Source organism: Zootoca vivipara, chromosome 14, assembly GCF_963506605.1.
Source record: "Zootoca vivipara chromosome 14, rZooViv1.1, whole genome shotgun sequence".
Taxonomy (NCBI): Eukaryota; Metazoa; Chordata; class Lepidosauria; order Squamata; family Lacertidae; genus Zootoca; species Zootoca vivipara.
In genome coordinates, this window is record NC_083289.1 from 17,456,183 (window position 1) to 17,517,130 (window position 60,948).

Here is a 60,948-nt window from a genome sequence, read left to right on the forward strand (position 1 = left end):
AAGGAGTCAGTTTTCTATGCTCACAGTTGCTTCAAGACGCACAAAATTAATGTCTGCACTGTGTCCTTCTTATAAGAAGCCTCAGCTTTCTTGTTTTATGCCAACTTCCTTCCAGTTGAAGGTATGTTCCAAGCAAGGATTCATTTCACTAAAGTTAGCATATGGAGTTTGCATGCAACAGCAGAAATTAACACAATACAGTTGTACCTTGGTTTTCGAACAGCCTAGTTCTGAAACATTTTGGCTCCCGAACGATCGAAACCCAGAAGTGACTGTTCTGGTTTCTGAATGTTCTTTTGGAAGCTGAACATACAACGCAGCTTCCGATTGCCTGCAGGAGCTTCCTTCATCCAATCAGAAGCCGCGCTTTGGTTTCTGAATGCTTTGGAAGTCAAACGGATTTTCGGAATGGATTCCGTTCGACTTACAAGGTATGACTGTACAGAGTCATCTGAGAGTGCTCAGGGACAGTGGGGGCGAGGAGAGAGTATGATGAGTTGACAGTAGGAGCTGCCCCCCCTCCCCAATTTCCTTGGAAGATTAGCTGAAATGCTTCCACAATTCTTAGCTACCCAATGGAGGGGCATGTGTCCATTTATGCAGGGATGTTCATGCTCAGAACTAGCTCCCCCCACTACAGATAGTCTCAGTCTTTTCATGCTCACTATAGCAATCCTGCACTCTTTAAATATAAATTGCTTGGCTAGCGTGGTGCCATTTTCCTGTAGTTTCTCAAGATTTATATCACATTTTAATATTCCGCATTCTGTCCTGAATTGACCAATTTTTCAGTATTCTATAATCATCTCTCCAGGAAATGGCGATTACCTCTGCCTGCTTTCCTGCTGTTCCTCTGAAAATGCTGCCCCGCCCTCCATTGTACTGCTGCTGCAGAGAAGGAAAGAAAATCCCATATAAGGCCCTGTTGACTTCTTTGCTTCCTTGCTTTCTCTTACTTCCTCTTATCTTTAATTTTTATCAATTTGTTCACTTGTTTATTTATATGCAACCCCTCCAAATGCTCCAGGCAGGCTGCAAATCTTTTATTAAAAACCTTCCAAAAAACTAAACACCACTTAAAGATCCAAAAATCAAACTAATGGCAGATAGTGACAACAGAACCTAGCTAGATGATTAATAATAATAATAATAATAATAATAATAATAATTTATTATTATTTATACCCTGCCCATCTGGCCGGGTTCCCCCAGCCACTCTGGGCGGCTTCCAACAAAACATTAAAATACAGAAATCCATCAAACGTTAAAAGCTTCCCTAAACAGGGCTGCCTTAAGATGCCTTCTAAAGGTCTGGTAATTGTTCTCTTTGACCTCTGGTGGGAGGGCATTCCACAGGGTGGGTGCCACTACCGAGAAGGCCCTCTGCCTGGTTCCCTGTAACTTAGCTTCTCGTAGCGAGGGAACCGCCAGAAGGCCCTCGGCACTAGACCTCAGTGTCCGGGCAGAACGATGGGGGAGGAGACGCTCCTTCAGGTATACTGGACCAAGGCCGTTTAGGGCTTTAAAGGTCAGCACCAACACTTTGAATTGTGCTCGGAAACGTACTGGGAGCCAATGTAGGTCTTTCAGGACCAGTGTTATGTGGTCTTGGCGGCCGCTCCCAGTCACCAGTCTAGCTGCCGCATTCTGGGTTAGCTGTAGTTTCCGGGTCACCTTCAAAGGTAGCCCCACGTAGAGTGCATTGCAGTAGTCCAAGCGGGAGAAAGCTAGAGCATGCACCACTCTGGTGAGACACTCCGCGGGCAGGTAGGGTCTCAGCCTGCGTACCAGATGGAGCTGATAAACAGCCGCCCTGGACACAGAATTGACCTGCGCCTCCATGGACAGCTGTGAGTCCAAAATGACTCCCAGGCTGCGCACCTGGTGCTTCAGGGGCACAGTTACCCCATTCAGGACCAGGGAGTCCTCCACACCTGTCCGCCTCCTGTCCCCCACAAACAGTACTTCTGTCTTGTTGGGATTCAATCTCAATCTGTTAGCCGCCATCCATCCTCCAACCGCCTCCAAGCACTCACACAGGACCTTCACCGCCTTCACTGGTTCTGATTTGAAAGAGAGGTAGAAACAAAACAAAACCTCAGAGACTGCGTGCCACTAACTAGGCTTCTCTTTGCTACCTTTTGGGAAATGAAATGGAAGGAGCCCAGAATCCACCTTCCCTAGGTCAGTCCATAGCCTTGGGGCAAATGCAGAAAAGGCCCTGCTCTGTCTCAATTTTATTAGTCATGGGAGCTTTGAACTGAGCCTACCCTGCAGATCTTGACTCAGCAATGTTGTGTCTTATTTTCACAAATATATGCATTTTAATGCACAATTTAGCACATGCATTTTTGTGCGCATTGCCTGGCGGGACAACTGCATCGCAAAATTCGGAGAAGAGGAATTTCGAAAGGGCCGTGTTTCCGTTTGCAGAGTTTCAGGATGTGCAAATTGGATAAGAGCGGCACTCATCCTTCATAATGCTCCTTTGACACTGCAGTGCTTAGGGTGGGTACCAAACATAATAATTAAAAATGCTGCCATTGTTTCCGCATTTAGAAGGAGGTCACTTCACCACTGCTTTTTAAATTCCCAGAACTGAAATTTGCACACAGTTCAAAATGGCACAAGGAGTTCTGCTTTGTCTCCCTAAAAAAGGGTTGTATGTGTGCGGGACTTGTGCATGTGTGTTTCTTCCCACTAAGGAGATTGTCTCTGCTTAGTAATTACAAAATAGAAATGTCACTGCTGTCAAATGAGATAATACACCTCACGCATCAGGACACACACTGCTTAAAAATCAAAATGAGTAGAATAAAGAGGCTGCCGGGCGAATATGCATTGATTAAATTTACAGGCATTAATCACTTTGAATCAAAACTGAATCCCATCAAGGAGGTGGTAAATGTACAGGGAGAGATAAAAAAAATTGGAAATGATCCCCCAACAAATCACTACTTGGAACAGCTTTGAAAGTCACTTCGTTCAAGATCAGCCTGGGCTTTAATTTCATGTCCTTTATAAAAGGAAACCCAGCTGGTGAGTGCCAGGGGAACCCCTGAGGTTTCCAGAAGTAGAAAAATATTTTTAAAAAACAAAAGCAAAATGGCAGAGGGGGCGCGCGTTTACAGACACAAGGGTTGACTGGGACACTCCACACCCCCTCCAATATTAACCTCAGATGAAAATAGGGGCATATCCTACGTCAGGGATGCAGAGGCAGCAGCTGAATGAGGTCGGAGCCAAGCGATCATAACAGCCCTTCTTTGTGAGCCTCCTCAGCGAGAGGTCCAGAGAACAGGTCTTTTCTGTGGTGGCTCCCTGTCTGTGAATGCTATCCCCAGGGAAACTCCCTAGGCACCAGCCAAATACATCCCTCTTTTCCCAGGCCTTTGGCTAATTAAACAATCTATGGCCTTTTAGACTGGAGGGGGTAGGTGGGTATTGTTTTTGCTTGTTGTTGTGGTATGTATTTTTGTGTTCTTTTATTGTAAACTGCCCTGGAGAGCCAGCGTGGTGTGGTGGTTAAGAGCGGTAGACTCGTAATCTGGGGAACCGGGTTTGCATCTCCGCTCCTCCACATGCAGCTGCTGGGTGACCTTGGGCTAGTCACACTCCTCTGAAGTCTCTCAGCCCCACTCACCTCACAGAGTGTTTGTTGTGGGGGAGGAAGGGAAAGGAGAATGTTAGCCGCTTTGAGACTCCTTCGAGTAGTGATAAAGTGGAATATCAAATCCAAAGTCCTCCTCCTCCTCCTCCTCCTCCTCCTCTTCTTCTTCTTCTGTGATCCTCAGATGAAAGGCAGTATAGAAATGTAATTAATTAAAGCAGTTTCTAAACTATTTATTCTTATCATCATCATCATCATCATCATCATCATCATCATCATCATCAATATACTAATCTCTGCCTCAGTGTTCCTCATCTGTATAGTGGGTATATGTTTTCTAGTTGCCACTCCCCAGCACAAGGCTCTTTGAAGAGTGACAGCACATAATCAAGTAGTGTACAAGAAGGACCATTGCTCAGTGCAAGAGAATCTGCTTTGCTTGCAGAAGCTCCAAGGCTCGATTTCCAGGTATGGCACCCCCATCCTGAAACCTTGGAGAGCTGATCCCAGTTACTGCAGGCAGTACTGAACGAGATGGACCAAGGATCTGTCTCATTGTAATGCACTGTCTTCTGTTACTATGGGGGCATTGCTACAAAGGAACGAGTTTGGTGACAGTGGTAGAAGCCCCATGAACTGAAAAAGCAGCTTTCTAAAACAGTGTGTGATGCAAACAGGAGAGAGAGAGAGAGAGAGAGAGAGAGAACACGCTCCTTATGCTCTTAGTAGGTCCATTCCTTCTAAAAGGAACAACATGGGGAAACGGGTTATACCATTCAGGTTGCAGTCGTATATTAATAAAATAATAATAATAATAATAATAATAATAATAATAATACAGTTGTACCATGGTTTTCGAAGTGCGTGTTCAGGTTTGGGAATTATTTTTGGAAGCCAAACGTCTGATGCTTCCTGCAGCCAATCAGAAGCCACGCTTTGGTTTTCGAACATTTTGGAAGTCGAACGGACTTCCAGAACAGATTCCGTTCGACTAACAAGGTACGACTGTAATAAATAACAATAATAATAAATAATACACAATGGCAACTCGGTGAGGCTTATTTCCAAGTAGACAGACACCCACGGGGCTGTGCTGCAAGTTATTTTGCATTTGGATGAAGCCGCAGTTGTAGACAAGGGCTGGGATTTGGCATCATGATTTATTGCACCTGTCCTACCGCTGAATCCGATTTGCACACATGCCTCTGCAAAATGCTCACCTTGGCAGACATCCCATTTCCACCCCAACCCGGCAGCCCCACCTCAACTGCAAATATAGCTAAGGACATCAACAGCCGGTGGAATTTGCAACATCAAGTTAACTGTCTCATCCATCTCCCTCACCATATTTTCATATCTTGTCCTGGGGTTCTTCTGTTCCCACCTCCTCTTTCTTCTTTGTAAATGCGTTGGGAGGGGGGGGGAAGCATTTGTAAAATATTTGTCAAAAGAGCGAAACAAAAAACAAAAAAGGCCAGTGGGCACAGATAATAATATTTGTTCCCCACCAACAATGTACTTGAATGTACAAGTGGAGGCGGAAAGAACTTACAGCTGCATTTCAACAGAAAGACAAAAGGAATGGGCCAAGGAAACAAAGGGTGTGTCTGAGTAAATGCTGTTGGGTTCACTGCACTAGACAATTAAAGCCGTAGTATCAGAACACTTTAAGCAATTATGGCTTCCCTCAAAGAACCCTGGGAACTGTAGTTTGTTAAGGGTGCTGAGAGTTGTTAGGAGGAGACCCCGTTCCCCTCATGAATCTACAATTCTCAGAGTCCCCTGGGATTGAGGATTGCTAGACACACACCCCTCAATCTGTTGCAGAAAGAACAACTGTACGGAGGGACCTTAAAGACCCTTCCTTTAAGGAAACCTGTGTTTCCTTCAATGCATTATTGCATGTTGCTTTATTGCAGCGTTTCTCAACCGCTGTTCCGTGGCACACGACGCTGGCTGGTGTGCCGCGACGTGCGGCGACGAGAAGGGCGGTTTGCATTGTCACGTGCCTGGCGGCCGCCAATACACATCGCTAACACGCCGGAAAGGAAGCCGGCCGGGTCACGACGTGGGGCAAGCGCCCGCGTCGTGACCCGGCCGGCTTCCTTTCTGGTGGGCTAGCGTTGGTTATTGGCGGCCGCCAGGCACGTGACAATGCAAATCACCCTTCTCGTCGCCGCGGCAAAATTTAGACAAACTAAACTAAAATTTAGACAAACTTAAAGAAGCTGGCTGGATGAGCTCAAACTGAAACTTGCTGAGCAAAAGATTGTGCTGGCAGAGAAATCAGCGGCTTGTGAAGCCTTATTACAGGAGATTGCAACCAACACAGCAATTGGCAAGTGTTTCTTACAGTCATAATTATATAGTCAATATAGGGCGGCACAGAGTTAAATTTTTTAACTTTTTTAATGGTGGTGTGCCTCGTGATTTTTTTCATGGAACAAGTGTGCCTTGGCCCAAAAAAGGTTGAGAAACACTGCTTTATTTGGCGTAAGTTGTTTATTTTAAAGTTATTGTGACTCTTTATATAGGATCTGATTGTTACTATTCATGTTTGATGTTTTATTATTATTATTGTGTGTGCTGGAAGCTGCCCAGAGTGGCTGGGGCATTAATAATAATAATAATAATAATAATAATAATAATAATAATAATTCAGGTAATGTTGGACCACAACTCCCAGCAGCCCCAGCTAGCATGACCAGTGATAATGGGAGTCTTAGTCCTAGGATGGCCATGATCAGGCATCCCCAAACTTTGGCCCCCCAGATGTTTTGGACTACAATTCCCATCTTCCCCAACCACTGGTTCTGTTAGCTAGGGATCATGGGAGTTGTAGGCCCAAACATCTGGAGGGCCGCAGTTTGGGGATGTCTGGCCATGATCCTACTTTCAAGGTGGGCGTTTACACATCTTCCCGTTAGTCATACCTTTCAATGCATTTCCCCATCACTTTCCAAACCAACATATTATTAATTATTATTATTATTATTACACACAGTATACAGGGGTGGATTTAGTATAGTGGGATTGGTTCATTTGCACTGTGCATGGAGCCTCAGGGGCAGCACAACTATGAAGTAGAACAGAAGGCGAGAGGCATGGAGACACATTTTGGTGTCGCACAGGGCATCACTGAGATTTGAGACTCCAAGAGCTGCCTCTGCAGTACACTGTATAGCAGGCATCCCCAAACTTCAGCCCTCCAGATGTTTTGGACTACAATTCCCATCTTCCCCAACCACTGGTCCTGTTGGCTAGGGATCATGGGAGTTGTAGGCCAAAACATCTGGAGGGCCGCAGTTTGGGGGTGCCTGCTGTATAGATTCAAGGGGATCTGTTGAGTTAAGGCAGCAGGGTGCATCCATCTACAAACCTGGCAGGTTCATTGAGCTCATTGTTAACTTGCACCAGATTCAAATGCTGCTCCTTTTTCAGTTAGCATAAGAATCTTGGTGCTTCCCTGCAGAATGCATTTCTTTCACTTCCTTTTTAAACCAATTCCCTTAATAATCAACATTTTTGAAAACCATCTAAATTAATAGAGTTGCTAAAAGCCACTCCAGCACATGGAGCAAAACACAACAAGAGACATTAGTTTGGCGGAAATGTAATAATGCAATCACACACAAATTACAGCGTGGCTAGAAATTATAAACCGCAGCTGGTTTCAATTTGTTGTTTTGACCTTTAACTGAAAAATGAATTTTAATTGGCAATTGGCTTCAACAATATGTTTGGTTTCCAAAGCAATATCGGAACGCAATGGTTAAGTGGTTTAAATAATTGAGGTTCAGCCTAGTCTAATCTTTCGAGGTTCAGTTTAGACTTTGAGCAGGGGGCGAAACCCTTTTTCCTGCGGTCTTTCCAACGAGAGGCACTCTCAAAACAAGGTAAACAGTGTGGCATTTAGGTTCTTGGGTGTCACGGTCCGGTTTACGGGCAGTCGAAGTCCAGGCTGAGGACGCCGGGACCGGGGGCAAGACGGCGGGGTGGGAGCAGGAACGGGAGTCTGGAAGCCAGGAGTCCGGAAACCAAGGGTCCGAGGATCAGGAAACAAGGAGTCAAGAAGCCAAGAGTCCAAGGGTCAGGAACCAGGAGTCAAGGAGCCAACGGTCCGAGGATCAGGAAGCAAGGACTCAAGAAGCCAAACACAACGAGGCAGGAAGCGTGTTGCTGTGGCAAAGAGCCAAAGGGAAATGCTGACCTTATATCCCTTCCCAGCTCTTGCCACTAGGTGCTGTGAGTTACCAATCGGCCTTGTCTGTGCGGCCACGCCTTGCCTCTTCAGAACAAACTTAGGAAAGACCTAGTCCTGCGAAGCCCTACTGGTCACAGGGCCTGGCTCCTGCACGCACTCCTGACATTAGGTATAAGAGAAGGGACTGGATCGGCATCTAGTGGAAGAAGGGCCAGAGCATGGTTTGGGTGCAATGGTTGGCCAACAATATGAGAAAAGTCAAAAATGCTTTGCCGAAACCCAGTGAGCTTGCCACGCTCCCACCATAAATGTACGCAGCCAAAAAAATGTTAGGCTACACCAGGTTTTCCCAAATTTGGGTCTCCAGCGGTTTCTGGACTACAATTTCCATCACCCCGACCACTGGTCCTGCTAGTTAGGGATGATGGGAGTTGCGGTCCAACAACAGCTGGAAATCTAGGTTTGGGAAAACCTGGGCTACACCGTTCATACACCAATTCCCGTCTTCCATCTTCCACCCCGCATGAAGCAGGTCAACTGAAGCAGGCTTACTTCACCCTGCTGCATGGCAGAGATGCTGCTCCTGCCATGTTTTGGGGCTTTTCCTCATGTTCAAACTCGTATGTGGAGTCATCCTGGCAAAAGAAGAAAGAACCACACAGCAAAACAAGCAGGCAGCAGCAAGGAAAATGGCCATTTGTCTTCTCCTCCCCTCCCTTCTCCTCTTCCTACGGAGTGAAATGCTTCCCGAGTGACACAGTTGGAAGTGCGGACCAGGGTGTTTTGCACCACAGCTGTTCCTTTGACTTTTTATCTTGCATTGTGATTTCTTTTTCCTCCTTTCCAAAGGCCTCACTACAAAGAAGTCTATGTAAACTAATGAGAAAAATATTACATCCCCCATCGTCGGGGAAGAGTGACAAACCGATCCCATTATTTTTCTTGCGGACTCCAGTCTCCCACTCCCAGCGCACGCTTTCTCTGCATTCGTGAGCAAAATGGAATGATTTTATTACCCGTGTTCCGCATGAGTTCCAGGATCTCATCAGTTTCCGAAATGCTATCACACGGCCTTCTCGGGAACATAGATTAACCTGCCTTGTGCTTCGAGGGGGGGGGGATAATGAATACATTTTCCCCCCTTGGCAAACACAGAGTTTTAAGGCCATTTGGTAAAAGACCTGTAGTACGGTATTTATAAAATGTGAGTGCTTGTTGGCTTTAGACAAAGCCTAGCCAGCTCAGGGTCTGAAGGCCATTCCATGGATTATTTCAGGGAGAGGCCAACGTGGTGCTTTTGATAAGTTGCAGGTGATAATTCCCATCAGCCACAGCAGAGCGAATTGTCAGGGATGCTGAGACTTGTAGTTCATAAGGATGGGAGAGTTATAGTCCATAAGGCCTTGAGGGCACCAGGTTAATTCCTACGGCTGTGAATACCCCACCTGTTTTGTTTTTTTGTTTTCCCAAATATGTTTATTGATTTTATGAAATTGAGAAAAAACAAACAAAGATATAAAAACATTTAAAACACTAAAATACAAAAATACAAAAAATCACAAAAAACACAAGAATGCAAAATACAAAAAGAAAAACAACCATATTTATCAACGATATGTTTTTCTTCAAGTAATTTTTATCCATTTTCCAAATACAAAATCACAAAAAACAACAAAAACTCAAAAGAAAACAAAAAGAAAAACGAAAATAAAACATAAAAAAGAAAAAAACATCTCAAATCTTGTATTATTAACTTAACATTGTTGACTTCCTCAATTCCTCAATACCCCCCTCACTGGGTCAGATTTTTGGTGAAATTCGGACCCGCGGGACAGGGATGAATTAAAAAAAAAATGTTTTTCCGCAGGTTAAGTTGGATAACTTCAGATTTTTAATGATTTTTTTTATAAAAAAATGTTTTTTTCCGGAGGTGAAGTTGTCGAGGCCTTATATATGGGGAATGATTTAAAAAAACCTTCTGTTTCCACCGCCAAACACATCAGGGGAGGATTTGCAACAGTTTGGCACCATTTGTGACTGAATTGCATAACGTCAGATATTTGGTCAGGGATTTTTTCAAAAAAAGTTTTTACGCAGGGTAAGTTGTTGAGGCCTGATTTTTTTCCTATCATAAAAACCCTTCTGTTTCCACCGCCAAACGTATCAGGGGAGAATTTGCAACAGTGTGGCACCATTCCTGACTGAATTGGATAACATCCCTTTTTGTGTGAATTTTTTAATCATGTCCCATATATCAGCATATATTCACCCCCTGCTCAAGGTCTAAACCATTATTTCTCAAACTTGGGTCTCCAGCTGTTTTGAGACTACAATTCCCACTAGTCCTGCTAGCTAGGGATGGATGATGGGAGTTGTAGTCCACAAATAGCTGGAGGAGACCCAAGCTTGGGAAACATTGGTCTAAATTAAGAGAACTCCTGGTGAGTTTCGGCACCTCTTTTTCTAGAAAGATAGCAGTGCTCGAGCCTACATATACCTTCCTCTTTTGTGTCATTTTGACTTCATAAGCAGCGACACTCACATCTGAACGTGAGAAACAGAGAGAATGCTATATTGCTTTACAGCTTTATTGCCTCCCTCCCAGGCGGTTTACAAATGCTGATATACTTATCAACGAAAAAAGGATTAATGCAGCATAATAGGAAAGCATGACAGAAAAATATTTAAAACAACAACAACAGATAAACTCATTGGTCCCAACAAAACCCAGGTGATTTAAAAAAAAAACTGAAAAATAAGGGTCTGCACCAGATGAGCTTTGCTGGGTATTATGAAAGATGGAGACAAACTACTCCTTCACTTTCTCTGTGCCATGCAGAATATTATACATCTCTACATTTTAAGAGTGGAAGTGATGATATTCCAGCTGAACTGTTTAAAATTTTAAAAGATGATGCTGTTAAGGTGCTACACCCAATATGCCAGCAAGTTTGGAAAACTCAGCAATGGCCAGAGGATTGGAGAAGATCAGTCTACATCCCAATTCCAAAGAAGGGCAGTGCCAAAGAATGCTCCAACTACCGCACAATTGCGCTCATTTCACACGCTAGCAAGGTTATGCTTAAAATTCTACAAGGCAGGCTTAGGCAGTATGTGGACCGAGAACTCCCAGAAGTGCAAGCTGGATTTCGAAAGGGCAGAGGAACCAGAGACCAAATAGCAAACATGCGCTGGATTATGGAGAAAGCTAGAGAGTTCCAGAAAAACGTCTACTTCTGCTTCATTGACTATGCAAAAGCCTTTGACTGTGTCGACCACAGCAAACTATGGCAAGTTCTTAAAGAAATGGGAGTGCCTGATCACCTCATCTGTCTCCTGAGAAATCTCTATGTGGGACAAGAAGCTACAGTTAGAACTGGATATGGAACAACTGATTGGTTCAAAATTGGGAAAGGAGTACGACAAGGTTGTATATTGTCTCCCTGCTTATTTAACTTATATGCAGAATTCATCATGCGAAAGGCTGGACTAGATGAATCCCAAGCCGGAATTAAGATTGCTGGAAGAAATATCAACAACCTCAGATATGCAGATGACACAACCTTGATGGCAGAAAGCGAGGAGGAATTAAAGAACCTTTTAATGAGGGTGAAAGAGGAGAGCGCAAAATATGGTCTGAAGCTCAACATCAAAAAAACCAAGATCATGGCCACTGGTCCCATCACCTCCTGGCAAATAGAAGGGGAAGAAATGGAGGCAGTGAGAGATTTTACTTTCTTGGGCTCCTTGATTACTGCAGATGGTGACAGCAGTCACGAAATTAAAAGACGACTGCTTCTTGGGAGAAAAGCAATGACAAACCTAGACAGCATCTTAAAAAGCAGAGACATCACCTTGCCGACAAAGGTCCGTATAGTTAAAGCTATGGTTTTCCCAGTAGTGATGTATGGAAGTGAGAGCTGGACCATAAAGAAGGCTGATCGCCGAAGAATTGATGCTTTTGAATTATGGTGCTGGAGGAGACTCTTGAGAGTCCCATGGACTGCTAGAAGATCAAACCTATCCATTCTTAAGGAAATCAGCCCTGAGTGCTCCCTGGAAGGACAGATCGTGAAGCTGAGGCTCCAATACTTTGGCCGCCTCATGAGAAGAGAAGAATCCTTGGAAAAGACCCTGATGTTGGGAAAGATGGAGGGCACTAGGAGAAGGGGACGTCAGAGGACAAGATGGTTGGACAGTGTTCTCGAAGCTACGAACATGAGTTTGACCAAACTGCGGGAGGCAGTGCAAGACAGGAGTGCCTGGCGTGCTCTGGTCCATGGGGTCACGAAGAGTCGGACACGACTAAACGACTAAACAACAACAACATTTTAAGAACTTCAAAACTGAGGACTAGTGCTTGATTTTATGTTTTCCTCCTCTCTCCCAATCAATTTTTGTTTTCTGTTGTATCTTTTATATTGTAACCCTGAGGGCAAGGACTATCTTATTACTGGAGGCTCTGGCCAAACATCAGGAAGTTTGACGGTGGAACAGATTCTCTTTCTATGGAGGTTTTTAAGCAGAGATTGGATGGCCACCTGTCCTCTCATGCATGACTTAGTTGAGATTCCTGCATTGCAGGGGGTTGGACTAGATCACCCTCAGGGTCAACTCTACAATTCTATGATTCCATGATTCTGTGATTCTATGATTGGTAAGAGTCTTTTTTTAGTTGAAGAGTGGAATAAAAATGCTTCATATCAACCGAGAAAAAAATGTTTTGAACTAAGAATATGGCCCAAGAAATAAAAAACACCAGAACTGTCTAATTCCCTCTGCTGCTGCCCTTTCTGAAACGATCATACATAATTTCATGTCCTGTCATCACAATAGCATATTTCCTGTGTCATTGCAAAACCGTGAATCCCACCTCCTTGCCAAAATGCTTATCTTTCCCCCCTTCATTCCTCAATAAACCATGATAGAAACTAAGCCAAACATACCCCACTGTTTTGCTACTTGGGCCAGGAACGGCAGGGACCAAGGAAAGAATTGGCAAGTTTAATTAAAAACTTAGCAATGTGGTTTAGAGTGAGCCATAACAGTGCAGATAGCACTGCAATAACCCTTTCCCATATTAAATATGGCTTCAATATTGTTCAACAGAGAGTAGGGCATTAGCACAAGTAATCATCCCTGCCCAGTCAGGGTTAAGGGGAATTTTGCTACAGCTAGAAAGGCTGTTTATATAATATTTCTTATATTTAACTTAATACCATTTCAACACCACCCTTTGGTCCAACGTACAAAACAGAATTAAAATCGTAGGGGGGGGGTTAAAAAATCAAATCACACTGAAAGACAACAATTAAAATCAGCAGCTATGATTGTATACCTACACACAAACACAAATACACATAGCAGCTAAGTCCCCCCCCCCAAAAAAAAAGGTCCTCCCCTGATGTCAAAATGAGAGCACAAAGGAATTTCTACCCGAACAGAAAGGACAATTGGAAAATGAGAATGTGGGATCAAGCTTAAAGGCACATACAGTCGTACCTTGGCTCCCGAATGCCTTGGGAGTGGAACGTTCCGACTCCTGAATGATCGAAAACCGGAAGTGAGTGTTCCGGTTTTTGAACATCTTTTCGGAAGCCAAACATCCGATGGGGCTTCCATGGCTTCCGATTGGCTGCAGGAACTTCCTGCAGCCAATCCGAAGCCACAATTTGGAAGTTGAACATTTTGGAAGTTGAACGGACTTCTGGAACGGATTCTGTTTGACTTCCAAGGTACGAATGTACACTTGAGCTTAAGTGGTTTCTGAACAGCAGTTACAAAATATACTTAGGGTGCAGTAAGTGAACAGAACAGAACAATGTACAATGCTTTGTGTACAATGGCATTTCAAACATGATCCTTCCATTACAGACTTTTAGTACCTTGTCCTTAAGGATTTGGCTAAGTTCATGAAGATTTCAGAAGGTTTTGCTGATTTTCACAGCCTTTTTTAAAGGATAATCGTGGCAAAGGCAAAGTTAGAAGCTTTTTAGCCGTCTTGCTGATCCTCGAGCTCAGGCTTCCTCAACCTCGGCCCTCCAGATGTTTACAACTCCCATGATCCCTAGCTAGCAGGAACATGGTCAGGGATGATGGGAATTGTAGTCTCAAAACATCTGGAGGGCAGAGGTTGAGGAAACCTGCTCAAGCCCATATTTGCTTTCAATGTGGCAAAATTAGGGCAGAGGTGGGGAAATTTTGGCCTTCTAGATGTTGCTGAATTACAGCTTCAATTAGCCTGAGCAAGTATGGCCAATGGCCACAGTTGATGGAAGATCTAGCTCAGCAACAACTGGGGGGCTAAAGGTTCCCCAAACCTGTGTTAGGGGGACACTTGCAGAGAACTGGCAGGTTTGTGGGAAGCCCCTCAAAACCCTTCCCTCACCCGGGTTCTCCACGGCAAGTCCTCCCCACAGCTGCTTTTCCTACCAACCCAGGGAACTCATTTGGAAACTAAAGTTTGACAAAGCCATAATTTGGTTTGCTACCGCCTTGCAGACAATTACATGGTTTTAACAAGGAAAAACCTCAGTAAATATTATGCCATAGAACCAGCGAGATGTGTTACTGAGCAGCTTGCTTCGGCTAGAACTCTGCACATTCCCTGGAATTATGTAGCTATTTTGGCTGCGATCTGAGCAATTAGTGTGGTGCCACTGCGAAGCAACAGAGGAAGCAGCATTTGTCTAAGCTGGAAAATCTCCTTTAGCAGCTAGGTGTGGGATTGCATAGCAACATCAGTTGAAATATATTACACCCTGGAACTCTGCCATATTTAATGGAAATATTTACCTCTCTTGGAGTATGGATTAACTCTGGCAAGAACAAGAGGCTTCCTTCCAGCAAGCATCTTCCACTAGCAATCAGATGGAGTCTATATTTCCATTTCCTGGGGTAACATCACCAGTTTTCTTCAATGTGGGGAACTTTGGCCACTTGGATCAGTGTCCTAATTGGCTAAGGAACCATCCATGGCCATTCAGTTGCTCTGTGTTGTTATGCTTGCTGACAGTTTACCTGTGTCCATAGGCCAATGTCTCTTTCAGCCATATCGCCAACATTATTATCTATTGTCTTAGTTCTAATGCCCGTCAGGAAGCTTCTATCCTATAAATGAGCATCTCAGGGATCCCCCCCCAAATGCTCACTTTATGCTTTTAATGCTTGCTAGGCTGCTCCACATTTTCCTTCAAGCCTGCTTTACTCCGTAGATGACTCTCTTTAACTTAGCTAGATCCCTTCTCCTTGCCTCTCAGGTACGATTGTTATTTTCTTCCAATTAGTCGGGGCCCTTGCAGAAATTACAAGCCAGGAAAGCTCTTTGGCTTTCTGAACCACGTTAAAAAGGGCTTGAAGGAACCTAGAGCAGGAATCTGGTTATGGCTCAAGGCCAACCTATTTCTGGTCACTTCATCCTGGCCCGAGTCTGTATATTTCTTTCTGAAATCAGAGGCAGCTTGGGCTGACTCTCTCTGCTGGAAGAACCAGTCACCCGAATTGCTGGCAAGAATCTATATATAGCTTCAACCTTGCACCCACAGATCATGTTGAAATTTTGGGAAAGGCTTCTTTATGCACTCCCTTCCTGGTAACCATTAGCATCTTGCTTCTCTCTCCTACACTTACTCATCTCATTCTCAAATTGTTGCTGTCTTTCAATCCTTGCATTATCCAAAGCAACATCTGCATTCAAGGATTGAGCGTTGGTTCTACAGAATCCATCTCACTGCATGTGCGGCAATTCTCCATCCTCTGATTGTTTCTATCACTACATTAGTAACTGTTCCAAGTATAAGTATATGGGTCACACACCTGGTTTTGGGTAGCCTGTGCATTAGCTTGTAACAACAAGCTATCTCTCTGTTTTATGCTGCTGTACTGGCACTTCAAGCTTCAAGGCCGATTTACGCAAAATGACAGACAATGAGTAACTAAATGTTTTATTTACATTTATCTCGACATTTGTTGATTCTCGCCAAATCCTTCAAGTAATCAAGACAGTATTGGTAATTCTAAATTAATACTAACATAGTGCAATAGCCACTGTGGCGTGAAACTGTCTCCAAACTCAAGATCCCCAAACATGATGTAATATATGGGTTCATGTTTTTGTGTGTACGGAAAAACATTAAATCAGTTAACAAAGGTTTCCTAATCACGAACACTAAAATTCTACTCTGCAGGTCTTTTAGACTGGCAATTACAGGAATGCCCTTTAAAAAGTATCTCATCAATCATTTTTGCAGTGCTTTGTAACTGCCAGATGACCTTCTTGGGAGGTAGAACACAATTTAGAATGACTTTAGCTTTTACACTTGTCTCGTGACAATAGAAAGGAAAATAACCCTGTGTTCTAGCAGTACACAGAAGCAACTACTATAACAATGCGCTATCCAAATGAAAACACAGCCAGATTTTTTCAAAAGGCTGGAATGTACACGTGTGCATCTACTAACAAAATAATTACGCTGCAAGGAGACACCTCTATAATGCTCAGGGGGGAAATGGATTTTAAAAGTCTCTTAAACGAAGCTGCACTGAAAAAGCCAAATCACAAAGCAGGGGTTCAGATTCTGTTCCAAATAGGATGGGTGGGTTGGAGAACCTTAAACGGCAATGCTGGGATCTCAGTTTAGCTTTGCTGTTTTTTTCATAACAAAAAAAAATCCCTTCCATTTGTGTCTTGCTGACAAATGGGTGTGCGTGAGTAGTTCAGAGAATGCAAGAAGCTTGCAGTAACTGGGCGTTTGCTGCCTTTCTGCAGCAGTCCATGCAATGCAAGGTACTGTGTTATCTCTGCGTCTGGCAGATAGTGTATTCTGTGCATATCATGGTGGAGGGACTTTGTGGAAGCATCCCTCAATTCCCTATGCTTGGACTGGCTCCATTCATGCCCAGCTGACATGAGAGTGGGAATTGGCAGCACTTCCAAGGACACTGGGGTGTGGTTGGTACGGTTGCTTGTTGTGTGCTTTAGAGTACGTCTGTTTTCTCCTCACTTTCTGCGCTAGAAATGCATAGTATCCCAACATATGCCCCCCTCCAGACCGTCATCATATCGTGCATTCATGATGACTTGCGGGCATGATGTTATCAGGGAAATTATCCGCAATTCCACTGTCGATACTGTTTGAGAACTGCTTCATTTGCAATTAGTGCATATCCTGTAGCTCCCTGCTACGATCCTGTAACGTTTATGCTACAAATGTTCTGGGGCGGAGGGGTTGTCCCACTTTTGTTGCATTACAGTGCAACAAGTGTCCCTCCAGGCAGTAATAATGTGGTAACAGGGAAGCATCGCAGAAAATGATGCTTATACAGTAAATTCACTATTAATGATGCACCTATTATTGCATCAATGGCATGTTGCAGAACACAGCCACACACAAAAAACACCTGCAGCACATTGATGATGGCTGTTGGCTTGCTGTCCCCATAGGACTACCAAAGCCAGGTTAATAATTTGATTGCTACAATTATATGCTCACGTATCTCTGATGTTGGGGGAGGATCTCCCTTAGGATGGAAGCCAAATTGTCCCATAAAGCGTCGCCCTAAGAGACAGCTTAACAACACACCAGAGGCCTACGGCTTATTCACATTTGCGAATTAAACTTTGAAGATGGTTGTCAGGAGTATTTCCACATCAACAACACACAAGATAAATATGCTGGTGGTTCGTCTGCATTTTAAGGAAGTCTCCTGAATCAGCTGCCTACTTTGGCTGTGGAAATGCAGTGCTCTCTAGTGGAAAGTTATGCTGTTGACATTCTGCTCGAAAAATACCTCTTAAACTCGTAAGCAAGGTTGCCAGCTCTCACAAGTACTACCCAACTGGATCGCTGAGAAGCAGATTCAAGTTCACCAAAGCTTATTCCACAGTAGGTTTGTTAGCTTTTTAAGGTGTCCCGAGCCTTTTTGTGAAAGACTGTTGCAATCCCAAAGAGCAGGATGTTTCAGATCAGTCCTAACCATGGTTTAGCACAATGTGAACAAACATAGAGAAGCCTTGAGATAATGTGCTTTCTCCCTCTATCCTGGGTTTGAGACAAACTTTGATGCGCCATTTCATCCTATTAAGTGCAAATCCTTGTTCTGAGGCTCAGACTAAATGCCAAACTCTAATATGTCTCAAACCAGGATGAGAGACAGGTATGCAAAGAAAAGGAGGAGTGCATCATTCCAAGGCTCCTCTTCATTTGTCCACATAAACCATGGATTGCCATTATGTTTGAGCCACCTTGCAGCCTGTGGGACCCTGGGCCAATGAAGAGCACTCCACTGTGATTTGGAAATACAACTAACTGCCAATGGAAAACAATTGTGCCTCTATCTTCACCATTAAAAGTACCTGCAAATGGAAGCAGCACAAACCACATTTTCTTGCTCCTCTGTGATTTATTTGCATGTAAGATTCCCATATTAACAAAGTGAGCATAGTGTCTTCAGTTGTTATTTATTTGCTGTATTGTAGTAACAGTACTATTCGTTTTTAAGATATCAAACACTGGTAGGTGTCATGCAAGAATTAAAAAGCAAACAAACCTAGGCCCTATCTATAGGTTTAGGTTCTGAAGGGAGACTGAGCACATGAGGAGGCGGTGATGAAATCTCAAATCTTTATAAAGATAACTATATACCAACATGGAAGGAAATGAAATCTAGTTTGGAAATGTGGAATAAACTGAATCTATCATGGTGTGGCAGAATGGCGGCCATAAAGGTGTCAATCTTGCCAAAACTACTTTTTTTGTTTCAAACAATCCCTATTATCACAGGCACAATACAATTTAAGGAATGGCAAAGGATAATCTCAAGGTTCGTATGGCAGGGTAGGAAGCCCAGGGTAAAAGTTAAAATATTAACGGACAAAAAAGAAAGGGGCGGCCTCTCCCTACCGGACCTTGGCCTGTATTATGAATCTGCTTGTATTCTATGGCTAATGGACTGGATAAAACTAGAGAATGTAGAATTACTAGATCTAGAAGGCTTCCAAAATCGATTTGGTTGGCACGCATACCTGTGGTGCGACAAGGCACAAGTTCATAGAGGTTTTTCACAACATACCATAAAGAAACCATTGCTGGAAGTCTGGCTGAGGTATAGGGAGTGGTTTGAAAGGAAGACTCCAGGATGGTTATCACCGCAAGAGGCCCTATCAGTGAAGAAGCTTAATATGGAGAGGACTTGGTTGAGGTACAGGGATATAATAACAGTAGACGATAATACTTTTAAGATGAGGACATACGAAGAGTTAAAAGATAAGGTACAAGGATGGTGGGAATACCAACAGATCTATAGCTCATTTGTAAAGGATAGAAGAGTAAAAGGGTTTGAGCAATCAAAGACAATACTGGAGGAAATAGCAATGGATAATAATACGAAAAAGCTATCAAAAATTTACGAATTTTTACTTGAGTGGAAGACCAAGGATGAACAAACCAAATCCGTTATGATTAAATGGGCTATAGACTTAGGACACAACATCGACTACGTAGAATGGCAGAAATTATGGAACGTGAGAATGAAATTCACAGCCTGTACATCATTGAAAGAAAATCAATATAATGATGAAATTGTTTAAATTGTTTAAGACCGGGGATAAAAAATGCTGGAATGTGGAACCCAAGAGGGCGATTTCATCCATATGTGGTGGAAATGCCAAAAGGTAAAGAACTATTGGGAGAACATATATAATGAAATAAAAAAGATCTTAAGATATACAATAAAGAAAAAGCCAGAGGCCTTCCTCTTAGGAATGGTGGGAGAAGATGTAGAGAAAAATGATATAAAACTATTCCTCTATGCAACAACTGGAGCAAGAATGATCTTAGCCCAGGTATGGAAGCAGGATAAAATCCCAACAATAGAGGATTGGCGCAAAAAGATGGTGGAATACATGGAAGTAGCTAGACTAACTTCAAAAATAAGACATCAAGATAACGAAACGTATGAAAGACAATGGGGAAATTTTTTGAAATATATGGATAGGATATTAACATCATAAGGAGCTCAGCAAAATGAACACAATCTCATAACCATGGCTTAAACTTCTTTATTGGTACTCAGGCAGAATAACAAATACAATGTATTAGATAACAAGACAAGTTGACAAATGCATGGAGTGGATAAATTGGAATGACATAAACATGGAAAGAAAATCAAGTACATTTTTGAAGAAATTAACAATAATGAAACTAGAACCTTAAACATAAAGAAAGACAAACCGTGCAAATGTAAAGTAGTTTATAAAAAGGCAAACAAAGGTAGAGTGGAAGTCATATTTTAATATATGTATTAATATTTGTTTTACAGTTAATATTAAATCTTTCTTTCTTTTTTTCTCTTTTTTTGCTTTCTCGTTTTTTCACTTTTTTATTTACTGCTGGAAAATAATGTTGAAGAAAACTTGATGTAAGTGAAATGTATTCGGCTGTAAATATGTAAAGTAAATAAAGATTATCACAAAAAAAAGAAAGAGACAGTAGACTTAGACCACCTGCAGAGATTTCTTCAATATTCTGTAGCATCACATATTCCAGTTTCCCAGTATCTTTGCCTATGTCTCCTGTATTTTGCTCCACTTCCCCCTTGCCCTTCTCTGGCATTAATTACATTTTAACAAGGTTTGCCCTTTAAGCTTGACAGTCTATTCCCATTTTGGAACTCATTACCTATTGGGTTCAGAGCCTGAAGGCTAGCGATGGTGGATCGGGCGCTCTTTGAAAGGATCCAAAAAAAAGGTTATGGGACAAAATAGCCAAGTTGTGCTCAGAGCCAGAATTCCTCAAAGCGCTCGAGCAAATGGCAAGGGTGCTGTCCATGCAGAATGTACTTCATTGGCTCATCACTGAGTCCTTTGGCCACTGTGCGGGCCGATGTGTCATGGCTCTTCAGCATCCCTGGGAAAGAAGTTAGAGCAGGAAAGCAAAATTAACTGCTGATTTAATAGCAGCCATATGCAAGGCTGGGAGGGAGATGTATGCAGACACGCCCACAGTTGCTATACCATTTAAGCTTTCCAGAGGTTTCTAGGCTGCACCAAGTGCAATGCATTGGAGCTGGAAGCAAGGAAGAACCCAGAGTAGGGTTTTGCAGCTAGAAGTTGGCTGCACTTTTAGGCACTGTGCTCACAAGGGACAGGAAACAGGTTTAGCTAGGGCTGCCGTATGTCTGGAATTTCCCGTACATATCCGGACACAACTTTTGTGTCTGGGTTTTCCCTTCATGAAATATGTCAACTCTAGTTTAGCACAACCCTTCATGATAACCCAAGTGCATGCCTCTGCGAGAGATGCCAATTATCCTACTGGACTCAGCTCAAAGGTTTTGATTCTATCATTTGAAGTCCTACACCTCAGTTCTTCAGTTTTAATGTTTCACTGTGCTTATTGTTTTGAAATGTTTTCAATGGTTCTTAAATATTTTTAAAAATGTGTCCCTCTAATTTCCTTTTGTATCACTGAACAAATGGCCTTGGCCCTGTATACCACCCCCTGCATCTCCACCACCCCTGCATCTCCACCCCCACCGTTCAGCCTGGACACTGAGATCTAGCACCGAGGGCCTTCTGGCGGTTCTGTCACTGCAAGAAGTGAAGTTACAGGGAACCAGGCAGAGGGCATAGAGGAACATGAGGCACAGACATTTTTCTAACACTAACTGGTCAATAACATCCTTCCTAGCAGGAGACAAAAGGGTAAAAAGCTCCTCATGACAGCAAAATAACCTGCCTTAGGAAATCGCCTGAACTGGCAAAGGATGGATAAGCAGCTGCCATTAAGATGACAGGCATGGGTTGGTGAAAGATACAGCAACACAAAATCAGCCTCTGAGAGTAACCAACTCACCTAGACTCCTCTTCCTCTAACATTTCTTGTGACTCCCCCTTTGCTAAGGCTTTTGCGCAGTTCTGCAGCAGGCTCCAGGACTCGGGGATCTGTTGGCTAATTGTGGACAGCCGCTGCAAGCTGGCAACGAGACAAAGACAGAGATTCCATCTCCCTGGGCTCCTGCCTGAGCCCACTTTGCCATGCCTCATTCACTCAGTGCCAGATGGTTAAGCGATAAGGAGTTAAGTCAAGATGGTGCTCCCCAACACTGTCAGTAATACTTATCCTTCGTAGTTCTCACTTTCAAGTTCTCAGAGTGATTCACATTTGTTCATTTTTATAACAGCCGCATAAAAGTAAGTGATCGGGACAAATGTAAAAACGGGACATGTAAAAACTTTTTAAAATAAATAATGCAATTAATCCTCATCATATTGTTGCATTGGTTTTAACATGCTGTCAACCACCTAGAGGACACAATTGGATAAGTAGTATAAAAGCATGAGTACATAAAATTACCATTATTATTATTATTAATTTAAATTAAATTATGTCCTTCCTCTCAAAGGAGACCAGGGCAGCAGTTTAGGCCAATTTAGCCCTCCGAATAAGGAATACTCAGTATAAGGAAATGTTTCACATGGTGCTCATCTGTGTGGATCATGTTGTTCTGCCATCTGATGACATTACAAACAAATTGCACCCTGTGGAATGCATCACAATAAATGCAGTATGCAATCTTCCCTGAAATTGGGGCTTGATACATAGTTTATCCAGAGAGATCACAAGTCTTCTCTACTGCACCCAAAGTATAGAGCAGCACCTCCACCCAAAAGCACTGAACTGTTAAGGCAGGTACTAATCTATAGGCATATGGCTGCTATTAAATCTGGAAATCTTGGGACCTGGGGTACACCCAGTTGCTCCTTTAACAGTGGCCACTATCCTGTGGATTGTTTATTTCATTTATGAATTGCTTCCCCTGAAACATTCTGAAGCAATTAACAGCAGTTTTTACACCAGCAATAAAAACGTTTATGAAAACAATTTCAAGTCCAGTGCAAAAAAAGGCTGGGATAAAAGAATCCGCATAAAAGGCTTGTTGGGAACGGAAGGTCTTCAAGAGGCACCCAAAAGTCAATAGAGACTGCACAATAGAGACATGGAATGGGAGGGAGGGCAGGTGGTGTTGCCACACTATAAGCCTAAATCCCAGGACATCCTGATTATATGGGATCTGCCCTCCTGCAGACTGGTGAAGCAACTGGTTGGGCATGTGATGGGTGAGATTATATTCCAGGTATCCTGGGCCCCAAGCTGTGTGTAGATGCCAGTATCAGCACCTTGAACTCAGCTTGAACAGAATATATGTTTTCCTTATGTCCTTGGTGCTTACCCAGAGGAGAGTCGGGATGCACTGAGCTTGTCTGGGAGTCAAATGCTGTTAGGTAGAGTGCTGATCTCTCCTGAGAACATTCCTGCTCCGGTCCCCTGTCACAATCACATGAGCAAAAATTGCTTGCCAGCTCCAGGTCTTTTTCCAATTCAAGAAACTTACCTATCTTTTAGGAAGATGTTACAGCGCTTGTCCCAGGGTAGGACTGCTACGGCTAAGGCTTCGGGTTGCTCTTCAGCTTTCAGGGTGAAAGCCTCCATGAATGGGTAAGTCGTAAAGTCAAATATGAAAATAGTTTCAGTTTGCTGCTTGACCCCTGTTGGCAGAAAGAGAACAGCTTGCTAAGAGAGAAATACACACACACACAAGTTGGGATGGGCACTATTTTTCTCTTTCGGGGGCTGTACTCCCTTGGGAGAAATTTGTTAGGAGTTGCATGCCACTAATGTGTTATTGTTTTTAAATCACATACAGTCGTACCTTGGAAGTTGAACAGCTTAGCTCCCAAACGTTTTGGCTCCCAAACATTGCAAACCAGGAAATGGCTGTTCCGGTTTGTGAACTATTTTTGGAAGCCAAAAGTCCGATGGGGCTTCCATGGCTTCTGATTGGCTGCAGGAGCTTCCTGCAGCCAATCAGAAGCCATGCTTTGGTTTCCAAACGTTTTGGAAGTCGAACCGACTTCCGGAACAGATTCCATTCGACTTCCAAGGTACGACTGTATTCTACTGTTGAAAGTAATTTGAGACTTTGTGGTTGACAGTGACAAACAAACCACTTTGTGGTTGACAGTGACAAACTCATTCATTCATTGATATGATAGGCTCATCAGCTTGGTAGAGTGGTTCTTGGTTCTTGCCTCCAGGTGCAAGCAACAAAGTTCAATAAACAGGACCAGGAAACTTCTAGAGAGGAGGGAAGACACAGGGGGATTCCACATTAAACAGCGGGTGTGCTGGATCACTGCAATAGGATATCTGAAAGTCTGCTGCCTGCTAATTGATACATTTCTCCCTTGGAGATTCCCTCAACTAAAAGGAACCTGATAAGAACTGGAAAGAACCATGTGGGGGCGGGTGGGTTTTTTCGTGTCACTTACAAATGTGATGCTCACTTTCACTTCCTGTGAACCAAAAAGCCCAGCAGTCTCAAAGTGAGCACATTTTGCACACAGAAGGCCCCAGATACAATCCCTAGCATCTCCAATCGAAAGGATCAGGTAGCCAATAATAAGAAAGGCCTTTGCCTAAGACTCAGGAGAGTCGTTGCAAGTCAGAGAAGACAATTCTGGACTAGATGGGCCAGGGGTTTAACGGTATATGCCACCTTCATTTGTTCATGAGGTTACAAGAGTGGGAACTGTTAATTAGCCAGGAATTAGACCAGAAAGGAAGTCACTCAGCTTGTAAATTGCCGCATGCAAGCTTCATTGCCTCAGAAACAGGGTGGGAGGGTTGCTTGCAATTTAACTGGAAATATTATGAACTACAATTTTTCACATGCATGGCATGAGTCTTCCATCGAGAGATGAGGAAACTGTGGCCCTTGAGATGCCATTGCCCTACAATTCCCAGCAGTCCTGGCTATGGGCCATGCTAGTTGGGACTAATGGAAGTTCCAGCCTTGAACTATATGTTCAAAGGTTAGCTGGAGTTGGGCTTTGTGCACGCTCATTGTTGAACTGAAATCATTGACTTGGCAATCTAATTTCTCCTATGTGACCTGGCGGCAAGGCAATGGGGCCACAGGGGAAATTTTACATACCACAACATTCTACAGTGCAGATACAAAGCAAAAAAAGTTGCAAATTTTGGAAGGGGGGGTTCTGTAATTACATAAGTTTTAGCAGAAGCATCTGGTTGGCCACTATAAGAACTGGATCCTGAACTCAATGGGCACATTGGCCTGATCTAGAAGGCTCGTTTTATGTTCTTAAAATGATTTTTGTGAACCACCAATCACTTAAAAAATTCTTCAAAAACTCCAAATCACCCAAAGAGAGGAAATGCTTCAGCAAAAGAGGACTAAAGAAAACAAAAGATTTTCAAATGCTAATTTAGAAAGAGAGAGAGAGAGAGATGCAAATTTAGAAGCAATTGCTGTAATTTAAATAGAAATGTATAGCATCATATCAGGGGAGGCTCTGAGCAAGTCACCTGTGGCTTTGTTTTGTCTCCTATCCAAGTGTTAACCACTATTGAGCAGTTTCAAAGCTCCTGCCCTCACTTCTTCTTTTTTTACCATTAACCAAACTTTGGGCAGCCCTTCAAATAGAGGACTCCTTCAAGTTGAGGTCTGACCTCTGAAAAGTAGGGCACATGGCCATCCCATCTGTTTATCAGATCTTGGCCCTCTTCCCATATGTGTGTTGTGTCATATACTAGAGATTCCTGAAGAAAACATAAGAAATCCTTTTCTTTTAAACAGGACGTAAGAAAAATAGAATGGTAGAAGTGGAGGAAGGGAAAAGGAGAGAGGGCATGCTAATAATAATAATAATAATAATAATAATAATAATAATAATATTACCCTGCCCATCTGGCTGGATTTCCCCCTCCACTCTGGGCAGCTCCCAACAGAACACTAAAAACAGAATATAACTTCAAACATTAAAAACTTCCCTAAACAGGGCTGCTGAACAGTATTATGTTCTCCAGCCTCAATTCCCCCACCTTCCTAGGTCAGAGGAAGACTCAACGTGGGAGGAGGCATCACCCAAGAAGCAACTTTCCCTCTGCCCTCATTGAGTCCAGATTTTGTGGCTTTACTTAACTCCTCAGATTCAGTCACATAATAGGGGTTGGTGGCTGCAGAACAGCCCTTTTGAGAAATACTGTACTGACAGCACCTCAGAGGTAGCAAGTTATCTGCAGGTCCAGACTAGCCAGCCTCCACATGGCCTCAGCATGCCACTGAAACAACAGCCGGCATCTGCCACAGTTACCTGTCCAGGGTCCTGAAAGGCCATGCCTTGCCTTGCCTGTTGTAATCCTGCATAGTCTCTTTTGACTTTGCCCTATCAGATGCGACTCTGCAATGCCAGTAAGTGCCTTGCTTCCATCTAGCATCCCCTGGATTGAGCCAAGCTAGGGCACAACAAGCAGACATCTTAAAGAGTTCTCCGTGGTGCTGCAGAGAACACAATAGAAAGACATTTGCTAACCACTTGAGGCATGTTATGGAATCTCCCCGCTTCAGGGGAGGGGCTTGAATGCCTTCAAGTGCTAGTTCTGAGTTTTGAGTGCGCTGCATTATATAGGATCTATGACTGCACAAGTGCCTGCCTACAGATGTCAAAGAAGGTGACCCCAGGATTTGGCAACCTTGTCTGGTGTGGAAGGAGAAAGAAAAGGAGGTCTCAAAGACAACAAAAAGATGGGGAGGTGGAAGAAGACATTCAACAGAATAAGTTTGTCTCGGGCGAATTCTCTATTCAGTCTGCCTGCTCCCTTTTGTATCCAGAGATCCTACCTTGGAGGAGCAAGTATTGGCCCTGAGTATCCACAGAAAAAACAGGCTGCCAGGAAGTTGCCACCTTGTAGGAGGGAGGCATGATGAACTGGGAAATATAATCTTCTGTTGTGGTGTCCATCAGAATGACTGTGCCGTCCCAGAAGAACATCAGCACCTGGAACAACGAAAGTTCATCAGTTATAACAGAAACCCACCTAATGAACGGATAGTGTTTCCATAGCTATTTTCTTGGGTGGGATCAGCAGTGGGTCTTGGCATTTTCCCAGGTAGGTTATGATTCACATTCAGAGGCACAGCTGTGCAGAAGATTTATTCAGGATTTTAACAGTGCGACATAACAGGGTCAAAGCCTACCAGTCTGGCTTCGTCCTTCCCTCAAAATCCAGGGGATGAAAGATGTAGGGCTAGGCAGAAGTACAAATCCCACTTCAGCCAAAAATGTATTAACTGATGCTGAGAAAACTCACTTTCTTAGCCTCAGTTCTCCACATGGAAAAAAAAATGTAGTTCAACTCAATATAAACTGTAGACAGAAGATCACTACTATTGTTGGACTGGACAGCCCCTGTTAGGGCTACTGACCTTTTGATTTTGTGTGATTTTAAGTATACAAGCATAGTGAGGTGTTTGTTTGTTTTAAGTCTGACAACTACTCTAGGCCCCAGTTTAGATGTGTTATGGCTGCCCACACACTTCTATGGGCTAGCTGTCTATACAGCAACCATACTCTACCCACAAAAAATTGTAAGTCTTAACTGAAAATTTCATGCCCAGATACCTTAATCTTGGTGTGTTAATCTAACTAAAACAGTATCTCCTCTCTCCCCCCCCCCACCCGCAATACTGCTTTCTGGTATTCAGAAGATGCAGAAGACATTATGAGAGGTAATCAGAAAACACTCACTGTATCAGGTAAGGAAGAAATGGTTGCTATAGCAGTGATGGTCTGATTGGGAATCTCAGGCCTATGAAAGAAACCAAAGTTTGTGTTACTCTTTGTGCATTTCTTCTTTGGGCATCTTGGGGGAAAAAGCACATCAGTGAGAGCCAAGAGGTGGATTCGCATAACTATTCTGGGGAAATGGTTTGGTTTTGCTTCAGATTGCAAATGAGGCCAACAGAGTGTTCTACAATGCTCAAAAGTCATTGCCTCCAGCAGACATAGCCTGATGTGTTCTTTTCTTTTCTTATCATTTTTAAACAACACAAGTCTCAGAATTCCACTTTGGTTTCATTTCTAAAAAACAACAACAACAACAACAACAACAACCCTAAAAAACTATGTTGACAGTCAGGATTGCTGGGTGAAATCCTGAGAATACATCAGGAATTTCCTCTAAATGCTTTAAAACTCTGGAAGTGAAGGTATTCCCTTTTAATTAATGAGAAACTGGACTTCCACTTTTCACCCAGTTCCTTGGCCTTCAGGATTATCTTATTAGAGGTCACCTAGTTTATCTGCATCTGCTCTTGCCTACTTATGCCCTGTTTCCCTAACAATACCCCCTTGTATCCCAAATGGCCTTCCCTTGTCCCACTGGGTGGTATTTTCCAGCTGCAACTATGAATTCCAACTCCCAGTACTCTTTTGGAACCAGAGTCGTCCCAACCAACTCCAATAAAAAGAGAACTAGAAAATGAAGCACCCTCTTCTTCTGGGAAGTACAGGAGTGGAAGTCAAGGTATGCAGCCCTTTTTGTCTTTGGAGGGCCTGGGCTACAGAGTCCTCTCAATAGGAGAACCTCTCCCACCCTTCAAACCAGGTTCTGCAGTGCCTCAACCATACCCCAGCAGCTGGGTGTCAAATTCTTTGGCCCCCGATGTAATCAGGTGGAGAGACCCATCTGTGCACAACACCAGAAGCTTCACTTTGGTACTCGCAAGAACTTCACTGGAGCCAGGCACTTTCTCGCAGGGTGAGGGTGCACATGGCATGAACTGGATGCTTCGTATCACATATCGATCATCAGGGAGCACAGTCACAGACAACGGGAACCCTAGGGAAGCATAAACATCACAGAGGGAGAACAGGAATGACAGCAGGATCCTCCTGGGCAAGACAAGACAGATGGTTCCTACTAGACTGGCTGATAGGTGGGTGTGACCTGAAAGCATCCATTCTTCACATCTGAGAGCCACACTTACCCAATGCTTGGATTCCATAATTTGCTACATTGGCTGGCCAGCCCACATCTATCACATGCTGTAGCATATTAGAAGGTGTGTTTCTTAGTTTACATTTCTTAGTTTACCCACTTGTTTCCAGGCACAATTCAAAGTGCAAGATTTTGTTTATTTAAAGCGTGTTTTTTTTAATCCTGCGCTTCAGCTAAAAAAGGCTCCCAGAGTGGGTGGCTTATAGTGACATGAGATCGGTAAAAATAAGAAGGCTGCCCACCTACAGTCTAATAATCTAAAATACACGATACGAAAGGGAAAAGAAAACTAGCAAAGCTACGCACCAATTATTAAAGTTACACGGTAGTTATTATAGTGGCTAGCTGGAATGGAAACAGTTCAGGGAGAAGAGAAATCAAACAGAGCTGGTCTCCTGTCAGAGTTGATGGAATGGCCCTGTTTCCCCCCTCACTCTGCTGAAGCCTGACCTACAAATCCTTAAACAACCTGGGCCCAGAGTACAGTACTTGGAGGTTCATGCCTGTTCCCACATGGATTGGCCCAATCATTAAGATCTTTGGAGATCCTGCTCAGGGTGCTGCCACCACCAGGACGTTTTTGGTTGTGGTGCCTCATTTCTAAAACTCCCCTTTTTTTTAATTCGCTAAGTGCCTTCGCTTATGGTTGGTGAGGGAATAGCCCCGTGGCAATCTCATGAAAGCTGGCAAGGAGAAAGCTCACCAACAGATTTTTCCCAAACAGTAACGGTTCCATCTTCACAAGCAAAAGCCAGGTAAGAGGAGCAAGGTGTGACGGCCGAGTACATGAGTGGAGAGGCACAGGGCCAAACCATGTCCGGTTTTGGATCAGAATCTGAAAAGGAATGAAAGAGCTTATGAATGATGGGGCCTGTAGGAAGGAAAGGGACAGTGCCTTTTGTTTAGTGCTACCCTTCGTTTAGGCACTCCCCTCACCCCCATGCCTCAGAGCACCGGGGTGACCAGCTTGCTGAATACAGCCTCATATTGGAAAGGTCCCAACTGAAAAGGATTGGCAACTTAAGTTGACAGAATACGCAGAACCTGCAGATTGAACATATAGAATAAGAGAGGAAGAAGAACGTACATTTAAAGAAGACTGGAAAACATTTATTGAATATATGGAAACAGCTGAAAACGCTGGCGGCATTAAGATAAATTCAACAGAGTAAATAATTTTTGATGGATGTAATATGGAAAATTAGAAATTTAATAAAAATTATTATAAATAAAAGAATCCAGCCTCCTATGAGTTGTTATTTGGTCCTACATCTTTTTTCACACTGAGGGGGGTACCCTGCCCATCTGACTAGGTTGCCCCAGCTGCTCTGGGTGGCTTCCAAAAGAATATACAAAACACAACAGTATACCACACATTAAAAGCTTCCCAATACAAGACTGCCTTCAGATGTCTATGGAAGGGCATTCCACAGGGCGGGTGCCACCACTGAGAAGGCCCTCTGCCTGGTTCCCTGTAACCTCCCTTCTCGCAATGAGCATAGCTGCCAAGTTTTCCCTTTTCTCACGAGGAAGCCTATTCAGCATAAGGGAATTTCCCTTAAAAAAAGGGATAACTTGGCAGCTATGAATGAGGGAACCACCAGAAGGCCCTCGGAGCTGGACTGTCCAGGCTGAATGATGGGGAGGGGGAGGGGGAGGGGAGAGGTTCCTTCAAGTATACAAGGCTGAACAGCTGTTGTGGACCCTCTTACATCATGCCAAGGGTCAGAACTACATTGCCAGGCAGATTAGGCTTATGCCAAAACTGGCATCTCTGAACAGCAACATTGTATCATGGGAACACTAGACATTATGGTGGAGAAAGCAACAAGGGGATGGGAGCCCAGAAGTAGCAGAAGCAGGAAGCTCAGCTTAAAAATGCCACAGCTCCATTGCAGATATGACCAGAAGAGTCTTTATGGGATGGATCATGAGGAGGTTTGACAATGCACATAAAATTGCAGCTGTTACTTGCAAGAGTATATCTGCCCACACTGCATTACCAATTTTCTCCTTTGGTGGGCGACTGAGAAGGTAGAAGCAGAGGTTGTGGCTCCTGCTCCAGTGAATGCTGAGAGCAATGGGCATATCTGGAGAACGGGAGAAAGAAAAGGCAATTTTAAAAAGGGCCAACAGGGAAGATAGGCGCTTCAGAACCCCAGCAGCTCCCCTCTCCCCAATTCTGGGAGCAAAACGAGAAAGCCAAAACAGGGGTGGGTGAGCCATGCAAAATTCAAATCCCAGACACAAAGCTCCAGATTCCCCACCTAGTTTTGTTCAGGCTTGCCTCTCTAATTCTGCAGAAGAAACTTCCGCAGTACAATTACATGCCCTACCAGGAACTGGGGATTACCTGGCTCAGCTCTGAATTCGGTTCCAACAGGCAAAGTGCGGCCAGGCAAGTGAAAGTGGAACATAGCATTGCTGAAATGGCGGCCAGGGGCAGGGGGGGGGGAGGAGAGAGAGAGAGAATTAATCACGTTAAAACATATAGCATATATATAAAGGTTTTGGGGGGAGATACTCGATGACACTGGTATAAGTAATGCTTGTGCTAAACCGCCACAAAAAGCAACAACAAACATTGCAATGTGACTTCCTGTTAAAGTATACATTATACTAGGGGCTGCCACCCCTGCTCGCTCCACATGTCCGTCTACCTACCTGCCAACCCACACACATGGCCACCTCCTCCTGCCTAATAAATTATATTTATTTATTTAATTTATTTATTTATACCCCGCCCATCTGGCTGGGTTTCCCCAGCCACTCTGGGCGGCTTCCAACAAAATATTAAAAATACAATAAAACTTCAGACATTAAAAACTTCCCTAAACAGGGCTGCCTTTAGATGTCTTCTAAAAGTCAGATAGTTGTTTATTTCCTTGACATCTGATGGGAGGGCGTCCCACAGGTGGGAGCCACTGCCGAGAAGGCCCTCTGCCTGGTTCTCTGTAACCTCACTTCTCGCAATGAGGGAACCACTAGAAGGCCCTTGGAGCTGGACCTCGGGCTGAACGATGGAGGTGGAGACGTTCCTTGAGGTATACTGGGCCAAGGCCATTTAGGGCTTTAAAGGTCAGCACCAACTCTTTGAATTGTGCTCGGAAACGTACTGGGAGCCAACGTAGGTCTTTCAAGACGTGTAATGTGGTCTCGGCGGTCACTTCCAGTCACCAGTCTAGATGCTTTTTGCATCTGACGAAACCCCATTCCTTTTACACCTTACCCACTCCGTCACCTATCCCCCTCACAGCTCAACCCACTTCTCCCCACACATTTCAAAGAAGGGGGGGCACTTCAGAGAGCAGTTTTCTGAAGCGTCTCCCTCCCTTACATTAAACTTTGCTGCAGCTGCATTTAATGGAAGGAGAAGGCAGTTTACAGACTGGTTTGCCATACTGCTCTGTGAATCATCTCCCCCAGCCCCTCTATTAAATGGCTCACCTGGGCTGCCTGCTGCCTGCACTTCTCACTCACCTGCATGCCGTCCTGCTGGAGCTAATGTGGCCACCTATCAGCAGCCACGTGAACTGCAGCGTGACGACAGCCTTACATTCCTATGTATTTAGAAAGAAATCAAGCCACCGATTAATAAATTGTCCCATGAACCCAGGGTGGGCTGGAGGTGAATCTTTCCAGCTTTACTACTTCAGCAGAAATTAACTCTGGGGGTCTTGCTGCTCCCAGGAGCATGACAAGGATGGAAGATGGAAATAAACGTTAGATGAAATTTAACCACCCACTCACCTGGGTTTCTCCTCCTTGATCTCTAGCTCATCTTCTGTCTCCAGATACTGTTGGAAAGTGCTGTTAAATATTGCCTCCTGCCGCTCCCATTGGCTTTCCTTGAGCATATGGTTGTATCCCAAGCCAATCACACTGCCATCATCACTCTTCATTAAGGCTTCATAAGGATGCTTAAATGTGCTTGCTGAGTTTAAATATATACAAGACAGTGTTAGAATCGGTCATGGGGTACTTGCCATGAAGAATCCTTGCCTGATGCACAGCAGGAGCCAGTCACAAGCACTACGTCATGTCCTACTAGCCTAGATGGGAAACCTGTTGCAAATTTGCACATTGTATTCTCACTGGTCATTTGCCCTTTAATCAGGGAAGGAGAAACAGTAGGCACCAATTGAAAACATTCTATTTTCTTTCGGTGCACAAAATGCTGTTCAGAACAGAAGGCCGAGTTCTGTAGGGATTGCAAAGTCAGACCAACTCTGGGCTCTGATGACCTCTGCTGGTCAATGCTGGTAGTGCTCTCCATTTCTGACAAAGGAAACACTCCCTGTTAATGGTGGAAGAGGCACTTGAGACAGTTGGAGGAAGTGCATGTCCCCACCTCCTGCAGGCTAAGGAAGTGCAATGAACATGCCTTGCCAAATGACACGCACACCCCAAGTTCCCATTTCATTCCAACTCCCCTTGCTATTTTATTTTTTTTAGATTGTGTGCCTGGAGGCAGGGGCTTTCTTTTAAAAACTAAATAAAAGTGTACCGCTCCAAACATGCATTACTTATCCTTTGTGTAAAGAAGGTGGACAGAGAGAACTGTTTTCTCCCTCTCTCACCATACTAGAACCTGCGATCAGCCCATGAAATTGAACAGTAGCACATTCAGGATTGACAAAATGAAGTATTTCTTCAGGGCGCAAAGTTAAAACAATGACTGTCCATAGAAATGGCTATAGAAGGGGGTTGGACAAATACATGGAGGGCATAATTGGCAACTAGTCACAATGGCAAAATTCAAATCCCAGGACCAGAGAGAGCATGCCACTGAACACCAATTGCTGGGGAACCACAGCAGGAGAGGGTTGTTTCATTTATGTACATTTTAGTTGTTCCTAATGCATGCATTTATCACACTATTTTTACATTTTGTATTTTTATTGTTGCACTGTTTCAACAAAACACAGAAACAGAAAAGAGAGGTAAACAGAAGAGGGTAAGGAGAGTTCATACGTGCAAATGGTTTGGGTGATCTGATCTTCAGCAACAGGACAGGGGGAATCAGCCTCGATTCAAGTCTGCTTAGAAGCACTTGAGGATCCTGTAATGAAGCAGAGAGGCAATTCTAAACAATTCCACTTGCAGAGTCCACTTCCCATCTTGCCCCACACACTGAGATTTTCCGAAGCCAAGAAATTTCTGGCTATCTTCTTTGGAATGTTAACCAATCAGTTGATACAAAGACTGGGGGATCTTCTCTATCCTACAATAAAAGTGGCTGGACTCCAAAAATAATGCATGTGTCTCATAGCATGGGCGTAGGCAGGGGGGCAGGAGGGGGCAGCTGCCCCCCCCTAGAAGCAAAAAAATTAATGTATTTTACAGACCATAACCAGCACTTTTCCCCTCCAAAAACTGAAGTGGAAAGGGCTTTGCTTTAGCAAGAGCAGCTAAGTCTCCGCTTGCTGGGGGGGGGGGACACAGCAGTAACAAAAACACATCAAATAAATAAAGCAAAGTGGCTACCAGTAGTTAAGCAGTTAAGACAATGGAGCATATATCCCCAGGCAAGATTCGATAGCTGACCATTTCACCCTATTGTTCTTAAATGGGAGTTGTTAATGAGCATTCAGGAGCATTAAGAGTTCTATTGGCGATTTAATGAGGGTGCAGACTCAGAGGATTCAATTTGACTAAGGTGGTTCTGCAAGGCTAAAAAGAAGTGAATAAGAAAGGGGGGAGGCTGTAGCTTTGACAGACACAGTGATGTTTATAAAAAGCATTGGTGTTCCAGTCTGCCCCTCCTCCTGCATCTGTATACTGTAAATCAGGGGTGGCCACCTCCCAAGAGACTCTGATCTACTCAGAGTTTAAAACTGGGGGTGATCTACCCCCTTTTGGGGGGTTCAGGTCAAAGCTGCTGAGTTTTTTTAAAAGGAAGGGAAGCCCTGTTTTTGGGGGTTCAGGTCAAACTTGTTGAGCTTCTTTTAGGAGGGAGGGAGGCCCATTTTTGTTTAGGGCTTCAGGTCATAGTTCAACTTTTTTGAGGGAGGAGGAAAATTTTGGGTGAGCTTTTTTTAGGGGTGCCAGTGACCTACCAGTGATCTACCACAGACATCCAGTGATCTACTGGTAGATCACAATCTACCTGTTGGACGTGCCTGCTGTAAATCAAGCAGAGAGAAAGCTGCTTACAAGGCTCCTGTACATGCAGAGTTCCAGCATCACAGCGTCATCCAGAGACACCCACAAATATGAGTTATCTCTCTCTCTATTTCTTCCTTCCCTCCCTCTTCCATCCTTAATAAAATACGGGGGGAGGCAGATAAGCCCCAAATAGAAAGCCCATCAACATGGGGGGATGACTCTTTCAAACACGGTATTTACCAGTAATTGGGGGGGGGAGAGGCACCTAGGCCTCTAGGAGTTGGCTGCTATGCCTAGGAGTAGGACAATTCAAGAAAGCAGAACGATGCATATGGTATGGTAATATATCAATAGAATCGTAGAATTGTAGTCGGAAGGGACCACAAGGGTCATCTAGTCCAACCCGCTGCAATGCAGGATTTTTTTCCTAAGGTGGGGCTTGAACCATGGTTGAAATATTATGCTGATATGCAGCAACACCTCGGAGCCGTCGTGGCTGCGGCCATGCCTTGCCCCGCCCTCGCCCGCCCTTCCACCCCCTTTCGCCTGCCCGACCCTCCTGTCCTCTTGCTGCAGAGTTATCCCTCTCTCTATTTCTTCCTTCCTTCCCTCCCTCTTCCATCCTTAATAAAATACGGGGGGGCAGATAAGCCCCACATAGAAAGCCCATCAACATGGGGGGATGACTCTTTCAAATACGGTATTTACCAGTAATTGGGGGGGGGCACCTAGGCCTCTAGGAGCTGGATGCTATGCCTAGGAGTAGGACAATTCAAGAAAGCAGAATGATGCATATGCTATGGTAATATATCAATAGAATCATAGAATTGTAGTCGGAAGGGACCACAAGGGTCATCTAGTCCAACCCCCTGCAATGCAGGATTTTTTTCCTAAGGTGGGGCTTGAACCATGGTTGAAATATTATGCTGATATGCAGCAACACCTCGGAGCCGTCGTGGCTGCGGCCGTGTCTTGCCTCGCCCTCGCCCGCCCTGCCACCCCCTCTCGCCTGCCCGACCCTCCTGTCCTCTCCAGCCAAGCAGGGTAGCCGCCAACGCTACCAGCCCCAGAAGCACAAGGTGGCCGCTGCTGCCGCTGCCACGATGTCATCAGGCCCGCTGGCCCTTTAGCCCCGCCCACTTCGTGGCCCCTCCCCTTCCGTGCCTTGGCCCCGCCCCTGAACGACCATGGCTTGCCCCCCCCTAGTTTTGATCCTGGCTACGCCCCTGTCTCATAGCATCTCTCTAGATCCAAGACACAGGACAATGCATGGTATAAGTGTTGCACTCATCTAAAGCAAAACTAGGGGTCAGAAATTAAGGCTGCAGAGTCCAAACCAGCCCTGGAATGGCGGCTGGCTGCTCCCCCCCTCCCCCCCGCTGCCGCCCGAGTTGTCAACCAAGAAGCAATAATGGTGTAAAGGAGTGGCATTTAGGAATATGATCTTCAAGTCTGTTACAATTCTTCCTGTCTCAGAGCAGATAAATGGTTAGTTCTTTCCTAAGAGGCTTCCTTTACAGATAAGCTGTAGCAGGAATTGGCCAACTTCCATCTTGCGTGGTCTACTTTTATTGTTTACTAGCATTTCTGTGATCCAGCGATGTGTGTTGTGTTTTTCAAACAAGACAGCATGTTCAGAATCTCCCAATAGTTACGTCATAACTCATCTGTGTTAAGGGACCCTGGACATATCAACCAACATCCTTCGATTCAAGAAGTTATATCCCTTTAAACAGTCATGGTTTCCTCCAAATAATGCTAGGAACTGTAAAAAAGGTAAAGGTAAAGGACCCCTGGATGGTTAAGTCCAGTCAAAGGCGACTATGGGGTTGCGGCGCTCATTTCGCTTTCAGGCCAAGGAAGCCAGCATTTGTCCATGGACAGCTTTCCGGTTCATGTGGCCAGCATGACTAAACCACTTCTGGCACAACGGAACACCGTGACGGAAACCAGAGCACACGGAAATGCCATTTACCTTCCTACCACAGCGGTACCTATTTATCTACTTGCACTGGCATGCTTTCGAACTGCTAGTTTGGCAGGAGCTGGGACAGCAGCGGGAGATCACCCCATCACAGGGATTCGAACCGTCGACCTTCAGATCGGCAAGCCCAAGAGGCTCGGTGGTTTAGACCACAGTTAGACTACTTACCACCTCTTCAGCACCCAATCCTGGGATATCTGAAGTCTTCTTCTACAGAACCAGAAAAGGCAGCAATTATTATATACCCACTGGAGTCCCTCTAACATACAATGTGATCCAGGAGACCCCAACTTCACCTAGAACCACTGCAGCTCCCTCAGCTCAACAAACCTTTAAGACATGCTCATTCCTGCTCCCAGTGAAAGAAAAGGAAAACACACAGGGAGCAGGTGGTAATTCCTCCTTGAAAGAGGAGGAAAGGGGGGACATGCAAGTCCATTTCTGAAAGGTTTGCTTGTGCTAAAGTTACAAATGAAGGACCAGCACATTAATGGGTTGGTGGATCTCAGCATTGGCTTATCTGTTATTTTATCTGCACACCAGTTGGAGATAAATATTTTTTGATCAAGTGGTTCATACAAATAAATAATTTCCAGGCTTGCCTATCCACGATAGAAAGACTACTTGCTCGTGAGAAGAGAACTCTGAAACATTGTCATTTGGCTTCACTAAATACCAATTGTCTGTCTCTGAAAAAGTGGGGAACAGTGTATAAATGGTATCTGGACCGAAAAGAACTAAGACAAAACTCTCTTGAATAACTCCTACAGTGGAAATAGGGCACCCATTTCCCTTCAAATGATGTTGCAGATCACTCTCCTTCCCAGGCTGAGAGGGAAAATGGCGAAAACAGGATATTCATTGGGACAGTGTGATTTTTGCAGCTTCTGTTAAAGTTGCAAAACAATGAAGCATGGGACAGAGCATTGGAGAACTTCTAAAAAACAACAATGGGATATTAGCTCCGCCCAAGGCATGATGGAGAACAGCAACAACCGGGAAAAGATAGACATAATATTTTACAAGGACAGGATGAAACATCACAGACAGAATAATTGCCACACACAGGAAGAACAAGGATATAGTTTGAATGCTTCACTTGCAGGTTTATAAAACATTTAACGTGTCAATACGAATGAAAGTCATTAATATTGCTATTTTAACTGGAGTGTAATTGAAATTAATAAGATTTTGGAACATAGAAATAAAGTAAACCATCAAACCATCAATTCTAGCACGCGGGGGACGGGGGCACCTAAATTATAGAATTTGGCATCTAAATGATCGGTATTAGTAATTTTATTATAATTTGGCATTGTTATAATGAGGCTATTTTTGGATTGTTGTAATTGAAAACTAATAAAAATTATTATCAAATGATGTTGGACTAAAACTCTCATCGTCCCTGAACATTGGTCATGCTGGCTGATGGAAGTTGGAGTCCAACAACATTTGGAAGGCCACATTCATTCATTTACTCATGAGTTTGTTCATTCATTCATTCATTCATTCTAATGACAATTGAAAGGTCATGGAAGGGAGGGGCGCAAAAAACTTTTGAGGGGCTAGATATGATCCACAGGAATTACATTTTTTTTATCCGCCTCTACCGCAGCCTTTTCTGGCAGGTTTGCCTGGTTAACTTTCATGTCCTTGATGTTTGCTGGAACTGTAAGTGCTGCATTCTGGGCATTTTCTGTCTCTTTCAGCCAAGAATCCTTAGGCAATCGGTAGACCTCCAGCCAAGCCTCCGAGCTGCCTGCTGTGAGGAATCAGAAGAAAACAGATGAAGCAATGGGGAAGGAGAAGAAAGGTCTCTTAGTCAAGCAATCTTTCTAGTTTTGCTCCCTAAAAGGCAAATTCCAGCTTACTCTTGGCCACTTATACATAGTATGTTAGGAGATATAGATATATAGGCATGTAAGGGGCTCTTAAAGCTTTGAAGCATATGAGAAGGGGGGAGGGGAATCTTACCAAAACACACACACACACACAAAGTCACACACACAAAGTCACACACATTCAAAGTATCCATTACCCAATATCTGAAAGCATCCTATTTAGAAATCTCAAACTCTATTGAGAAAGTTTCCATGTCAGTGTCACAACCTGGATTGTGTCACAAAAACTCTGCAACTAAGTCATGCAATTTGCTGATGCAGTTACTTGCCAAAATTCTGGTCCTTTACCATCCAGATTGATTTATTATTTTTGTGATAAAGTTCATACATGTAAATACATTTTACAAAAAAAAAAAAACCCAACAGTGTAAAAAAACTATGCTGAGGATCAGAAACACCTACGGTTTGATAAGGGGTGTTTTCTAAAGCTCTTTGAGAATGCTTCTTCTAATAGTTTTGTATTAGCAAGGTTGTATACTCTGTGAAAGCCAAAGGAAATGGGATCGAACTCTGTAGGGAACAGAGACAACTTCCTCACCATATGCTTGACTGACTTACAGTGCAATCCCATACATGTCTACTCAGAAGTAAGCCCCACTGAGTTTAATGGCGCTTACTCCCAGTAAGTGGATACAGGATTGCAGCCTTAAGGAATGAACAGGAAAGGCCCATTGTATCCATATACCAGAGGTAGGGCCTTATTGGTGGTGACCCCATATCTCTGGAGAGTCCTTTCTGGAGAATTCTATGAGGGCCCTTTCTCTAACTGGTCTTCAGACAGACCTACCAGCTGCCAGTGTGATGGGACGGAACCACCCCCAAACAGCAGCATTGTTGCATCTTACCTTGAAGGGGCTGAGGCAGGGCAGAATTGAGTTCAAGCATGTGCAGATGTACCAGTGAGAGCCCCAGGTTGCTTAGAAACTTAATAATAATAATAATAATAATAATAATAATAATAATAATAATAATGCCCTTTCACATTGATTTTATGCAGGCGCCATATGTTTTAATTCAGCAGCAGGGAACCCGTGGCCACCCATATGTTGTTGGACTTCAACTTCCATTAGCTCCAACCAGTGTGGCCAATAGCCAGGGATGAAAAACGTTGTAGTCTTCAGAACATCTGAAGGCCACCGGTCCCTTGCCCATATTTTAATTGATGAGGCTTTTTTATTGAGATGTATTGTGATCATAATGCCTATTTCTGTAAGCTATCTTCTGAGGACTTGGTCCTTTTTATTTTTCTATAAATATGTATTTGAAAAGTTACTTGTCTGCGGAGGGGGGTCTGGATTTTTTATTTGGAAGATTAGATCGAGTGGGTGCAGTATCACAAAAGGAACTACCCAAAACACATCATGGTAAAAAGAGAGATTCCAAAGGCAAAACCTGAAGACTTGCTTTAGCAAATATAAAAAGTGCCACACTCCAGCCTGCAGGTTGCAACATGTCTGGCTAAGTTTGACAAATGTTGCGACTTGCCTTGCAGCAGAAAGCCTGCATAATCAGCCCCGCGAGAGAGTTCCAGTGCCACACATGTATTTCGCTTACTAATATCTTCCTGCCAAAAAAAAAGAGAGGAGAAGAAGATGGTAAATATATGTTCTGAAATTAGAGCGGGCTGGGCTTGTGGAAGCAGGAATGGCAAGTCGGAAAACCTGATCTGGCAGGTTTGTTGCAAAAGCTCTTTTGTCATTAATGTGTCTGACTCTGAGCACACCACCTATCATGAGAAGACTCTGATGCAGAACCCTTGATGTTCTGCCGGGAAAATGCACAATAGAACATACGTGGCCTTATCACATTCATCATTGCCTCTAGAGTTCAATAGAAGTAACTCATTTTAACAGTTGGACCTGGCTGCAGATAAGGACTGCACAGTGGGGAAAGCTGTGCCTATTGATTTTCCGCCTGCTGCTGGACCTCATTTGGGAAGAAAGATGGCATCAACAGGAAGGTGGACCATCAAAACACACAGCCCACAAGGGACAGTCCTATGCAGGTAATGCAGAGTATAGGCTGGCTGCAAGAGGCTTAGAAGAATAAGTATAGTCAGGGCTAACACATCCAGTTTTGCTGCTTGAAGCAAAATGAGAAGTGGCATCCCACCCTCTCTGCTGCTAGTGGAGAAGCTAGCCATCGCCAATTTCCAGTGAGATCTCACCAAAACCTGGCAAGATCTCTCACACTCTGCGAGATCTCTCAAAATGTCAGCAAAAACTTGCCAGAAATTGGCAGCAGAGGCAATGGGGTGGGCAGGGGGCCCATGGGGGCCCTGCCTTGAGGGGTTCTGCTGCCTTTGTCTTGCCTTGTAGGTGGGTCAGCCCTGAGTATAGCAGATATGTAAAACCTTGAAGCAGCACCAGTCGGGACTTTTAGCATGCATGCATAAAGTTGACAATAACTGCTGACATAGTCCAAACAAAATTAAGTCCCATTAATATTTACAGGAGAGGATATGCTAATGGTTCAATTTTATACACACATACTAAGTAGCAAGCCCTCCTGTACACAGTCAGACCTACTTTGGGGTAAAGCTGCATAGGGTTGGGTCATGCATCTCTTCCATTGGCATCTGTGAGACTTCTTATGGTTTAAGTTTGGCCGGTGTTGGTCATTCACATTTAACCTCATTTTACATTCAGATCGAGCCAAAGCATGTTTACTCAGATGACCTACTGAGTGAAATGGGACTTGTTTCCAATTTAGCACGCAGAAAGAAATAAACACCACTGAAAGTGTAGGTCTTACTTCCAAGTAAAGCATGATCGTTATCAGGCTGTATATCAAATGTTGTGGGGAGACAGGTGTGTGTGTGTGTGTGTGAATAATTATACATATGGATGGATGGAAGTGCCTTTCTACTTAGAATTGCACCAATATGGGTACCGCACAATGAATTTGGATAACTAGGTTTTCAAAAAGCTGAGATTCAGATAACCAGTAACTATAAGAGATAGATATATAGTGGGGACTCACCACTTCATTTATGACTTTTATAGACAGCAGATTCTCCTTAAAAAAGTAAAAAAGACGGGCAATACCTGGAACACAACAACAGAAGAAATTGCACTAGGATACCTTTTCTTTCATGTTCATTAGCACATCAGGTTTCCTCTTTACCATTATCCATTAAATGATCAGTTTTCCCTTCGGAGAGTTCTAAGAGGTGCAAATACTAATTCCTACTCATCTATGAAACTCTCTAGTGACCTTGGGCCAGTTACGACCTCGTAGCCTAACCTACCTCATAGATTTGTGGTGAGGATAAAATAGAAGCGGGAGAACCATGGATTCTGTGCCTTGAGTGCCCTGGAGTAAAGGAGAGATATAACATCTCCATAACTGAGGAGTAGCCCTGCTCCTTTGAACCCTGGCATCTCATGTTACCAGGCTTGCTGCTTACTTGTTACTTTCACCTGTGACCATCAGCAGTCCAGCAAGTCGCCAACTCTTGAAGCAATAGCAAAAGGGGGTGGGTTTTATGTAGCAAAGGAATCACTGCAGTTAAGTGGCAGAGCATCTGATGGGAATTATATAGGACTGAACTATAGAGTCTGCCAACTAGAACCAGTTGGACACAGCAGAGTATGGCTTTGCGTGCAGAAGGTCCCAGGTTCTAACCCTGGCAACAGTTGAGATTAACTTATCTAAATTAGCCATGGTCATTCATCTCAGTGGGTTTACTCTGAGCAGGACCAACATTGGCAATGATCCAACAGAGATAGATCTGGTTTGAAACACAAGGAAAGGACAGGTGCTGTCGTGCTAAAAACCCAATAATAATAATAATAATAATAATAATAATAATAATAATAATAATAATAATTTATTATTTATACCCCACCCATCTGGCTGAGTTTCGCCAGCCACTCTGGGCAGCTTCCAACAGAACAGAACATTAAAATGCAATAATCTATTAAACATTAAAAGCTTCCCTAAACAGGGCTGCCTTCAGATGCCCTCTAATATAGTATGGAACAGGCCTCCTGATGAGATGGTATCTGCAGTTTCATAAGGGAAGAAACATTATTTCAGTTATCCTGGTCCCAAGTTGTATAGTGATTTATGCACCAAAACCTGCACCTTGAACTTAGTTTAGTAGCTAACTGGCAGCCAGTGATTCTTCCAACAGCAGCGGAACATGTTGGTGATATCCTGTCCCAAGTTCAGCCACTGCATTTTGCACCAGCCCAACTTCAAGGACAACCCTACATAGAAAGCACTGCAATGAATTAATCCAGCTGGGAGGTTACTACAGCATGGAAAACAGTAGTTATGCTATTTTGGTAAAAGGCACTCCTAGCCACTGAAGTCACCTGAGCCTCCAGTCATAGAAACAGATCCAGGTGCACCTTCAGGGGAAGTACATCTATAGTTGCAATTGATCAATTATCCAGACTGGAATTGGTTAGGCAGTGCACCTCCATCTTGCCAAGATTCAGATTCAATTTGTTGACCTTCTTCCAGCCTACTATCAAGCCCAGGTGCTGGTCCATGGCTTACACAGCTTTCCTAAATTAGATGATACACAACAAAATAGAGCTGGGCATCATCAGCGTACTCATCACACCTAACTCTCTTATTTGAAAAAGAGAATGGTTGCTAGCGTGGGGGCAGTTTCTTGCAAAATCCGAGTCATGCATCAGTTCTGGCACAGAACTGGCTGAATGTGGGTATCCAAGTAGCAGGACAACTCAGACACATGACTACAGAGCTGCTTCAGTTGCCAAAATTAAGCTGAAAAAGACAATAAACAACATCGTCTCAGGCAGGATTCAGGCTTCTTAGTTGTCATTAAAGCACAGGGAGGTTTTCAGAATTACAACCAGACAACAAGAAAAGGCATGGGGCCACTATGTGATCCCGAGCAAGCCACTCTCTTTCTTTAGTTCTCCCTTCTGTAAAATAGAAACAATACAGATCCCTCTCACAGGGTTGATAGGACAAACCTTAACAGAGGCCTGAGCTCCTCATAAGAAAAGTAGGATAGAAAATAGTGTAGAAAACATGATTAATTTGCAGGTGTGTGTTAAATATACTTACCCAGCTCATCCACTGAACCAATGAGATAGGAGCTACTGCCAAAGTTTGAAACCTTGATGGCACAAATCTCAAGGCTGGCTGCCTCCCAAGCACATACCTTCTCGTATGTGGGCTTTTCATATGTGGGTATGCTGAAGACAGATAGTCCCATAGAAAAGCCAATGAAGATGAATTCTCCAGCGGCTACCATGCAGTTTGCCCTTCCCTCAACCTGGGAATATTGAAAGTGAAGAAAGCACAATGCCCATCTCAGCAATTAATCTGAGTGTTATCTTCAATGCTGCCCTATTAATAACCGCGTTAGCCACTTTGCACACATGTAAGTAGCCTTTTAAATAACCACCACAGTCTGCGCTTACTGCAGTTCATTTCCCTCTGACCGCACCATCCCACCTACTAACAATCATGTGTATATATGCCTACCACCTCAGGAAAACACTTCATACATATGGTTAAGTGGATTCTAGTCCACAAAAGCTTATTATGCCATAATAACTTAGTTAGCCTTTAAAGTGCCGCAAGACTCTTTGTTATATCCTACTGAATTCATTGGGGAGCTACTGCTAAGTAAGAACTACTCATCCCACAATTTGCCCGGGAATGAGTACCTGGAATTCAGATGAAGGTGGGTACTTTGGGGGCGGAACCTTCGGCTGCCTGGTTTCCTGTAATGGTTGCGGCCCCTCAACAATTTCCCAGGTTCGCTCAAGCAAAAGATTCACCAGTTTATTGATCATCCGATAAGGCTGAGGCAAAGTATCACGGAACCCATATGGATCTTTCAAGTATATATCCTCCTCTTCGTCTTTCTTAATCCAGTCCTTTTCAGTGGGCGAAGGTATTTCCAGGGACGTATGCTTCCGGACGTAGAAAGGCATTTTTGTGCCACTTCTATTGTCCCTCTTCAAGCAGTTTGGCAGCTTCAAATATTAAGAAAGCTCTGTAGAAAAATATAATCTGATTATTGATCAGGTGTCTCCCCCCCCCCAAAAAAAGCAGTTTATTATATTTTGAAAAGCAATACCTGCTTCACACCATCGCAACCAAAAGGGAGAGCGAGGACAGCAATATGGTGCTGAGGTACAGCATTTGGGCTTCTCATAGGCATCAAGTTAGCCACTATGAGAACAAGATGCCTAACTAAATGGGCCTTTCGTCTGATCCCGCATAGCTCTTCTTATGTTCTGCTCTACCAGAATGGAATTCAGTGTGACTGTGTTCCTCACTAGAAAGTAAATATGCCTATGACTCCTCAGAAGTAAAGTTTAGGAGAGCCTTGCTTGATAAGACAGATAAAACAGCAGCGCTCTCCTACTAGCGATCCCCAGCAGATGTTATTCAAAGGCATGCTGTCTTCAACACTAGACTAATAACTTTATCGTCCAAATGGAAACTCACTGAGTGAAACCCTGGATCAGTTGCTTTCCCTCAGCTTAACCTATTTTACAGGGATGTGAGCGGGTGTTTTATTTTATTTTATTTTCTTAAATCACCTTACACGCTAAAGGGTTCCAGAGAGTGTGCAGGCTGAATCTGCAGAAAACACCCTATGAGGTAGATTACACTGGGTTTGCCTGTGAGAGCAGCCCAAGGTCACGCAACGAGCTTTATGGCTATGTGAGGGATTCAAACCCGGATCTCCCTGGACCTAGTGTCATAATAACAATTATTATTTATTTATTTGTATTCCATGCATCTCATTGGGTTGCCTCAGCCACTCTGGGCGGCTTCCAACTTATAAAAAAACATAACAAAACATTAAACATTAAAAAAAACTTCCCTATACAGGGATCAATGGTTTTACACACACACACACACACACACACACACACACAGAGTGCTTTTTTTTCTTTAAAAATGTTTAGGGGTATTCTCATTTTGACTCAAGAAAATCCCTATTTCATAGTTCAAATTGGGAAAAATAAATACAGTAAATGGACAAAAGTACAAAGATTCACAAAATGTTTAGGGGTTTGTGTCCCCCTGCATCCCCCCCCCCAAAAAAGCACTGTAATATATAATTTATACTTTTCAGATTTATACATTTCACTGATTTCAAAACTTGACTTCCTCCCCCCCCCACTTCTGCAGTTCCTTAAATTTATGTTTAACATCTTCTGCATATCCAAATTAACTTAATTTGTTCATTTATTCATCTTCTTTAAATATATACTCTTATGAAACTGCAGGTTATTGCAATAATCCCACCAATGTTTTTAATCTCTTTACAATTCATCTGTAAATATTCAATAAACCATTCTAAAGTTTATATAGTTCCTCATCTCCACTCTTACTCTCAAACCAACTGGTCCCGTTTTGTGTTTTTTTTTTAAGTGCATGTGAGGAAGATAAATGGAAATATACACGGCGCTGAGCTCCAGAGACATGTTAATGAATCTTATTAATTAATTTCACAATAACAAATCACAATCCCTCACTCCGCTTTCCAAGCCCCAGTCCCGCACCTGTACACGTGTATACAAACGGACGGACGCACACACAAAAAACAAGCACGCTACACCTGTTTCCGGAAGTTGACACGTTGCCATAGTAACCCAGACCCGGAAGGAAGGCCGTTTTTGCGGGGCTGGACAATCTACGGGCGGGGAGGCGGAGCTAACTCTGACCACGCCCCCTCCCCGAGAGCCAGCTGATCGCACAGGTGGCTTGTTGCGGGAAGTTCCGCGTCCGAGCTGCTTGGCCGTCGTCCGGCGTGGGACTTGCCGCCACCTTTGCAAATGGAAGCGTTTGTGCACTTCACCAACCAGACCCAGGGTCGAGATCGGCTCTTTCGGTGAGGGGGGAAGGAAAGAAGCGAGTGGGTGGGTGGGCTGAATGGCTGGTGTCCCCAAAAAAGTTTTGTTTTTGTTTTAGCTTTATTTTGTATTTATTGCTAAAGGCACTTTTAAGGCGGTGTTCGGTTATAGTTGTCGATTTCGCAAGCCTTTCCCACCACACCAGAGAGAGAGAGAGAAGCAATTGTGCAATCCTATATACTTGCAGTGCTTATTTTTTTCTCTAAAAGTTTAGGGGTACTCGTTTTGACTCGAGAAAATCACCATTTTAGAGTTCAAATCGGAGGAAAATAAATACAGTAAATGTAGGAAAGTACAAAGATTCACAAAATGTTTAGGGCTAGGCATTCCCCTGTGTACCCTTATGCTCAGTAGTAGCTCCCGTAGAATTCAGTGGGACTTACTCCCTGGTAAGTTCGGTTGTAGGATCTCTGCATTAAGTATTGCATACAACTTCATACAAATTAAATGCAGCCAGGGACACCCCTCTGAACCTGGCATAGGCAAACTCGGTCCTCCAGATGTTTTTGGGACTACAACTCCCATGATCCCTAGCTAACAGGACCAGTGGTCAGAGATGATGGGAGTTGTAGTCCCAAAACATCTGGAGGGCTGAGTTTGCCTGTGCCTGCTCTAAACCATGAGGGGTGCTCAGTTTCCAAAATTGCAGCTTGACGCTTGCTGATAATCCCATCCCTGATGTTCAGGTTTCTAAAATACTGCTGAGGGAAGTAGCAGTGCACCCTGAGGAATGCATCCAGGTAATTAAAATGACTCCTGGGAGCACAAATTTGTCCAACCACAGAAGAGGCTGCTCTGATCTTTGCCACTGCCAGTGTAGCAGCTCTGTTTAGATTGATGATTACTGTAGAAATGCCGGCAGTCCGAAATGTAAGCCTCTGAAATAAGGTTGACAGTCAGTGTGGTATGGAGAACGTCCAAAGTTCAATTCCTGACTTTTTTTTTTTTGAAAAAAGATATCTATACATGCAGGGATCACATGAAGGTTTACAATATAAAAACACAAAAAGACATGCCATAGTAACAAACAAAAACAATAACCCCCCCCCCCATTTAAAAGACCATAGATTGTTTGGTTAGCCAAAGGCCTGGGTAAAGAGGAGTGTTTTTGTCTGGCACCTAAAGATATGGAACAAAGGTGCCATGGGAGCCTCCCAAGGGAGAGCATTCCACAAGTGGAGGGAGCCACCACAGAAAAGGCCCATTCTCATGTTGCCACTCCAGACCTCTTGCAGAGGAGGCACACAAAGAAGGGCCTCAATGATGATCACAGGGTCCAGGTCAGTTCATATGGGGCGACTCTGTCCTTAAGGTATTACAGTCCTGAGCTATTTTAAGCAGGGCCGCCTCAAGCAGGTTGGGCGCCTTGGCGCGGAGATCGCTCCGGCGCCCCCGCCCTAGTGGGCGGGCACAGCGCGCAGCATGGCTTCCGTGTGGCTTTGCCGCGCAGCGCCCGCCTGCCAGCCCGGCGCCCTGGCACCCCGCACCACCGAGACTACCCCTAGAGCCGGGCCTGATTTTAAGACTTTTTAAAATCAAAACCAGCAGTTCAAATTGGCTCCAGAAACTAATTGGTAACCAGTGCTTTCAGGCCAGGATCGATGTGATATGCCCAAACTGTCTTACCCCAGTGAGCAACCACATAGGGCTGGGAATGTCCCCTGCCTGAAACCCTGGAGAGGCTGCTACCAGTCAGAGTAGGCAGTAGATTATTATAGAATCATAGAGTTGGAAGGGAACCCGAGGGTCATCTAGCCCAACCCCCTACAATGCATGGTGCCTTCATTCCATATGTTTAGGTACAGCCAAAAACATTCCTCTTTTCCCAGGCCTTTGGCAAGTTTAACAATCTATGGTCCACAAGTGTCCTTGGGTAGGTTCAAACCACCAACCTTCTGGTTAAAAGCCTGACCCATTGTGCCAACATACTGAGCTCAATGGGTCAGTGGTCTGACTCATAGAACAAACATAAAATACTGCCTTCTCCTGCCTCGAGCTAGGAAAACTAAGGTTCAAATCAAGTCTCCACCCCCATCGTTTAGCCTAGACACTGAGGTCCAGCTCCGAGGGCCTTCTGGTGGTTCCCTCACTGCAAGAAGTGAGGTTACAGCAGGGGTCCCCAAACTACGGCCCCCGGGCCGGATGCGGCCCAATCGGCCTCCCAATCCGGCCCGCGGCGACCCCCGCCACCCGCTGTCGCCGCCCGCTCTTACAGCGCACGGCGCGGCGACGATCTAAAAAATCAGCAAAAAATCGCCGAAAATCCTTTGTGCGCATGCGTATGGGCCTCTCCCGACCCGGAAGAGGTCATTTCCGATGCACTTCCGGGTCGGGGGAGGCCCATACGCATGCGCACAAGCGATTTTCGGCGATTTTTCCCCCGCCCGTGTGCGTGTGCGCATGCGCACGGGTGCGCACTCCCCTGCCCTCCGGCCCACCGCGCGGTCGGCGTGGCGGGCACCGGCCCACTGCGCGGTAAGTCTGGGGACCCCTGGGTTACAGGGAACCAGGCAGAGGGCCTTCTTGGTGGTGGTGCCTGCCCTGTGGAAAGCCCTCCCATCAGATGTCAAGGAAATAAACAACTCTCTGACTTTCAGAAGACGTCTGAAGGCAGCCCTGTTTAGGGAAGTTTTTAATGTTTGATGTTTTATCGTGTTTTTAATATTCTGTTGGGAACCTCCCAGAGTGGCTGGGGAAATCCAGCCAGATGGGCAGGGTAACAACAACAACAACAACAACAACAACAACAACAACAACAACAACAACAACAACATGAAGCTCACTTGGTGACCTTGGGCCAATCACTAGTTCTCAGCCTTGCCTATCTTATTGGGCCTTTGTGAGGATAAAAATTAGGCATGTATTGTCTGAGCTTCAGGAGGTGGAAGTGGCTTATAAAAGAAATTGATTATAATTATTTTTGAAACTGCGGTGCTCTTGTCAGCAACAGTTTAATCTGCAGCAATGAACAGCTGATCTCTCTCGATCTCTCTCGGCTGCGAAAACCTAATCATGTGAGGACCAGCAAAGCTAGTTATGCTTAGTCTGGAGAAGAGAAGTATTCACATATCTGAAGGGCTGTCGTGCAGAAGATTTGGCAGACCTGTTCTGTGTTGCCCTGTGTGGTGAATGACCCTTGCTCCGAAAAGTGTGGTCAAAATTAAAGGGTTCAGGAACTCAGACCAGACCGAATTTCATCAAGTCATGCACAGACTTTACTCAAACAAACAAACAAACAAACTTTACAAGAGAGGGTGGGGAAGCAAATCTGTTATGATTGCATTTTTATGAGAAACTTTTTGAACCAACATGGAAACCATAGAATCATAGAATTGGAAGAGACCACAAGGGCCATCCAGTCCAACCCCCTGCCAAGCAGGAAACACCATCAAAGCATTCTTGACATATGCCTGTCAAGCCTCTGCTTAAAGACCTCCAAAGAAGGAGACTCCACCACACTCCTTGGTAGCAAATTCCACTGCCGAACAGCTCTTACTGTTAGGAAGTTCTTCCTAATGTTTAGGTGGAATCTTCTTTCTAGAAGTTTGAATCCATTGCTCCATGTCCGCTTCTCTGGAGCAGCAGAAAACAACCTTTCTCCCTCCTCTATATGACATCCTTTTATATATTTGAACATGGCTATCATATCACCCCTTAACCTTCTCTTCTCCAAGCTAAACACACCCAGCTCCCTAAGCCGTTCCTCATAAGGCATCGTTTCCAGGCCTTTGACCATTTTGGTTGCCCTCTTCTGGACATGTTCCAGCTTGTCAGTATCCTTCTTGAACTGTGGTGCCCAGAGCTGGACACATAACCAACTATTCTTCAAAATTCACACACCTTTGATTTTTGCGAGGCTGGTCTCCCAACAGAAAATGCATATATCGGGGGGAAGTGTGCATTAAAATCAATGCATATATCGGGGGGAAGTGTGCATTAAAATACATTCATTGGTGAAAGTAACACATAAGCATGCAATATATTGGCGGGGGGGATGGCTTGCAAAGATGTGTGTCTTGGTTGGAACAGCGTACAAAAATACGTGAAATTCACATGAAAAATACTGGTGAATTTTTATGAGGATTAAAAAACAAAACAAAATAACAGCCACGAATTGCCGGAGAAATGTGGGGGACTTAACCTAAGGCTGGAAAAATGAGAAACTAATAGAAGTCAAAAAGGACAGGTTCATCCATCCGTAGGAGTGCTAGAAAAACAGGATTGCAGCTGATGTGCTAAGCAGCCAGAGGGAGAATGCTGCCTCACTTAGTCATAACTCAGTAATAGGGCAAATGCTTTGCACACAGAAGGTGCCAGATTTCAGTCCTTGGCATCTTTGGGAAGGGCTGTAAGTGGCTCCTGTCTGAAATTCTGTAGAGCTGGTGCCAGGCAGCCTTTGCTAACCTGATGCCCTCCAGATATTTGGGAGGAAACAAACCACACTCCCTGACTTAGCGTCACACCTCAATCAGGGGTCATGGTTTGTTTTCTGAACAGTCCAGAAAGGCATGTCTACAGCACATCCTTAACCTTGGTTTAGCATGATCTCTGAACTGGGCCAGACTTTTGGAAAGAAATGGGAGTCGGGGAGATGCTTGCATGTTCCAAGCCAACACATTTCAAGAATACCTGCTCTTACTCTTGGGTATCCGCTAATAATACATTTTTTAATTTATATTTTTATTCATTTACATACCACCTAATCATTTCTAGGTGCTGGACATAAAAAAAAAAAACAACCCACAGAAAATGGGTCAATAAAACAATACAAAGTTAGCAGGAAACCCAAGATCACCTCGCAATGCTTGCTAGAATAACAAGCCCGTAACCGTGTGTCTGAGGTTGAGCAAGGAGGCTGGCTGTCTGATCTCAATTGGGAGGGAGTTCCACAGGCACAAGCTTGGCTTCTAAAAGTTATGAGCCATGGGATACCATCAACAGGGACTCCACAAAGATCATTGGGCCAGGATATAAGGGACCAGGGTTAATATTTCCTGGACCCATAACATAAGAGCAACCAGTGTAAGTTTATAAGCACCAGAGCTGTGTACTGGACAGACTGTGTAGTCTGTCCTCATCCAACGCAGTATTTCGCACTAGCTGGAATTTCCGGATCAGGCACAATGGTAGCCCCACACAGAGAATGTTGCAGTAATGAATTCTTGATTATAGTGTGTGTGTCCTTGTGTGCATGTTCGCATTGCTTGAGTTGCCTCCTAAAACCAGGTAACATAATTGTGTGCTCAAGGATATTTTGTGAGCAGTTGCCCCGAGGAAGAGGCTAGTTCTGTCCCTTTGATGCTTCTACCTTAATTTAATTGTGGGAGAGACATTCCTCTCCCTCTGTGAGTGGCCTGTTTTTGCCTGTGATGTGAATTGGGTTCTCCGTGTTTTTCCTCCCCATTCCAGAGCAACTCAGTATGCATGCATGTTGCTCAGCTATATGTTAGAGCATAAGACCGGCCGTGAGGAAGTGATAATGAAGCTCAAAGACCTGGAGGCAAGCATGCGCTCAGGCCGCAAGTGTAAGTATGTTGCTTATTAAGAAATACCAAAAGAGAGAGAGAGAGAGAGGCACGTCTTTTGTAGGCATAATCTGGAGGTGGGGAGCAGAAAAAGGACCTGTTGCAAATGCACAAAAGCAATATATAATTGGAACAGATCACAAATGATGATGAAAATAATAGAGCCTGTGTTGCTGCACTTGAGTTAGTTTGGAGTCCTGTTAATCGAAATGAGAAGATAACTTATAACTCTTCATCAATCTATCAAAAACGTCTATTGAAGGGGGGGCTTTGAAAGCTTAAGGTCCACATTCCTTTCTGGGCAACTTTCTGGGGGCCACATGGCAGTGATGGGTGGGACCAGAGGCAGAGGTTTGCAGAGCAATGTATGTAAAGGCATGTATGTAAATGTTATCTTTGTACAGTAAGCTAGTTGGTACACACCCACACGGACACACGCCTCCTCCAGCCAGCCAAGCACAAGGCATTATCAGATTTCAAGGACATGTTTCAGCCAGGCAAAAACAGCCCAGCAAAAACAGCAAAGCAGGACCAGTGGTAAATTGCATTAATTGTATACAGTGGAACCTCGGTTTATGAATACCTCGGTTTATGAATTTTCGGTTTATGAACGCCATAGACTCATCTGGAACGGATTAAAACACTTTCCATTACTTTCAATGGGAAAGTTCACTTCAGTTTATGAACGCTTCAGTTTAAGTACTCTGTGGACCGTCTGGAACAGATTAATCTACTTTCCATTACTTTCAATGAGAAAGTTCGCTTCAGTTTATGAACGCTTCAGTTTATGAGCAGACTTCCGGAACCAATTGTGTTCAGAAACCGAGGTACCACTGTACGTGATTTCATTGATGTAGACATGAATGGACATAGTGACTCAGGCTGCATTTCATCCACCCTTATACCTGGAAATGCTCCATTTGAGGACAGGCTTGCAAATAAAATCCTATACACCCTCCTTTGCTTTTGCACAGTTTCAGAGTGTCACCTTAATTTGTTTTTAATAAATAAATTGCTCAACGTTTAAGTAAGCAGTGTACACTGGGGGGAAGCTGAGTGGTTGAAATAGTTTTAAAACCCACGATTAATTCCCAAGGGCAGCTCCTGCCTGTTAGCTTCCTTCTAAAACTGTGTGGGAAAGGGGGATGCTGTGCTTGCAATGAAAGTGTGCCCTTTTCCAGAGATCTGAGCCCATTTCTTCCTGTATAAGTCTTATCTCCTCCAATATCCAGCATTATCTGGTGGGCTGTTGGTACCCAGTGTAAGGTATATTGATGGATCTTGGATTAAGCATCCATGTTTGTTGACTGGGTGATGAGGTTTGAGGGTTTTTGTTGTTGCTGTTTTCAACCAGTCAGTGTGTAACTTTTATGAAATAGGGAAACAAATAAATGAAAGCTGCTTTATCATGCACTTTTTGCTGACAAGTCTGTTTACCTTTAACGGTCAGGTGGCTTTTTGGCCTAGCCTCGTCCCCATTCACAATCTGGAAATGACAGCTTGGTAGGGAGTGCCCAGCCAGCAAGCATGGGCTCCTGAAGGATAAGTTGAGGCCTGCCCAGCCTCTTCACCTCCTTCTCCTTACCGGAATACTTTTTGCGCAATAGGTGTGCAAGTCTACCCATCCCATCACTTTTTGTAATGCTGAAGCCATGTAGTAAATCTGTTTTGTTTTTAAGTACTCTTCTAAAGACCCTAACTTGCATTGTGTTTTGCTGTTATATATTGTTTGCTTGCCTGCAACCATATCCAGGAGGCTGATACAGTGGTCCCTCGAGTTACGAATTTAATCCGTTCCGAATGCACATTCGTAGGTCGAAAAATTTGTAAGTCGAAAAAAGTGGTTTCTCATAGGAATGCATTGGAAACGGAAAAATCCGTAAGTCGAGTAAACCGCATCTAAAATTTGTAAGTCGAGAAAACCCCATCTAAACTGCAACGGTTTTCCTTTCGGATGTTAAAAAATAAGTAAGCGTGCGGCCATTTTTTTTCATTCGTAACTCGAAATTTCGTAAGTCGAGTACTTCATAAGTCGAGGGACCACTGTATTTAGAAGACCATAGGACCCTGTCAATCCAGCCAAATGATGGAGTGTAACTGGAATAATAAATGCCACTAACTCCAGCCAGTTCCAGCCGGTGGGATTTTGTGGGTGGGATTCACTCACAAACCAATAAATTCAGGATGTGCAGTTAAAAGTGGATTTGGCACTCTTGTGCAACCAGCTGGCTTTGTGTGTGTGTCTTTTTGTAAGCACTTTCCTTACACATATGTACACACGCACACCAGATATGTATATTTGTGGTAAGGAAAGTAATGGGGAAATGCCCTGAAAAGTGGTGGTGGGGGGAATAATTGCTTTACATTATGTCATACAGTCACCCCCACAAAAACATCAGAATGTATGCTCAGTGAACAGCGGGTGTTGTATAATCTCCTGGGCAAACTTTGAGCAAGCAAATCAGGATAAAAGCTCAGTAAACAGGCAGTCTGGAAACGAGGCCCTTCTAATAATTGTGGGTTCTCTTGCAGTGTTTAGGCTTGGTAACATGCTGCATGCCTTCGTTTCGGCCAGGCACACCTCCCAGTTGCCAGATTTGGTTCCCCGCTGGTGCCTGACTGCCTCCAACCTCAACCGTGTCCTATACTTCATGTGCGACACTGTCTTGTGGGTGAAGAGCGTGGGGCTCATCTCGGACATCAACAAGAAGAAGTGGCGCAGCCGGGCGACCAAATACTACTACTATTCCCTGCTGATAAACCTGGCCAACGACTTGTACGAGCTCTGCTGGCGGATGGAGCATGCTGCACGGAAAGAGAAGCTTCAAGGGGACTCATCTCGGCTCCAGAGCTTAACTTCTCTGGCAACCAGTGGCCTCCAGCCGCTTCTCCTCCTCCTCTACATCACACTGAAGAAGCATCCTCCTTTGCTGCTGGACACGGTGAAGAACCTTTGCGATCTCTCTAGTCCGTTGGACCTGCTGGGAATCTACAAGACCAACCCCGGAATCATTGGGCTCTGCGGCCTTATCTCCTCCTTGGTGGGGATCCTCACCGTCGCCGTCCCACAACTGAGACTAAAGTATTGACTTTGACACGTCCCTTATGGCTTCCATTTTGCAGAGTGGTCCTTTGGATATCAAACCCAATTGGGCAGGCTTCCTCTGTCCTGTCAGCGGACTTGTTCTCTGCCGCTGGCTTGGTTTCTGCCTCTTTCCTCATACGATTTTGCGGCCCTTCGATGGGAGAAGGCATTGATCAGTGATGGCATCGGAAAGACCGAGGGAAACGACCTGGGAACTATGTAACAAAGAATGCGAAATTGTACAGTCGAGATTTGGGTCTGAATGTAGAAAAAAGGGCATGTGGCCCACATGAGACTTTGGCTGAGGGCAGTCATGTCCAATGTAACACTAAACAGATATTCCGATCTCCCCCTCTCCTCCCCTGCTCACCGTTGAAACCTATTCTGGGGGTTTCCCTAACCCTCCAGAGCAGATTTGGGAATGGTGAGGAGGGGGTGGGAATCCCCTAGCCCTAATACTTGCGCTGAAGTCTTGTTGAATACCAAGTTGCCTTGGAATCATAGAATCATGGAATTGTCGAGTTGGAAGGGACCGCGATGGTCATCAAGTCCAACCCCCTACAATGCAGGATTCTTTTGCCCAACATGGGGCTTGAACCCACGACCCTGAGATTAAGAGTCTCATGCTCTACCAACTCAGCTATCACAGGGGTCACATCTCAGGCTATGGGCGCTTTCACATCTGATCTAGTTTTCCTAGTTTTTTTAGTTTTGTTTTTTATTTGCTTCAAAAACTTGCCAAGCTGTTTGACTAGAGGCTATAGTGGGAAAGCAAAGCCTTGTAAAAAAAAAAAAACGAGAATGTTGTGTGTGCAACTTCCTTTTATCCAAATGCTGCTTCCAGTCAAACAGAATATATAAAAGTGCAAAACCTAGTTCACCTTTCGTATAATTACATAAGTATGCATACTATGAGGAAACCATTTGACTCTCTGGAGAGTGGGGGACTTCTCCCCACACCCAAAAGATGTGAAGGCATGGGGGGCAGGAAAATGTGGGGTGGGAAGCAGTGTGGCTACTGACTCTTGATATGGACTCTATGACTGCCCAAATACAGTCGTACCTTGGAAGTTGAACGGAATTCGTTCCAGAAGTCCGTTTGACTTCCAGAACATTTGGAAACCCAAGCTTGGCTCCCAATTGGCTGCAGGAATCTCCTGCAGCCAATCAGAAGCTGCAGACGCCCCATCGGACATTTGGCTTCCAAAAATAGTTCGCAAACCAGAACAGTCACTTCCAGGTTTGCGGCATTCAGGAGCCAAAACTTTTGAGAACTAAGCTGTTCGAAGACCAAGGTACAACTGTATGTAATTGCAGGTATCCAGGAATTCTGTGCATGTTCTTTATAGGGCTACCTCCTGGCCCATATTTATCCTAGCCAGTCTGCAGATTCTCACTCTCAGCTTCCTAACATATAGGGATGCCAGAATATGCCTTACCTTCTCAGATAGCACTGCCTTTCTTGTTGCTTATGGTAATGGGAAAATCACTTTTTCCAAATGTCACTGGGTGAATGATTTGTTTGTGTTTCCCTGCCACCTTGGGGGGGCATGTGGGGTGCAGTATATGCACACAGATGCATCTGAGTTAAGACACAACTTGCTTTGCAACAAAAGGAAGGTGTTGCTTTGCAACAAAAGGAAACCATAGGTCAGCTGTAGAAGAGTTTGGATTTGATACCCCGCTTTATCACTACCTGAAGGAGTCTCAAAGCGGCTAACAATCTCCTTTCCCCTCCTCCCCCACAACAGACACCCTGTGAGGTGGGTGGGGCTGAGAGACTTCAGAGAAGTGTGACTAGCCCAAGGTCACCCAGCAGCTGCATGTGGAGGAGCAGAGACGCGAACCCGGTTCCCCAGATTACAAGTCTACTGCTTTTAACCTGTAGTTGGAGAAAGGCCCAAGGAACAAGCTGGGTGACTTGAGAGGGGAGAACATTGTGCAATGTTGCCAGCAATTTTGTATTGTTCTGAACAAGCAATCTTAGCGTTATCAGAGCTTTGTGGTTCTCCCCTACACACACACACACACACAACTTCCAGGGGGCAGTAGGTTTTGGTTTGGTTTTGAAAATTAAGGGTGTAATAGGATACATTAAGAGCCCGGCTCTTTTGGTGGCAGGCATGTCCAACAGGTAGATCATGATCTACCGGTAGATCACTGGACGTCTGTGGTAGATCACCGGTAGATCAGTGGCTCCTCCCCACCAAAGAAGCTAAAAAACTTTGGCTCCCCTAAAAAAACCTCAACACCTTTGCCCTGCACCCCTAAAATGACCTGAACCACCAAAAACAGGGCTTTCCTTCCTTAAAAAAAGCTCAATGTCGCTTTCCTCCTTCCTAAAGCTCAACAACTTTTACGTGAACCCCCAAAAACAGGGCTTTCCTTCATAAAAAAGCTCAACAACTTTGACCTGAACCCCCCAAAAGGGGGTTGATCACTGCCAGTTTTTAACTCTGTGAGTAGATCTCAGTCTCTTGGAAGTTGGCCGCCCCTGGTGTAGAGCAGTGTTTCTCAACCTTTTTTGGGCCAAGGCACACTTGTTCCATGAAAAAAATCACGAGGCACACCACCATTAAAAAAGTTAAAAAATTTAACTCTGTGCCGCCCTATATTGACTATATAATTATGACTGTAAGAAACACTTGCCAATTGCTGTGTTGGTTGCAATCTCCTGTAATATGGCTTCACAAGCCGCTGATTTCTCTGCCAGCACAATCCTTTGCTCAGCAAGTTTCAGGTTGAGCTCATCCAGCCAGCTTCTTTAAGTTTGTCTAAAACCACCCTCCCGTGGTGGTGGCTGTTGAGAGCTGCACTCGCCCCGCGTCGTGACCCAGCCGGCTTCCTTTCAGGCGGGTCAGTGGTGTTTATTGGCGGGCGCCAGGCACGTGACAATGCAAATCGCCCTTCTCGTCGCCGCACGTCGCGGCACACCAGCCAGCGTCTCGTGGCACACTAGTGTGCCGCGGAACAGCGGTTGAGAAACACTGGTGTAGAGGATGCAAGTTGACTTTTGGGATTCCATTTCCAGCTCAAGCATGCAGGTTTCTTGAGTTTTAGCAAGTCATTAATTCTCCCCCACCCACCAAAAAAAAAACCCTACTTTGCAGGGGTGTTGTAAGGCAATCCAGTGCACAGCTTTTTGGAGGGATGGGCAAATGAAATAAAGAAACAAGAGCCTAGGTTGTCTGGTCTCAGAATGTGGTGGACTCTCCTTCATTGAAAGATTTTAGATAGAGGTTGTATGGCCATCTGTCAAGGATGCTTTAGCTGTGCTTCCTGCATGACCCTTGGGGTCCTTTCCAACCCAATGATTCTAGTTTTGCTGCTTCTTGCTCTCTTAACATTTTGTAACTGTTCCCTTTTGCTGAGGATGCTTTTGACTGCACCTGTAAGCCCAACAGACATAAACTCATGACATAGAAATGCATCATCTTATTGTGTTCAACAGAATTCTCATGAAAGCAATGAGATGTATTTCTGTATCATGAGATTAGGGCTGTTGGGCAATGCTAGCAGGTGCAGTCAGAATCACCCTCCAAAAGAAGATACTGTATTTAAAAGGCTCATTTTTAAGACACTAAAATCTGGGAGTAGATTTTGTTGTTGGGGGCTCACACATTAGGATTTCTAAAAGCAATGAAATCAAGCCATATTTGTGACTTGGGACAGGGTGGAATCCTTTCCTTGGTGCCTTTTAATCTTGCATATTGGGAATTTTTAAACGTGTTTATATTATAAGGTATTTTAACTTATGCTAATATTTTGAATATGTTGTAAGTTGCTTTGTGACCTTTTTCTGCAATGAGCAACTAACAAGTTTAATAACATGAATTTTAAGAGCACCCAGCACCTTGAATATCACACTACTGTATCTGGAATAAAAGCTGCTATACTTTCATTTTTTCCAGGGGAAAAAAAGAAAAGAAAAGCAATGGCAAACTTCTGAGTTTGAATTTGAGTCTTGTGTTTGGTTTGCACATGGTGGGTGAAAAAAGTCGCTGATAGAGAAATTGGTGTTTGTTCCCTTCTAAAAGGGGAAGCCAAGAATGGAGCCTTGCAATGTGTACTTCACTGTTCAGCTATAAAATGTCACCCAGCTGCTGGCTTTGCAGCCTAACCAGACCTTAAGAGGAATGAATTCCTGTGGAATCTCTCAAGAACAATCCGATTCAGCAAGATGTCTGTCAGCCTCCCGATTATCGCATCAAAAAGCAAGTCCCCTGCTGCTTCCAATTTTTTATTGTCCCTTGTAACACAATCTTAGAGGACATTTCAGCCTTGTAACATATATTCAGAGGAGGCTGGAATTGAATAATGTAGGTCCGCCTTTCTCAACCTTGAGTTCCCAGATCTTGTTGGACTACAACTCCCACCATCCCTCACCACTGGTCCTGCTAACTACAGATGATGGGAGTTGTAGTCCAACAAGATCTGGGGACCCAAGGTTGTATAAGGCTGCTTTAGGTGGTAAAATGTGGTTTAAGCACCAACTCAGCTATGGGTTCAGGCCTTGGAACAGGGAGAGAGAACCTGTGGCCCTCCAGATGTTCGTGGGCTACAACTTCCACCATTGCTGACCAATGACCATGCTTGCTGGGTCTGATGGGAGTTGGAGTCCAGCAACATCTGGAGGGGCCACAGGTTCTCCATCCTAACTCTTCTGCAGCTTCATTGATAAAAAGTGGTGTGGCACCTAGCAGCACTCCTGTGAAGCTCTTGAATTTTAAAGCCTATTCTTCAGCTGTTTATATTCCACTATTTGCATTTAGCAGGGTCTCACCGCATCCATCTCACAAACCTAATTGCAGGCAAGAATGTGTAGGACGGCAGTGTTGTACAATAAGATGAGTCAATCAAGTGTTCTGCTCTTGTCTCAAACAGAACAAGAGAACAGTATAACAGACAATGTTTGCCTGTTGGATGGGAAAGAAGCAGCATATCATTCATTGAATTGTTGTTGTTGTTTAGTCGTTTAGTCGTGTCCGACTCTTCGTGACCCCATGGACCAGAGCACGCCAGGCACTCCTGTCTTGCACTGCCTCCCGCAGTTTGGTCAAACTCATGTTCATAGCTTCGAGAACACTGTCCAACCATCTCGTCCTCTGTCGCCCCCTTCTCCTAGTGCCCTCAATCTTTCCCAACATCAGGGTCTTTTCCAAGGATTCTTCTCTTCTCATGAGGTGGCCAAAGTATTGGAGCCTCAGCTTCACGATCTGTCCTTCCAGTGAGCACTCAGTCAGGGCTGATTTCCTTAAGAATGGATAGGTTTGATCTTCTTGCAGTCCATGGGACTCTCAAGAGTCTCCTCCCATGGCTCAGTGGAAGAGCATCTGCCTTGCATGCAGGTTCAATCCCCAGTATCTCCAGGTAGGGTTGGGATAAAACTCCCTGGCTGGGACCTGTAGCTTCTTCTGATGTTCCTGTAAACTTAGCTGCCGAGTACTGGCAGGATTGTAGGCAAGGAGAGACAGAGGCAGTGAAGGGGGTAACTCCTATGTGCTTGGCATGAAATTTATTCCAGGCCCAAATGTCTCCCTGAGGAAGGACTTGTTCTGAACCATGTTGAGCCCACAATAAATTTTCAGCCCCTCGTTTATTTTATTCATTTGCCTGCCATTTGTACTTTTCCGCTTTTGCGGCTGGTTGTCTGACAGGATTGTGGCCAAAAGGGAGAAACGAGAGAAAGGTGACAGCTTGCCCTGGTGAACTCTGAAATGCAGAAAATCTTCAGGGGGAAAGATTAAGGGGACAACCCCTCCCCGCACTCCACAAGATGAAGCAGCAGCCCATGGAGGGCTGAGA

At 44.3% G+C, this 60,948-nt stretch overlaps 2 protein-coding genes across 5 annotated transcripts; one reads left to right on the forward strand and one right to left on the reverse strand.

Annotated features, from left to right (window-relative positions):
* Positions 1 to 19,854: 19,854 nt before the first annotated feature.
* On the reverse strand, positions 19,855 to 46,297 carry WDR93 (WD repeat domain 93). Of its 3 annotated transcripts, none has more exons than XM_060282386.1 (18): positions 46,239 to 46,297; positions 44,326 to 44,657; positions 43,718 to 43,928; positions 41,651 to 41,715; positions 40,154 to 40,232; positions 38,357 to 38,529; positions 36,936 to 36,977; positions 33,650 to 33,737; positions 32,426 to 32,609; positions 31,029 to 31,099; positions 30,679 to 30,765; positions 29,379 to 29,510; positions 28,306 to 28,516; positions 27,424 to 27,484; positions 26,517 to 26,673; positions 23,208 to 23,361; positions 21,668 to 21,787; positions 19,855 to 20,719 (listed from the first exon to the last, which is right to left on the reverse strand). In XM_060282386.1, exons 2-18 carry the CDS (start codon positions 44,593 to 44,595, stop codon positions 20,701 to 20,703), a joined length of 2,124 nt encoding a protein of 707 aa, XP_060138369.1. In that variant the 5' UTR covers positions 44,596 to 44,657; positions 46,239 to 46,297; the 3' UTR covers positions 19,855 to 20,700. The 3 variants fall into 3 exon arrangements, with proteins under 3 accessions (XP_060138369.1, XP_060138368.1, XP_034987792.2); XM_060282385.1 differs by having other exon boundaries at positions 46,183 to 46,256; XM_035131901.2 differs by lacking the exon at positions 46,239 to 46,297 and having other exon boundaries at positions 38,357 to 38,522; positions 40,150 to 40,232; positions 44,326 to 44,694.
* Positions 40,285 to 59,089, forward strand: PEX11A (peroxisomal biogenesis factor 11 alpha). Of its 2 annotated transcripts, none has more exons than XM_035131899.2 (3): positions 40,285 to 40,673; positions 51,943 to 52,058; positions 54,591 to 59,089. In XM_035131899.2, exons 1-3 carry the CDS (start codon positions 40,612 to 40,614, stop codon positions 55,145 to 55,147), a joined length of 735 nt encoding a protein of 244 aa, XP_034987790.2. In that variant the 5' UTR covers positions 40,285 to 40,611; the 3' UTR covers positions 55,148 to 59,089. The 2 variants fall into 2 exon arrangements, with proteins under 2 accessions (XP_034987790.2, XP_034987791.2); XM_035131900.2 differs by lacking the exon at positions 40,285 to 40,673 and adding an exon at positions 46,301 to 46,511.
* The last annotated feature ends 1,859 nt before the right edge of the window (positions 59,090 to 60,948 follow it).

Bases quoted from the DNA above. Each gene is read 5' to 3' on its own strand.
- WDR93 (XM_060282386.1), bottom strand. From the start codon at position 44,595: ATGCCTTTCTACGTCCGGAAGCATACGTCCCTGGAAATACCTTCGCCC. The intron at 41,716-43,717 runs GTAAGTATATTT...GTTGTGTTCCAG, and splicing joins TGGTTCAGTGGATGAGCTGG to GTATTGCCCGTCTTTTTTAC. The intron at 23,362-26,516 runs GTAGGATCTCTG...TTCTGCCAACAG, and splicing joins CCAATACTTGCTCCTCCAAG to GGGTCAAGCAGCAAACTGAA.
- PEX11A (XM_035131899.2), top strand. From the start codon at position 40,612: ATGGCATCAACAGGAAGGTGGACCATCAAAACACACAGCCCACAAGGG. The intron at 40,674-51,942 runs GTAATGCAGAGT...TCCCCATTCCAG, and splicing joins CAAGGGACAGTCCTATGCAG to AGCAACTCAGTATGCATGCA. The intron at 52,059-54,590 runs GTAAGTATGTTG...GTTCTCTTGCAG, and splicing joins CATGCGCTCAGGCCGCAAGT to TGTTTAGGCTTGGTAACATG.